Source organism: Rana temporaria, chromosome 1 (assembly GCF_905171775.1).
Source record: "Rana temporaria chromosome 1, aRanTem1.1, whole genome shotgun sequence".
Classification (NCBI taxonomy): domain Eukaryota; kingdom Metazoa; phylum Chordata; class Amphibia; order Anura; family Ranidae; genus Rana; species Rana temporaria.
This window is the reverse complement of record NC_053489.1, coordinates 358,517,408-358,567,884: the sequence shown is the minus strand read 5'-3', so window position 1 is coordinate 358,567,884 and position 50,477 is coordinate 358,517,408. Positions and strand designations below refer to the sequence as shown.

The 50,477-nt window shown below is 43.3% G+C and overlaps 1 protein-coding gene across 2 annotated transcripts; it reads left to right on the top strand.

Moving 5' to 3' along the window:
* The first annotated feature begins 5,780 nt into the window (after nt 1-5,780).
* Nucleotides 5,781-47,589, top strand: LOC120909839 (cocaine- and amphetamine-regulated transcript protein-like). Of its 2 annotated transcripts, none has more exons than XM_040321570.1 (3): nt 5,781-6,113; nt 41,364-41,471; nt 46,556-47,589. In XM_040321570.1, exons 1-3 carry the CDS (start codon nt 5,982-5,984, stop codon nt 46,661-46,663), a joined length of 348 nt encoding a protein of 115 aa, XP_040177504.1. In that variant the 5' UTR covers nt 5,781-5,981; the 3' UTR covers nt 46,664-47,589. The 2 variants fall into 2 exon arrangements, with proteins under 2 accessions (XP_040177504.1, XP_040177513.1); XM_040321579.1 differs by having other exon boundaries at nt 5,928-6,113; nt 41,364-41,447.
* Nucleotides 47,590-50,477: the final 2,888 nt, after the last annotated feature.

Here is a 50,477-nt window from a genome sequence, read left to right as displayed (position 1 = left end):
CCCCACTGGCTTGTGCTACACTGTTGGTGTAATGCAAGCTGTTTCTAATTTTGACTGTCCTATCATCCTGGACCACAAACCTTCCTCACTGTGCTATATGTTTTCTGCTGTACCATTGGCATGATTATATCTTCTCCATAAAATTATCAGAAATTTGTGCTTGAAGTAGAACTATAGGCAACACTTTTTTTTTCATTTTGGATAGAGTAAGGGAGAGTTATAGCCCCTGTCAGTTTATTTTTTTTTTACCATCCCTGTCCCATTGCAGAGATTTCCCTGTGCTCTTTTTTTCTAGTAATTATGGGCCTAAAATTGCTATTTAACACTGCCCCACAGTTGGCCAATTTTACACTGCTGTGTCATTTGCAGCCTCTTAACTCTTGCAGTAAAAACTTTACCTGCACTCAATGGGGCAGATCCACGTACATCGGCGCATATTTCCGCCGGGCGTAGCATATCTAAGATACACTACGCCGCCGTAACTTACTTTTTTTTTCGAATCCTCAAAGAATGCGCGCCGTAAGTTACGGCAGCGTAGTGTATCTTTGGCGGCGTAAGGGCGCGCAATTCAAATCGATGTGATGGGGGCGTGTTTTATGTAAATACGTCGTGACCCGACGTAAACAACATTTTTTTGAACGGCGCATGCGCCGTCCGTGGGGGTATCCCAGTGCGCATGCTTGAAATTAAACCGGAACAAGCCAATGCTTATGACGGTGACGTCATTCTACGCAAATCCCTATTCGCGAACGACTTACGCAAACGACGTAAAAAATTTCGACGCGGGAACGACGGCCATACTTAACATTGAGTACGCCACCATATAGCAGGGGTAACTATACGCCGGAAAAAGCCGAACGCAAACGACGTAAAAAATGTGCCGGTCGGACCTACGTTCGTGGATCGCCGTATCTAGCTAATTTGCATACTCAACGCGGAATTCGACGGAAACGCCACCTAGCGGCCAGCGTAAATATACACCTACGATCCGACGGCGTACTAAGACGTACGCCTGTCGGATCGATCCCTCATTCCGTCGTATCTTGTTTTGTGGATACAAAACAAAGATACGACACGGGAACTTTGAAATTACGCGGCGTATCAATAGATACGCCGGCGTAATTTCTTTGTGGATCTGGCCCTTTGTCTCTAGTAAATTTAGGCCTAAGATTGCTTTTTAACCTGCTTAGCGGTATCCCCAAGCGTGACTCGGGGTGGATTTTCCATGCTAAGATCGGTATCCCCGAGTCACGCTCGGGGTAGATGTGCAGCGGCACGGCTTACCTGCTCACTGAATCCACAGACAAGTTACTCACCTTGTCCCTGGATCCTGCGATGCAGTGTCCCCGTGTGCTGCCGAACGTAACGACGCACGGGGGCGGAGAACGGCGCCAAATTCAAAAAAGGTAAACAAACACAATACATACAGTATACTGTAATCTTATAGATTACAGTACTGTATGTAAAAAAATACACCCCCCCTGTCCCTAGTGGTCTGCCCAGTGCCCTACATGTTATTTTATATAATTAAAACTGTTCTTTCTGACTGCAAACTGTAGATTGTCCATAGCACCAAAAGTGTCCCTTTATGTCAAAAATGGTTTTAGAGCAGCTAGAAAACAGCGATAATATATTATAATCACTTGCAGAATTGTGCGATAGCGATTTGTGGGGAAATTCGTCATAAAAAAATAAAAGTAATGACAGCGACAATTCTGCAACTGAGCAAATTTCAGTGATTTTGAGTTGATTACATTATTGAATAATTTTTATTATAATTATATTATTATTTGTTATAATTATTTATAATTATTTATTATATTATAATTTATAATTTTGTTTTTAAAAAAAATTCATGCCCAGGATGCCTACTAGACTCTTGTTTGGTCAGATTTAAATTAGTTATTCTTAAGAATTGCAGGCCTACAGTATAAAACGCCAAATTTCCTTGCAAAATAATTGTACCGCTTTTGGTATGTAATTCCAGACAGAATCATACCGCCAGGGAGGTTAAAGGGGTTGTAAAGGTAAAAGTTGTTTCACCTTAATGCATCCTATGCATTAAGGTGAAAAATCATCCGATGGTACCGGCCCCCCCCAAGCCCCCGTTTTACTTACCTGACCGTTCGAAATTCCCAGGCGCGTTCACGTGATGTTCTTGGTTTCCCAGCCTGGCCGTTGATTGGCTAGGCTGAGCGGATTGATAGCAGCGCAGCCATTGGCTGGCGCTGCTGTCAATCAAAGCGGATGACGCAGCGCGCCGGGGGGCGGGCCGAGTGATACAGTCGGCGGCTATGGCCGCCGATGTATAACGGGAGCGCGCTCGCAAAAGGGAGGGAGCTCGCATGAACGTGGAAAGCTTTTGCGAGGAGGAGCCGAGACAGCCGCCGAGGGACCCCAGAAGACACAGATCCGGGTCACTCTGTGCAAAACGAACTGCAGAGCGGAGGTAAGTATAACATGTTTGTTATTTAAAAAAAAAATAATTCTGCCTTTAGTGTCCCTTTAAAGTTGATCTGCTGCTAACCAATTTTACGTGAATGTATTCTCTGCGGTCTCTTAATTCTTGTAGTAAAACACCTCCCTGTACCCTTTGTCTCTATACATTTTAGACAATGTTCGCCAAATAAAAATGTATCCTCTGTGTTATCTTAATTCTTTTTTTAAACCCCCATCCTGTGCTCTTCATCTCTAGTAAAGTTGGCTTAACCTTGCTAGCATCCCGTGGTAACTTATGACTACAGTGCGCTTTCATGACAAATGTGTCTTCATGCTGCCTCAGGTACATTCCTGCATCTACTGGACTGTCTCTCTTCCTATAGGTATATTTGAAAACTGGAAATTTGGGACTTTAAGTGAGGCTGCAGGCATGGTGTCGGTAAAATAAGGTACATATTTATTGATCATAAAATTGCATAACATGTATTAAAACCAGAAAACGTGTGAGAGAAACAATCAAAAGCAAAAAAAAAAGTAAATGTTGTTTCATAATACTGGCAAAACACATACATATGTGCATCTACAGTAAAAGCATAAATGATACAACAGTGCATAGCCAGGTGCCACGTAGTAATCTGTGTTAATTTATGAATACAATAAATGAATATACATATGTACAGATATCATATTGACAGCAATAGCAAAAAAAGTAAAAATACAAAAAGCAATAAAAACATGGAGAGTACAATTGATCAAATCAGACGGTATAATGAAGGCATATATTGCATCACTAGTGGCCGAAGCGTTTCGTGTATATGACACTCTTCAGGGGCAGATGCTTGAAGTATCTAAAAAGTATATGATAAGATATGATTGGTTGATTTAATGGATAATCGTAACAAGGTAGAGATGGAGCAGAGATGTCCACCTTGGGAACTCACATGGAATTTAAAGTAAGTGGATGCGGTGGGTGTGGAGCCATGGCCAAAAGGTAGGTCTGCCCCGGGAGCTGAGGCGGTGTGCAGCGCACACAGGCTGGGGGCAGCAGGGATTCCCCCCCCTCCAAGTCAACACAGGACACAGTGTGCTGACATTTCTGGTATGTATATAGGTATGTACCTATTCCTATAGGTATAGACCGCTATCCATGACAACAGGCAGGGACAGCAATGCAAACTAGGTACTACCTTCACAGATAGGAAGTCCTAGGCATTTGTCTCTATGAAAAAATTTCAAGGACTGCACACCCTTCCATGGCAAAAGGGAAGGTCAGGCAACAGTAAATAGAAGGGGAAACTATATGACCAGCAACAAAAAGCATAGAATCCTACTGCCATAGGCTGCCCGCTGTTCCTCAAGTTTTCCAGGGAGATTAAAAATGTAACATTTTTGGTGATGTACTGTGTAATGCTGCAATTAGAAGGGACAAAGTTTATAAAAGAAGGAATTATGCGTGATGTATTTTTTGCAATTATTGACACTTTAAAGTGTTGGCACTTCAGTCATTTTTTCATCTTTCCATCTAATAAATCTTCTGCCCTTTTTTTTTTAACTTTGGATAGTAAAACATTTTTTTTCTGCCAGTAAATACCTTATACAGCCCACTTTCAGTTTTTTCTCTGGTAAAAAGCCTAGGCTTATGACATCATGCACCGTTCTCGCACTCTCTCACTCTTGTGAGAGTTTGCCAGGAAGGGAGGGGGTGAGTCATAAGAGGGTCAACGAGAGCTGCAGAGCTGAAGGTGTGCCTCTATGTGTCTGTGTAAATCCAGGAAGTGAACAGGCAGCAGCTTCAGCTGCCCACAGTTAAAATAGATGCAGCCAGACTCAGTGGAGTTAGATTTCTGCAGTATATTTGGCAAGTACAGAATCACAGTATATATAAAATAATATCAAAGTGGTTGGAAGGAAGCTTCAGAATGCAAAGATGTTTTTATTATTATTAAAAATTATGTGAGCAGACTGCAGTTCCCCTTTAAACTTAGCTTCTGTTTTCAGCTGTTGTACACTAAATTAAATGTGCAATATTGTATTAGGCTGTGCAATGCTGAAGCTCTTGTATACCTCCCTGTTCTCTGAGATAGCATACAGGGACACATTATAATACAAAATACTGTGTGCCCTGGTAATGGGGGGAAACAATTTATACACAAACAAATGATTGGTAGAACTCATAAGTGCTTTTTTCAATTTTTTCTTTACATTTGTCTTTTCAAAATAACACTTGGCTGAGAGGTTTAGGGAAAAAAAACACTTTTGGTAGTTAAATAATAATGTATTTATGGAGGTTTATACTCCAAACCAAAAAAAGGCAACAAAAGGAGGAAAGAGGGACAGAGGGATGTGGTTTCAATATAAGAGCAGTCCCTCCAAATGAGAGACGTCTTGGGAGCTATGCTGTTAAAGCAAAACTTTACCTATATAACAACTTGATAAAAAATAATCATCTTTAGCAAGGAACATACATTCCACGTTAATAATTATTCTATCAAAATTAGTGTGTGCTGTAAATTGTCTCCAGCATTTCTCTTGTTTCCTCCTGCCGGAGGCTACCATTTTGCTGTATCCCAGAGCCCCTGAGCAGCAATAATTATTTAGGCTGTCAGCAGATTGACCTCGAGTGGCACTGCTTTTTAGCACAATGCCAAAATACAGAGCAAATGAGCATGTGCAGAGCAGGGTGAGACAGTATATTACTGGATTTTAAACAGTATAGGCACTGATTATTAATGTTTTACATAGCTATACCTGCAAAAGGGGCCAGATTAGGTTATCTAGCAGGACTTCATTTTCTGACTATAGTTCCACTTTAATCTCAGCAGTACCTTCATCCTCAAGAAAAGTATGTTAACAAAATAATTTCTTGTTGCTAACAGAAATCAATCAGAATTGAATTTTTCAATGCAAAAACTATAGTTGGAAATATATTTATTGCTATAGGATGTGTATGCTACAACATTTTTCATACCCAAGGCTTGTAGCTTGCAGGTCCTGGCTCTGTGGTAGCAGCTGGCACTTGTGTAATACATTCACTCAAATAGTTGAATAAGAGGCATACCATAACATTGTATATGCACAAATTTCTCATTATCGTTTTCCAATATTGCTTTCTCTAAAAAAGGATGCCTTTCATTTTTGTTATCTTTGTATGTCATTTTAGTTGGTGTGTTTCTCATTAGAGAATGTAATCTGTCTATCTCTTAAAGAGCTTGTCTTTCAACAACTAAAAAAATATCAAAGTTTACAATGCTTACAAAATCTCCCACTTCTTAATCTGATGTGATTCCCAAGAGCATGGCTGCAATGATCTCTATTAAAGTAATGTAATATATATTTCAGATGTTCACTGTAAAAGTCAAAGGGTTAATAGGAAAACGTGAGTGTCGGGAAAACAGGTGATGTCTGCAAACAGTAAACATGAACACATCCTTGGATGGAGGAACAGGACTGACGTCTGTATAACTGGAATTGTTTAGAGGTTAGGTATAAAAGTGCGTATCAGGACCACAGACAGTTCAGTAAGCATTCTCAACATCAGCACCATGGTGAGCTGCCGGCTACCTCTTGTCTTCGTCTCTGTTTATCTTTTCTTACTCCTTGTATATGGCGATGAGACAGTTGGGATCAGGTCTGCAGAGGCCACTGATAACAGCAGCCAAGAGGAAAAAGAACTGGTAAGTATGTTTCTTTTGTCTGTTTAAATATTGGCTGAAATAAAATGCAAACATTTGGGAGGGTTTTTTACTTTAAAGTAAACACTATGGGCCAGATTCAGGTAGAAGTGCGGCCGCGTAACGTATCGTAGATACGTTACACCGCCGCAAGTTTTCATCGCAAGTGCCTGATTCACAAAGCACTTGCCATGAAAACTACGCCGGCGGCCTCCGGCGTAAGCCCGCGTAATTTAAATGGGCGTGTGCCATTTAAATTAGGCGCACTCCCGCGCCGGACCTAATGCGCATGCTCCGTTTCGTGCTTTGCGCGAAGTGACGTAATTTTTTCGAACGGCGACGCGCGTAGCGTAATTCCGTATTCCCAGACGGCTTACGCAAACGACGTGAATTTTTAAATTTCGATGTGGGAACGACGGCCATACTTTATACAGCAATACGATTGCTGTGTAAAGTTAAGGCACCAAAAACGACGACTAACTTTGCGACGGGAAACTAGACTAGCGGCGACGTAGCGAACGCGAAAATCCGTCGTGGATCGCTGTAACTCCTAATTTTCATACCCGACGCTGGTTTACAACGCAAACTCCCCCCAGCGGTGGCCGCGGTACTGCATCCTAAGATCCGACAGTGTAAAACAATTACACCTGTCGGATCTTAGGGATATCTATGCGTAACTGATTCTATGAATCAGTCGCATAGATACTCTGAGAGATACGACAGAGTATCTGAGATACTCCGTCGTATCTCCTTTGTGAATCTGGCCCTATGTTCGCCTATAGTTTCTTATTTCTGGATTTCCTCTAGGTCATTCATTCAGAATATTGAATTATATTGAGGTCAACAAACGCAGCCTGCACGTTTTTCTTAGTATAGATTATAGACCTTTTATTGTTTTAGGAGGAGTAGGGTCCCCTCCTATATATATTTTTATATATATATATATATATATATATATATATATATATAAAAATATATATATATATATGCATCAGCAAGAATTGTCATATGGTTGCCTGTGTTGTCTTCTTAATATCTTTAAAGCGGGGGTTCACCCTATTAAAAAAGCATAAAATTCGGCATCGTAGCGCGAGCTACAGTATGCCGGTCTTACATTTTTTATCCCCGTACTCACTGTTTAATCCTACCGAGACGATTCCGACTGCCCACGGGGAATGCGCGTTCCAATCCAGACGGAAAGTGATTGACGGCCGGCTCTGGCACGCCACGCTTCTCCGGAAATAGCCGAAATAGGCTTGGCTCTTCAAGGCGCCTGCGCATAGCCTGTGCGCAGGCGCCGTGAAGAGCCGAGACCTACTCCGGCTGTCTTCGGGGAGCGTGACGTGCCAGAGTCGGCCGTCAATCACCCTCCCTCTTGCTAGGAACGCCCATTCCCCGTGGCAGACAGAATCGTCTAGGTACGATTAAACAGTGAGTACGGGGATAAAAAATGTAAGACCGGCATACTGTAGCTCACGCTACGATGCCGAATTGTATGCTGAAATGTTGTTCAGCAGGGTGAACCACCGCTTTAACGTTATAAAGGCAGAAGGTTTTTTTCTCTTAATGCATTCTATGCAATTAGATGAAAAACCTGTGTGCAGCAGCCCCCCTAATACTTACCTGAGCCCATCTCGATCCAGTGATGTTGCACGAGAGTCTTGGCTGCTTGGGACTCTCCCTCCTTATCAGCTTAGACAGCAGCGGGGTGCAATTGGCTGCCTTTGCTGTTAATCAAAGTGAGTGAGCCAATGAGTTGTGGCTCTGTCTGAATGGACACACAGAGCAGCAGGATAGCTCGGGCGCCCCCATAGCAAGCTGCTTGTTTTGGGGGAACTCGGCAGGAGGGAGATGCCAGGAGCGTGGGCAAAGGGACACCATAAGAGGAGGATAGGCGAATGTTTGCTATTTTTAAATGAAAAATTATAGACTTTAATATCACTTTAACTTATTATCTGTTGGTACATGGAGGGTGTCAATCAGGGGTCCACGTTTTATTTTGTCACTGAAAACTGTTATTTTCTTGATGAGAACACAACTAGTACAAAATAATACTTTCCTGTTTTTCTCTGACTACCTTCATCAAACCTATCACCTTCCCCATATGTTCCTCCCAATAGACAGCAAATTAAAAGGTTATATACAGTGGCTCTCAAACATTTGCATAGCTTTGGAGAAGTGGTAATCCGTGTGTACCATTTTTAAAGAAAACATGAGTGAGCAGGCAAAACATATTTCTTTTATTTCTTATGGGATTCATATTCAACTGTAGATTATAACAAAACAGCACAATCAAAAAAATAAAAACATAGCAAAAAGTAAGCAAATTAAATGACCCCTGTTCAAAAGTCCTTAGTTATTATTCCCCCTTTTAGCATCAATTATAGCAAGCATGCAATCTCTTTGTAATTGTTGCCTTTGAGGACCTGAATTCTTGCAGGTGATAAAGCTTCCCGTTTGTCTTGGTAAAATGCCTTCAGGTCATGCAAAGTATTTGATTTTCTTGCATGCACCACATGTTTCGAGATCTCCCCAGAGTGGCTTGATGATTTAAAGGAGGCCACTCCAGAACCATCACCTTTTTTCTGTTGTAACCACTGTCATGCTGGAAAGTCCAAGAACATCCCATGTGCAGCTTTCTTGCAAAAAAATGCAAATTGTATGTCAGTATTTTCTGAGAACATGCTGCATTCATCTACCATCAATTTTCACAAGATTCCATGTGCCTTTAGAGCTCACACACCCCTAAAACATCAGTGAGCCACCACTATGCTTCACAGTGGGGATGGTATTCTTGTTGCTATAGGCCTTGTTGACACCTCTCCAAACATAGCACTTATGGTTGTGCCATAAAGCTCTATTTTGGTTTAGTCACTACAGATTACAGTGTGCCAGAAGCTGTGAGGCATGTCAAGGTGTTGTCGGGCATATGTATCCAGACTTTTTTTGTGGCATTAGTGCAGTAAAGGATTCTTTCTAGAAACTCAAGCATACAGCTCATTTTTATTCAAGTATCATTGTATTGCGCTCCTTGAAACAACCACATTGTTTTTTTCTAGAGCAGCCTTTATATTTTCTGAGGTTACCTGTGGATTTCACTTTCTATCCTAAACAATTCTTCTGGTGTCAAGAAATCTCTGAATTTCCCACTTAATAAGTGATTGAACAGTGCTGACTGACATATTCAAGGCGTTGGATATCTTTTTATATTCTTTTCCACCTTTATAAAGTTCCATTAGTTTTTTATGCAGATATTTTGACAGTTCTTTTCTGCTCCCCATGGCTCAACATCTAGCCTGCTCAGTGCATCCACGTAAGCGCTAACAAACTCATTGGTGTTGATTTACTAAAACTGGAGAGTGCAAAATCTGGTGCAGCTTGGCACAGAAAGCTTCCAGGGTTTTTGTCAAATCTTAAAGTGTTAATAAACCCAGGACCCTGCATTCACTATATCTGGTTTACCACAGTGCACAGGACATGGAAATGCAATTATTTTAGTAAATATAAACTGCTAAATACCCTTTCTCATCAGCAGTATATAGCAGTCTTTTAACTTCTATCAGTGTCTGGCCAAGGTTCCACAGTGAGTTTGAGGCCCCGTACACACGACCGAGTTTCTCTGCAGAATTCAGCCAGAAACTCGGTCAGAGCTGGATTCTGCCGAGAAACTCGGGTCGTGTGTACACTTTTCAGCGAGGAACCCGTCGGGCCGAAAAGAGAACATGTTCTCTATTTTCTCGTTAGTCAATGGGAAAAGTTCCTCGGCGGCTTCCACACTGAACTCGACGAGGAACTTGATGTGTTTGGCACGTCGAGTTCCTCGGTCGTGTGTACGGGGCCTAACAAGCATGATTTACTGCATATACAGACTGATTTTACTGCTGTGGGTTTAGTAACACTTTAACAAGTTAAAATCTGTTCAATTACAGCATGAGCAGCTGCACCAGATTTTGCACTCTCCAGTTTTAGTAAATCAATCCCATTGACTATAAGCCCACGTTCACATTTGGCCAATTTGGCATGTCATTTGACATTTCAAATCGGCAGCTATTACCAACAATGGCACTGTCCAAAAGTAATTCCTGTACTACTTTTGGTGACTTCAGGGGCAATTTGAATAGACATCTGTGCATGAACCCGCAAATTGCTCTTGAAGTTGGACTGCATTGCCAGATTGAAATCGTGTTCAGCTGAACTTGCACAATTTCTAACCCGCATCAGGCTGGGTTCACACTACTACACTACTTTCATCCTACTTTGCTCTGCTACATTGGTCCTACATTTATCCTACATTGGTCCTACATCCATCCTACTTTCATGAACAGGATACTACTTTGGTCCGACTTCAATGATATTCAATGGGCCTGAAGTAGGATCAATGTAGGACCAAAAGTAGTACAGGGAGCATTTTCAAAGTCGGACCGACTTGTGTAGGACGCTACAAGATGCTCTCATAGGGAAACATTGAACACAGAGCAAAGTAGGATGAAAGTAGTGTAGTAGTGTGAACCCAGCCTCAGTGTGAACCTGGGCTTAGGCTGGGTTCACACTACTACACTACTTTCATCCTACTTTGCTCTGTGTTCAATGTTTCCCTATGAGAGCGTCTTACATTGATCAGTGTGAACCTGGGCTTAGGCTGGGTTCACACTACTACACTACTTTCATCCTACTTTGCTCTGTGTTCAATGTTTCCCTATGAGAGCGTCTTACATTGATCCTACTTCAGGCCCATTGAATATCATTGAAGTCGGACCAAAGTAGTATCCTGTTCATGAAAGTAGGATGGATGTAGGACCAATGTAGGATAAATGTAGGACCAATGTAGCAGAGCAAAGTAGGATGAAAGTAGTGTAGTAGTGTGAACCCAGCCCAATACACAGACCCCAATTTAAAAAGCCACAGATGTTGGAAATTAGCCTTTAATTGCCATTTTTTTATATTTTATTTCTTAACTATCAAAGGCGAGTCTAAGTTCTCACAACAGTCATATATACACAATAACTTTAACATATATATTTAAGGAAATAGAACAATAGTCCAAAAATAGAAATCATTCATAGCACCCTCAATTAATGCCGATATTTCAGCTACCACAGGGAAATCCCTGAGTCCCTATACCCGGGGTCACCCTATCTGTTTTCCATTTTCTAAATTACAAAAATGAATTAATTGTAATTTTAACCTGTGTGTGTCAACTTGTGTGTCTGTACTAAGGCCAAACATTCCAGGGTATGCAAACTTTTTATCAGGGTGAATACACAGGTGGCAACCCTATCCTACAGTGACAATGCTACACCTCCATAGATGCAGTACAGTAAGTACGTTTTGTCACTTCAGGACAAAAAATAAAAAAGGAAAAAAAGACTGGGAAAAAAATAATAATACAGTCACTACAATGAAAGTAAACTCTCCATGTGTATTTTAACCTACAGGTAGGCTTGTAATAAAGCTTACCTGTAGGTTAAATTTATATTTCCTAAACATGCACCATTTAGGAGTTATTCTACTAAGCTGCAGCTGGTGACATCACCTGCATATGCTTTCTTTTTTTTTTTTATTCTTTATTTTAATATTTTTTTTCACAAAGATAGTCATAATACATCTTTACAGATAAGCCATCTTATGCATACATTCTGCTTATGTTACTCTTAAACACATTTAATTCCTCCTATCCCCTGTTTCTACCATATTTGCCGGCGTATAAGACGTTAGGGCGTATAAGACGACCCCCTATTTTTCCAGTGAAAAGTTTGGGCTATACTCGCCGTATAAGGCCCCGTACACACGATAGAATCTATCCGCAGATAAATCCCATCGAATGGGTTTCTGCGGATAGATTCTATGGTGTGTACACTCCGGCGGATATTTATCCGCGGATATTTCCGAATTCCAGCAGATAAATATTTGTCGACATGCACAGAATATCTATCTGCTGGAATCGGATCCCACGGATGGATCCGCTCGTCTGTACAGACTCACCGGATCCATCCGTCCAAAGGGATTCCCCGCACGCGTCGTAATGATTTGACGCATGCGTGGAATTCCTTATATGACAGCGTCGCGCCCGTCGCCGCGTCATAATAGCGGCGACGGCGCGACACGTCATCGCCAGAGGATTTCAGCGCGGATTTCAATGCGATGGTGTGTACACGCCATTGCATAGAAATCTGCTGAAATCCTCGAGAGGATTTATCCGCGGATACGGTCCGCTGGACCGTATCTGCGGATAAATCCTCTCGTGTGTATGGGGCCTAAGACTACCCCCTTCCGAGGCAACACCATTTAAAAAAAACTATAAGAAAAAAATAAAAACATTAGACTTAACATCAGATTTGATTTAAACATAGTAATTTTAATGAAAACGGTTGACTTTCTGGTACTTAAAATCACCAAAAAACATCAGACTTAACAACAGATTTTATTTAAACACTGTGGGCCATATCCTCAAAAGAGATACAACGGCGTATCTACTGATACGCCGTCGTATCCCTGTTTCTATCTTTGGAACTGATCCACAGAATCAGTTTCCAAGAGATAGACAGAAGATCCGACATGTGTAATTGAATTACACTGTCGGATCTTAAGAATGCAATTCTAGGCCGGCCGCTAGGTGGCGAGGCCATTGCGGCCGGCGTAGAATATGCAAATGAAAACTTACGGCGATCCACGAACGCTCCGACGGGCCCGTCGCTCTAATGCTACGTTGTTTACGTCGAGTTACGCCGTGTAAAAATAGGGCTGAGTCCTATTTGACTAAGCCCTATTAAGTATGGCCGTCGTTCCCGCGTCGAAAATTCAAACTCTACGTCGTTTGCGTAAGACGTCCGTGAATGGCGCTGGACGCCATTTACGTTACCGTCTAAGCAAATGACGTCGGAGCGACGTCAGTTAGCGCAATGCACGTCGGGTAAGTTACCCAACGGAGCATGCGCAGTACGTCCGGCGCGGGAGCGCGCCTAATTTAAATGGGACTCGCCCCATTAGATTCGGCACACCTTGCGCCGGACGGATTTGAGTTACACCGCCGCAAATTTCCAGGTAAGTGTGTTGTGGATCGATACCTAACTTAGGAAATTTGCAGCAGTGTAACTTAAATCACTTAAGTTACGTTGCGCTGCGGGGCTGTGGATTTGGCCCTGTAATTTATAATGCAAACGGTTGACTTTCTGGTACTTAAAATCCTTCAAAATCCTCTTCATGTTCATCCTCTGACATCAGAAGTTCATCAATGACATCTTGTGTTACATTTGTAAGACAGTCATCGTATGGATCTAGTTCCACATCAGATGATGTAGATTCAGTGTCGGCTTCCTCTTCATCTTGCCACAAGTACTTGTCCTCCATACAATCCAATGAATTTGATATGCCACACTTCTTGAAAGACTTGATTACTTTTTCTGCATCAATATCATTCCAGGCTTTTAAGACAAAGTTGCACAAAACATCCAACTGTGGAGCACGCATGTTTCCTCCTTTTGTGAATGACTTTTCGCCGCTAACCATCCACTTGTTCCACTGTTCTCGAATGCGATCCTTAAATTGCTTGTTTAGGCACACATCCAGTGGCTGTACCAATGATGTCAATCCTCCAGGAATAACTGCTGTATCTGTGTTCATTCTTGTCAGCCTTTCCTTTGTGCTAGGAGTCAAATGAGCCCTGAACATATCCCACACCAGTAGGCTACGTTCTTTACGAAGTCCACGCGGTCGTCTACACCATACATTTTCAAGCCATAGCTTTACATGTACAAAAACTCCAACAGGGAACTTGATTTTTGGCATTGTTTTTTTTTTTTTTTTTTTAGGGGTCCAGAGGTCCCCAGGGGCCCGGAGGCCCCCCGGGCCCCGGACGGCAACCCCACTTTTTTTTTTTTTTATTAAAAAAAATGTGTTTTTTATATATTTTATATATATATATATATATATATATATATATATATATATATATATATATATATATATATATTATTATTATTATTATTATTATTATTAAAGGGCCCAGAGGTCTCCAGGGCCCCTGGATGGCAACCCCCTTTTTTTATTTATTTTTTATTAAAAAAAAATATTTTTTATATATATATTATATATATATATATATATATATATATATATATATATATATATTGTATTATTATTAAAGGGCACAGAGGTCTCCAGGGCCCCCAGATGGCAACCCTCTTTATATATATATATATATATATATATATATATATTTTTTTTTTTTTTTTTTTACAGAGGTCCCCAGGGCCCCATGTGGCAACCCCCCCTTTTTTATTTATTTTTATAAATGTTTTTTTTAATTTTGTTTATATTTTTTTATTTTTTATTAAAAGGCCCAGAGGCCCCAGGGCCCCAGATGGCAACTTCTCTATTTTGATGTATTTTTTATAAATGTTTTTTTTTTTATTAAAGGGCCCAGAGGTTTCTTTTTTCTTTTTATTAAAGGGCCCAGGGCCCCAGATGGCTACCCCCTTTTTTTATATATACAGTACAGACCAAAAGTTTGGACACACCTTCTCATTCAAACAGTTTTCTTTATTTTCATGACTATGAAAATTGTAGATTCACACTGAAGGCATCAAAACTATGAATTAACACATGTGGAATTATACATCCAGCATGGCTACCACAGCATCTTGCAGGGGCATGCTATTCCATCCGGTTTGCATTTAGTTGGACCATCATTTATTTTTCAACAGGACAATGACCCCAAACACACCTCCAGGCTGTGTAAGGGCTATTTGACCAAGAAGGAGAGTGATGGGGTGCTGTGCCAGGTGACTACCTCTTGAAGCTCATCAAGAGAATGCCCAGAGTGTGCCAAGCAGTAATCAAAGCAAAAGGTGGCTACTTTGAAGAACCTAGAATATGAAATATATTTTCAGTTGTTTCACACTTTTTTGTTATGTATAATTTCCACATGTGTTACTTCATAGTTTTCATGCCTTCAGTGTGAATCTACAATTTTCATAGTCATGAAAATAAAGAAAACTCTTTGAATGAGAAGGGGTGCCCAAACTTTTGGTCTGTACTGTATATATATTTTTCTTTATTTCTTCTTTTTTTTGTAAAGGCCCCCCTTGCTTCTCAATTTCAGGCGGCAGCAAACCCCCCCCCCCCCGGTTCTCTGCTTCAGGGGGCCCATGCCTTAAGCTGTGTAAGGGGTAGAGTTGCCACTTTTTAGAGTTGCCACTTTAGCGGCACAGGGCACATTTTTTCCGTAGTATACACAATAGGATTATAAAAGACCTGGGGCACCTTTGGGTGCCTCAAGGAGAGTGGTAATGCAGCGCGCTGCGGCAAACAGTGGGTGTGGCCAAACTGCTCTTGCTGACATCATGGCTCCCCCTCAGTGATGCCAAACCTTCCCCCAGACAGCGGCCCGCATCTCCCGAATGGCAACAGATTTTTGTGTGACTACCTCAGTTATTTGGGGAGCCACAGCCCAGTCTAAATAATGTGTCCGGGTTTCAGGCAGACTGAAACCCGGACACAAGATCCCAAACCCGAACTGTCCGGGTGATTAATGGACAGGTGGCAACCCTAGTAAGGGGCCCCAAAATTCCTGATGGCGGCCCTGCGCATACCTCCCAACACGCACGGATTCTGCGGGACTTTCCCACACAGACAGCTTCTTCCCGCAGTTCTGCGAAAGGGTTAATTTTCCTGCACTGCAAGAGGAGGCAGCACGGAAGCAGAAGGAACCGGAGCGGTGTGTGTGTGGAGGATTATGGCTGCTGAAGGGAAGAAAGCCAACAGCCGGGCTAATGACAGTCCGTGGCCCCGGCTGTCGGCACAGGTGAGAGGCACTCCCCCCCGCTCAACAACTGCAAAACCCCCCCAGGAGGAACCAGAGCGGTGTGTGGATGTCTGCTTAAGGGAAGAGAGCCGACACATTCTGTGCACAGGTGAGAGGCACCCCCCCGCTCAACAACTTTAATGTTTTAATGCGCCCCCCCGCTCAACAACTATGATCCCTCCCTCGCTCAACATCTTCGACCCCCCCAATTCTCGGCTCCAGGGGGCCCCTTCAACACTCAAGCCCAGGGGCCCCCACCACCCTAAGTCCTGCCCTGGCTTCAGTACTTCTGGAGTTCTGTAACACCTGCTCAGAATCTTATAGCTTCCTTCTTGGTACCTAGTTGCTATTGACACCTTATGTGTAAACCTAAATATCTTATTTTTTTGTGCTTCTGAAAAAGTGACCCCCATCTCTCTTTTCCATGTCTGTATGAAACCAAGGTTCTGTGGGGCCTTCAACTCGATCACCATAGTATATAATGTCGATATTGCATGTTTCACTGACTCTCCTTTTCAAACTTAGACGGTGTAGTTATTTCTTTTGTTTGCCTAGAAATTGATCTGAGAAATGCATTTAACTGCATTCTCTTGAAAAAGTCTAAACTTTCTCCAAACTCACAGTCCAACTCTTCTCTAGACATTACTTGATTGTCTACCATGAAATGTATAAGTCTATTTTTACCCTGTCGTCATAAAACTTTTATCCTTTAGGCCCATTTCAAACTCTGGATTGCCCAGGATAGGAGTCATCGGGTTCAGCAGGGTCGATCTCTCAACTTTTTTAAGTGTCCTTTTAACTACACTAAGTGTCGCTCCTTCTGACGGGTGTTGCTTTGCTGCTTGCGGTATAGTCATGTTTTTTTAGCCAAATTAACCCCTGCAGGGGTACCTCCACTATTGCTTGTTCCATGTGTACCCATGGTTTTTCTTTTTGAGGTGCACACCAGTCCAACACTCTTGCTAGATGTATTGCCTCATAATACCCCTCTGGGTCCGGGAGCCCTACACCGCCTTTTTCTTTTGGTAAGGTCAAAATATCTCTACGAATTCTAGCAGGTTTTCCGGCCCAAACAAACCTTGCCAATCTTGCTCTCAACTCTCTCAGGTATCCCATCGGTATCTTAATAGGCAAGGTCTGTAATAGGTATAGCAATCTTGGCATTACATTCATTTTGATTATGTTGATTCTGCCAAACCACGTAAACACCTTCTTATCCCATTTCTGTAGATCTAATTTAATCTGTCGTACCAAGGGCACAAAATTCAATTCAAATATCCTATTTAGTCTATTAGGTAGCCTATATGAGAGTGTGTCCATCTAAAAGCAAAAAAATTTGATAGCTGCTGTTGTAGTACTGTACTCGTCTCAATGCCCATTGCTTCCGATTTGTTATAATTAACCTTAAAATTGAACAATCTCCCATACTTATCCATTTCAGTCATTAATGACGGCAGAGACAAAGCTGGGAGGGTTATAAAAAACAACAGGTCATCCGCAAATGCAGCCACTTTATGTTCCCTTCCCTTTACTCTGATGCCCCTAATGTCTGAATTGGCCCTTATCGTTCTTAGAAATGGCTCCAATGTAAAAAAAAAAGATAATCGGAGATAGTGGACATCCCTGACGTGTTCTATTCTTAATAGAAAAGGGCTCTGAGAGTACTTCATTTATCTTAATTCTAGCTTTTGGAGAGGAATATAGACTCATAACCCAGTTCTGCATCCCCCTCTTAAGCCCTATATGTTGTATGATCGCTTTCAGGAAAGACCAGTCAACTCTGTCGAACGCTTTTTCTGCGTCTGTGGATACTAATACTAGTGGTTTTTGATGATATTGAGCGTAGTGTATGGCACTTATAACTCTTTGCGTATTCTCCCTACCTTCCCTTTCTGGCGTAAATCCTACCTGATCAGAGTGTATTAGAGTAGGTATATATGGTAAACATCTGGCTGAAAGTATTTTCGTGAGAATCTTTAGGTCCACATTTAACAGTGATATTGGACGGTAACTTGAACGTTGAGCCGGGTCTTTCCCCTCTTTGTGTATCACTGTTATATGGGCCATCCACGTTTCTACTGGTATTATTTGACCTTCTCGTATCGAATTAAAAGCCTCCACAAACCTTGGTGCCAGTTTATCCACAAAGGTTTTATAATATAGCAGGGTGAATCCATCCGGGCCCGGGGCTTTACCAGGTTTTAATGTTTTCAAAGCCTCCAAAAATTCCTCAATGGTGATTGGGCCGTCAATGTCTTCTGCTTGTTTGTACGTCAATCTAGGCATCTCCGAGGCTTCTATATATGCCCCTGCCTCTTCTTCTTTACATACCCTGCCTCTTTGATCTCGCGCATCCAATTGATATAGGCCAACATAATAGTCTCGGAATGCCTTCGCAATTGCCTGAGATGAATATACCAATGCATCTCCCTGCGTTTTAATACGTTCTATGTAATTTTGTGTCCTTGTCGCTTTCAATGCATTAGCCATCATCCTGCTAGGCTTGTTGCCGAATTCATAAAAATGTTGTCTACCCCGGGTCATTGCTGCTTTTGCTTTATCTGTTAACCGCGCATTCAATTCCTCTCGCAGGCAGGTTAGTTCCTTCTCTCTCTGGAGTGTCTGCGATTTCTTATGTAAAGTCTCTAACCTCTTGATATCTCCGAGCAGAGATTCTAATTGGGCCCCCTGTTGTCGTTTTCTACATGCTCCTGCTGATATAAGTATGCGGAATACTGACAAAAAACACAAACTCCTGCGCACAAGTGGGATCCTTGATAATTAGTCAGATGTCTACAAACAGTTCTCCTTAGATGTCCAAAAAAAAACGTAGTGACAGAGGCCTTGCTGCCCTTCATGGATGGGGAAATCCTGATAGAAGACAAAAAGGGAGAAAGAAAGGTGCACCAGCCTCGTGTACTACCGTTTGGCAAATTTTAATGGAATAATAAAATAATGAAAACTACTCACAAACATGAAATGATAAAAGGCTTGTCAAACGATAATTGAAATACCCCTCAAACCACACTCCAGACTGTAGGGGGGGTGGCGAGGTGCGTTGCTGCTGGCTGACGCGTTTCGAGGTAACAGAGACCTCTTCCTCAGAGCCCAGGACTGCTGGGCTCTGAGGAAGAGGTCTCTGTTACCTCGAAACGCGTCAGCCAGCAGCAACGCACCTCGCCACCCCCCCCTACAGTCTGGAGTGTGGTTTGAGGGGTATTTCAATTATCGTTTGACAAGCCTTTTATCATTTCATGTTTGTGAGTAGTTTTCATTATTTTATTATTCCATTAAAATTTGCCAAACGGTAGTACACGAGGCTGGTGCGCCTTTCTTTCTCCCTTTTTGATATAAGTATGCCTCTAATATAGCATTTATGTGTTTCCCATATACAGAAAGGTGACACTTCCCCTGATTTGTTTGTTAAGAAAAATAATTCTAATTCCTGTGCTAGCTGTGTCTCCCATTCTGGTTCTTTCAAGAGGGTTTCGTTGATCTTCCACTGCCATTCTTGGGTAGCGGGTTCCCCCCAGTCTATAACACAATTAGATGGTGCGTGATCTGAGATCGTAAATGATCCTATGGAGGTCTCCTTAATACATTGCAGCGCACTTTGAGATACAAAGACATAGGCCCAGATTCTCAAAGGGCTTACGACGGCGCAACGCCATGTACGCCATCGTAAGTCCTAATCTGGGCCGTCGTATCTATGCGACTGATTATTAGAATCAGTTATGCATAGATATCCATTAGATCCGACAGGCGTAAGGCTCTTACGCCGTCGGATCTTAAATGCAATTTTTTTTTTGTCTGCTAGTTGTCGCCTCCATCGTTTTCCCCGTCGAGTATGCAAATTAGCTAGATACGCGAATTCCCGAATGTATGCGCGGCCGACGTAGTAAAGTTATGACGTTTACGTTAGGCTTTTCCCGGCGTAAAGTTGCCCCTGGGTATATGAGGCGCAACCAATGTTAAGTATGGCCGTCGTTCCCGCGTCGAAATATATAAATTTACGCTGTTTGCGTAAGTCGTCCGTGAATGGGGCTGGACGCCATTTACGTTCACGTCGAAACCAATGACGTCCTTGCGATGTCATTTGGAGCAATGCACCCTGGGATATTTTACGGACGGTGCATGCGCAGTACGTTCGGCGCGGGAACGCGCTTAATTTAAATGCTACACGCCCCCTACCTGCCTAATTTGAATAAGGCGGGCTTGCGCCGGGTGATTTACGCTACGCCGCCGCAACTTTACAGGCAAGTTCTTTGTGAATAAAGCACTTGCCTGAAAAACTTGCGGCGGCGTAACGTAAATGAGATACGTTACGCCCGCCCTAAGTTACGCCATTCTATGAGAATCTGCCCCAGAGTCTATCCTAGAATAAGTTTTGTGTTTTGCTGAGAAAAAAGTATAGTCTCTATCGTGTACATGTAGTGTTCTCCAGCTATCTCTTACCTGTAGCTCCTGAAGCATTCTTTTTGCTTTTCGTAGTTTTATATAAGACAAATGGGAAGTTCCCCTTGAGGCGTCTACAGTTGGATCTAGTGCCATATTTAAATCTGCTCCCATCAACAAAATTCCCTCCTTATTTTGATGTATTACATTCATATACCTCTCCAAAGCTGCTACTTGACCCTCATTGGGCAAATATATATTGACCAAGGTAACCTTTTGATCATATATTAAACCCTTTACAATCAATAACCACCCCTCCTCATCTGTGATTATCTTTATTTCTTTCCATGCTAACTGACTTGATATCATAATTGCTACTCTTTTTGCATTTGAGGTCTGCGATGCACTATCATACACAATGGGATATCTATAGTTTCCCAATTTTTTTTTTTTTTAAATGTGTCTCTTGGAGAAATAAAATATTTGATCCAAGTGTCCTGAATTCCATATATAGCTTGCTACGTTTTTCTGGTAGGTTCAAACCTTTCACATTATATGATGTCAAAGTTATTTTAGTCGTCTTAATATACCAGTCTTTTACAAAAGGCAAGAGGATAGGAAGACAAGCGAGAAAAGAGCAAAAAAAAAAAAAAAAGCCGACTGTATAGAAAGCATGCCCTCTGGTAAGCGGCCTCACATTTCTGGTGAAGGGATCACTTCAATATGTCATTACCTGTCACTTTGGTGGTGTGAATTTCCAGGACCCTATATTTGCAATTTACACTTTTATAACCAGATATCATATAGCACACTTAACTTGTTCAAGTATTCTCATAAAATAAAACATGCAAAAAAAGAAAGAAAGGAAAACCATCATAATAATCCTCCTATAACAGCTTTTATATACATACTCCATACTCTATTCCAAACATACCAATCATAATATCTCATACTCCTTTCTTATTTCTTATCCTATCATCCTTCTCCCCACCTCCACCCTCTGTGCTTTCAATGGGCCTAGGGCTTTCTCTCTTAATATCTTACCCTTTCCCTGCTCAATCTCTAATTAACTCTTAATCTATATATGTGTATGTGTAATCCACATTATAAGGGGTAGTGACCTACTACCCTACTGTGCCAAACATATAAAAAAAAAAAAACACACACAACCATATTGTCATATGTGATACAGTGCCTATACAGAAATACATTACCCCTCTCCCTCCCCCCCTTATACTCGCTGCTGCAGGGGTCTCTCTTATATTTTTACTTCATCCTTCCCCCCCCCCCACCCCTGTCCCATCTTTCTCCTGTCCTAGGCCACCCCCATCATACAGATACCCAATATTCAATCACTCATCCACCGTCTCCTCTTACATCCTCTTAGGCATATGATTTAAGGTTTTAAGGAGAGGGTGGAGGGGGGGGGGGAGGAAAGAAAAGGGGGGGAGAAAAAAAAAAAGAAAGAACATTCCCTCCCTCTTTTCCCCTCCTTTTCTTCACATTTTCTTATTCGACACATTTTTTCTCCGGAGGCGAAAAAAAAAATAGAGAATGTTTTTCTTTTTGATAATCTGTTACATATTCGCCCCCGGATACTCTGGGGCCTTCCTCTGACTGTCCTCCTGAGTGGGGTTGTTATGTGGGTGTGGTGTATATTCCATCCATTCCGGCAATCCTAGACAGTTAGGTACTTCGAGGGGCTCCCCCCCCCCAGAAATTTAAAGAATTCAGGAAGCTGCTCTGGTTCCCGTAAATTAAAGCTCCGTCTTTTCTTTTTCACAAGCACCGCCAATGGATGTCCCCATCTATATGTACCGCCATTCACTAATATATAGTCCAAGATCAGTTTCAGCATGCGTCTCCTCAATTTAGTTTGTCTACGCAGATCCGGAAAAATCTGTATCCGCCCCCCCTCATATTGCAATGTTCCCACCTGCCATGCTGTTCTGAGGATGTCTTCTTTTGCCCCAAAAAAATGTATCCTACATAAAACATCTTGTGGATTACTCTGGGTCCGATTCACTGTTGTGGGTACTTTATGCACTCGGTCTATCTCGATATGAGTCTCTGGGGGATTTTTTAATAATTGATTCAAGATATCTATCACCACGGTTCTTAGTTCTAGACCATCTAGATTCTCCAGAACCCCTTTAAGGCAGATATTATTTCTCCTACGCCTATTTTCACTTTCTTCTCCTTGGAGCTGTAACGTAGTTAACTGCTGTGTTTGTGTATAAACCTTATCTTCCAGCATCCTAAGACGCATCTCTGTTGTGCTTTGCTCATTTTCCACTTTACACATCCTTTCCTCCACCCACCCTACCTGAGTTTGGACCTCCTCAATCTCCCTCCATAGTGTGCTTGTTAAATTAACCATAATCTCTGTGAAGGATGCTTCAGTGTAATTCTCCCTGCTTGGTTAAATTGTGGGTTAGAGGTAAAATGGATTCATGTGTTACAAGCTATTGACATGTTAATGACCCGTCTGCAGCTAGCTCCTTATTTCAAAGGGATGTTAACCCTGTTTACTGTGATAAGAGGTGACTCATGTTATGTATTCTGATTGCTTCATTATGCGGTGCCAGGCTGCCCAGCTAATGTGTTCTGTACACCTTGTAATTAACTTCCCTGATGTCATTATTTAAAGAAAATGTGTCTCAGGTCGGCTCCGAATTGTCTGGCTATATTCTGTATGAGAAACTCCAGAGTGTGTGAAAAGGGGGTGGAGCTCCCATTGTTCCGTGATTAAGGATTTAGCTTGTAAAACTGTATTTATAACCAGCAGCAAGCTGCCAATAAATCAGTCTTGGTTCCAGCATTCAGTCTTGACTCATGTGTAGATGATCCTGTGATGTTCTTGTATGGAGAGGAGGGAATGCTTGACGGGGATATCATACCAATACCGTCACAATCTCTTGTATATCTTTCCTGGTAGGTAATGCCTGAATAAGCTGAAAACGTTTTCTGTTGTCTATTTCTCCTTCTTGTTCAATTTGCACAGTTTGCTGACTATCATGAACATTTGTCAGGCATACCTGTAAGTCATGTTCCACAGTCTTTTGAGTCTTTGAGAGGTTCCGCCGAGCCTGCTCTACATTCTAATCCATGGCATCCAGGGCTTCTCCTGCCTCCCTGGCTACTCCGCGATTGCTGCACCTGCTGAGGGATAGAAATCGCCTGTGCCAATGCTGACACTTCAGGCAGTGCCTCTCGTATCAGAGCCCCCCCGTCTCCTCCCGTACTTCTCCTCACCTCCTGACGTGAGTCCTGTTGAACGTCCTGTCTCCCCAACATATAGCGGGTAGGGTAGGCGTGGGCTTGTGTGAGCTGTACCCCTGAGACAATCCCACTTGCCCCGCTCTTTCCCCTCCTTTGCATGGACGGTAATAGGCTGTAATAACGGTGGTGGCGGGTCCAGTGGTGGTATTATCTAGCAAAAACATCAGTACGGGCAGCTGTATGGGCAACTCCCCCCAAAAAAAAAAAGCACAGGCGGCCCGTTTGTTTCGTTTTCCTTAACTGCACTCCAGATATATTTAATCCCCCATATATTTAAGTTCGCTTGAAGAAACAAATATATATAGGGGACTCAAAAAAGTCAAGGGGTCCAAAAATTCATTCTAATATATGCTCAATAAGTATTGAGCTCTTGTGTACCTAAGGGGCCGGGTATTATACACAGTAAATTCCAAGAAATGGTATGTTCTTTTGAATGAGGTCCCATAGATCATTCAGAATAGTTCAGACAGTTTATTAAGTACCTCCTATTCATTTAAATAATTACTTGTCCTTTTTCACATGCTAGACTGCAGCTTTTTATTTTGCTGTAATTTGGGCTGAGAAGGCTAGGTGGACGTAATGTTATTGTTAGCCTTACTCCCTCCACGATCACATTCCTCCGTCCTTCCTGTCTCTTCCCTCCGGCTCCCTTCTCAGTCCTGCTGCTTAGCACCGGGGGCACACACTTATGGGGCTCTGCTGTAGTCCGTCCACTGCAGGAGACCTTCCCACGAGTCTCAGGGACTGCACTTCCCAGGTGTCCCGTTCGTTCTCGGTGTCAGATGTCACGTGTTTCTCCGGGGGCTGTCCTAACCTCTGACGACGTGCTCCAGCCTCCGTCTTGCCTTCTTTCTCCGGGCACCGCTTCTCCTCCCTTTGCCCGATTCAGCACTCACCAGCCGGGTGTCAGAGCCCAGGAAGCCGCCCAGCGTCTGGCCACACACGGGAAATCCAAGTGATGGTATGAGTCGTGTGTCCCAGCAGGTAGGCACTCTTTATTAGGGGAAATCAATCCTGTTAGATTTGCTCTATTAAGACGCAGGCAGTTCAAGCAGTGCAGCTATAGAGGCATCACCCCCTGTCATTCAGTGGGGGCTCTCAGGGGTTTCTCGGAGGGATGTTTATTGCTCTACCAGACATGCTTCTATCAGACCGCTACTCCTCAGCACCGTCGGAGCCTGCTCACTCCATCACGCAGCTGCCCCTCCCTTAACAAACGGAAGTAAAAAAAAGCCCGGCATATGCGTTCTGAAGGAACGGTATACTCGTGCCGTTCTTTCAGAGCCCTGTGCCCCCACCGTGACTCCCTGCGCCCATGCCTGGGAGTGACGTCATTGCGGCTCGGCCATTCAAGCTGCCGCAGCCGGTGAGCCAAGAAGGCAGATCAGGTGAAGATGGAAGCCTCTACTGCAGTGACAGCGCACCACTGGAGGGCTTCGTTTCTAGGTAAGTCTTTCATAATGTGCTAATCTTGGTTCCTTCCTTGTTTCCCCAATTTCCTTTACCAAAGTTTTATACATACTAGATATATTCCCACTTGTTTTTTCGATGGTACATAATCGCTCTATCAATGTAAGTGCTTCTCCTTCTCTTATTAGGTGAGGAAGTGCTGCTATGAAGTGTTTGAGCTGAAAATACCTCCATTCATTAATCTCCAGCACATCTTTTTTTATTTTTAACTCTTGTAAAGTCAAAAAATTTTCCCCTTGTATTATATCACGTAGTTGTGTGTTTTCTTTTTTTAACCAATTCCCCCCAATCAAACTTTTCCCCAGTGCAAATATTTATTTTTCCTTTAGTGCCATCAATGGTGAATTATATTTCCATTTATTTTTCTTGTGTAGTGTATACCAAATTTTCAATACTATACGTGTCAACGTGTGTGTATTTTCTCCAATGTCCTATAATGTGGTGGTATCCATATGTTCCTTCCTAATTGTGTATTAGCCATTGTGTGTTCAATATTGACCCACCTTTTCTCATTATTTGATTTAGTCCCTTCCACCACGCGTGTTAACAAAGCCGCCTCGTAGTATTTTTGAAAGTCAGGTACATTTAATCCCCCTTTTCAGAGTTGCCAGAGAAATTCTAGGTTTCTTATTGTGCCATATTAATTTAGTGGTTAAAATTCTAAAATCTGCTAGGGGTATATACTGTATATGGGGAGCATCTGAAACTTGTACATGATCTTCAGAAGTATTATCATCTTTAGGGCGTTAACCCGCCCCATCCATGATAGGAGGCGTGCTGCTATCCTCTTTATTTCTATTTTTATATCCTCTAATAGTGGGATAGTCTATAGTCTATAGTTTGCTTGATATATTTCCTCCAGAGATGCCGTTAATTTAATCCCAAGATATTTTATTTCCGTCCTCCTCCAAGGGAATGGAAACTCTTGTTGTAGACTCAGTTACTCTTTCAATTTCATATTTATATTTAATATTTCGTATTTACTCGGGTTGATCTTTAAATTAGTTAGATCTCTGTATTCCTTTAGTGCTTACAAAAGGTTGGGCATTGTAATTCGGGGGTTTGATATATATAATAATATATCATCTGCAAATGCAGCTAATTTATGCTCCTCTTCTCCAACTTTGAAGCCCCCTATGTCCGCGTCCCCCCGCACTGTCGCCAGAAGAGATTCCAGTGCAAGCACGAACAAGAGCAGAGACAGGGGGCATCCCTGTCTCCTCAGGTTATTTATCCTAAAGGGGAGTGACAATGTTCCATTTACTTTCACCATGGCTGTAGGACCTTTGTATAATGTTTGTATCCACTGCATCATGATTGGGTATATCCCCATGCTCTCTAGAGTGCTCATCATGAATCCCCAGTCTACCCTGTCGAATGCCTTTTCGGCATGTATCGACGGGAGTAGGACGGGGACTCCCTTTTCTTATTTTTTGAGGTAACAGAAGTGTTCTGTAACGTTCACCACCGTTTATGACCTTCCATCAACCCACGACACCTTATCCGACACACAAACAAACCAGCAGGCACGATCCATATCAATTCCCCAGAAAATGAGACTGACCGCTCTATTCTCTGCTTCAAAATGTATGAACACTTTTAATGGTTAGCTCTCAAGTTTATATACAGTTTACAAGGCATGTTTCAGTGATCACAGGAACAATCAAACTCTCCACCCACCCATCACACCCTGGGGGGGCTTCAATACACCTTCAGATCGCTAATTGCTAAACATTCCAGACTTTTCGGCGCCGGTCTATAATTAACATGACCTAATCACTGCACCTGAGAAGTCACATTCCTTCATTAACAGAATTCAAACAAAACACCATCACACAATGATTTCCCCTCAATCCACATCTGTAGACAGACGGTCTGTCTCCGACAGAAAGGTATTCACACCTGAGCATCAATAGGCTTTACACAGTGTTATCACACAATGAAAGGCCTTTCAAGAGCCAGCCTCATTTAACATGTCAACAGTCTACAGAGAGATGAGTCATAGGATAAACCAACACTTTGCAATATCTCCTTCAATATGAGCTATCAGTAATGTCCCCTGTCCTGTAATTTAGGATATCATTTCTCAGTCACCCTATGGCCCTATCGGACATAAGGTGACCCTAGACATAAGACTCCTTGGTGACGCCCGTACAGGAGTACCCCTCATCCTTCCAAAGTCTCTGTTTGTCACAGGTCATTCCGTTACATCTCTCCCCTTTCGGTGGGAGACTGACACAGGAGGGAACCCCAAACGGTTGACTCCGAAGTTAGTCAGTAGTACCAGTCCTTCAATGCTGGTATCCATACCGTACCCCAAATAAATTGCTCCAAACAGAGCATTACTCACCCCGCCAACCTCTGCCTCTCTCAGAGAACCTGCCTGCCGCTGGGGAGAGGCCTGGACTGGCCCTTCTCCCTGGAGTCCTTTCAGCTGCTGGAGAGAAGACACGGTGACTGGGCTCAGTCCATCATGATGTTGGGGATCTGGACCAACTGGCCCCCATCCCTGGTGTATACCAGTGGAGACTGAAGTCCCATTCACTGGTAGGTGAAAATCCCCTGATGCTTGCAAAGCAAAGCCGACATCCTCCTGTCTCGGTGACGCACCATTTTCTGGGGTTGTGTCAGTGAAGACTGAAGTCCAATCCACTGCCCCAGGAACTCCCTCTTCCGTTAGTTGAGAGCAGAGGCTTGTGGCACTCTGCTCTGTTGCCAGCTCTTCCGCTGGGTTTCTTTGAGTGGAGACCACAGTCCCATCCACTCCCACAGGAACTCCCTCTCATGCTAGTTGAGAGCAGAGGCTTGTGGCACTCTGCTCTGTTGCCAGCTCTTCCGCTGTGTTGCTGGGTTGTGTGCAGCAGCCAGTAGCATCCTGCCCTGCTGCCAGTGATTCAGCTGGGAGTAAAAGCTTTACCACCACAGCTTGTTGCTGGAGAGAGGGGCCAACTGCCCCGGCTCCCTGGAGCTCCACACCATCTGCTTCGGCTTTAGGGATGGCAACCTCCATATTTTCCACTGCCGATTCATCAGCTAGGATTTCAGAGCTGTCATCTGAAATGTCCTCATAGGCCCAGGCAACGGGAGCCCCACCCTGCTGCTGAGCAGAGTCTAGCAGTTGTCTGTGGGCAATCTCCAGCTCCCATTCCTGAATGGCCAGAAACTCCAAATCTTTCTGCAACCAGTGGCCTTCCGAGACATTCAATTTTTCCTCTCTGTGCTCCATTATGTCCTCCAAGCGCCACTCCCTATCATCCCCAAAGTCAGGATCACTGGACATCCTCCAATACAATAGTCCCAGGCCATCATAGTCAAAGCCTTCCGTGGGGCTGTCATCCGCTGACCACGGGCACTCTTGGGCTACATACCACCGGAGGGCTCTGTAGCTCTCGTCCAACCGCATCTCTGCCCGGATCAGCCTGCTTAACTCAGCTGTCCACTCCTGCTTCGGTTGTTCCCCTAACAACGGCATTCGTGCGTCATACTGCGGCCAGTACCTTACATGGATGGAGGGGAGAACCTTCCCCTGGTGTTGCTGCTCAAGAGCTAGCGCTTCCTTCCAGAGTTGGCAACGAATCACATCCGACCATCCCAGCAGGGCCTCCTCTGATACTGGTCCTTTGTGCTGTATCCGCATCTCTTCTAACCTCCTTCTGAATTTCTCTTCAATGGAGACTGGTATCTGCACCTCTCCTCTCTCTTCAGTTGGTGCTGCTGTGACTTCTGCTGCTGCAGCACCTCTTTTTGCTGTAGCCAAGTGGCATCCACAGCCGCTATAACCCGGTCTATGATCTCCGGTGGAGGATTAGGTCCATACTGTGCCAGTCCACGTTTAACAGCACGTTAAAAAAAATCTTCCTCGGGCGCCCTGTCTGTTATGCTGGTCCTTTCTGTTACGCTGGGCCTTTCAGCTCTATCCATTTGGACATGCTCTGCATTAATGTCCCTTCTCTTACGATTGCAGGCCGATCTGCCCCGACTCTCCAGTAAGTCCTTGAGGGAAGAGAGCTTCAGCCGTTCATACAGTGTCTCCATTGTCCTGTGTCCTTGTAGCCGTCCTTCTGACGATGGAAACATCCCACTGCTGTGCCACCACTTGTAACGGTCACCACCGTTTACGACCTTCCATCAACCCACGACAGCTTATCTGACACTCCAACCATCCAACAGACATCAGACATCCCATTTCCCAGAATAACAAGACTTGCTCTGTTACTGGTTTCAAATGTATGAACACTTTTAATGGTTAGATCTCAAGTTTATATACAGTTTACAAGGCATGTTTCAGTGATCACAGGAACAATCAAACTCTCCACCCACCCATCACACCCTGGTGGGGCTTTAACCACTTAAGCCCCGGACCAAAATGCTGCCTAAAGACCCAAGGGGTTTTTACAGTTCGGGACTGCGTCGCTTTAACAGACAATTGCGCGGTCGTGCGACGTGGCTCCCAAACAAAATTGGCGTCTTTTTTCCCCCACAAATAGAGCTTTCTTTTGGTGGTATTTGATCACCTCTGCGGTTTTTATTTTTTGCGCTATAAACAAAAATACAGCGACAATTTTGAAAAAAATGCTATATTTTTTACTTTTTGCTATAATAAATATCCCCCAAAAACATATATAACATTTTTTTTCCTCAGTTTAGGCCGATACGTATTCTTCTACCTATTTTTGGTAAAAAAAATCGCAATAATCGTTTATAGGTTGGTTTGCGCAAAATTTATAGTGTTTACAAAATAGGGGATAGTTTTTTTGCATTTTTTTTTTATTTTTTTTTTACTACTAATGGCGGCGATCAGCTATTTTTTTTGTGACTGCGACATTATGGCGGACACTTCGGACAATTTTGACACATTTTTGGGACAATTGTCATTTTCACAGCAAAAAATGCATTTAAATTGCATTGTTTATTGTGAAAATGACAGTTTGCAGTTTGGGAGTTAACCACAGGGGGCGCTGTAGGAGTTAGGGTTTACTTTGTGTGTGTTTACAACTGTAGGGGGTTGTGGCTGTAGGAATGACGTCATCGATCGCGTCTTCCCTATAAAGGGAATGACGCGATCGATGCGCCGACACAGTGAAGCACGGGGAAGCCGTGTTTACACACGGCTCTCCCCGTTCTTCAGCTCCGGGGAGCGATCGCGACGGAGCGTCTATAAACGAATAGCCGCGCCGTCGTCCCGGATCGCTCCTGAAGCCACAGGGACCGCCGCATGTACGGGGGGGGTCCCGATCGGACCCCCGACCCACGTCAAGCAGGGCACGTATATATACGTGCATGTGCCTGCCTGTGCCATTCTGCTGACGTATATGTACATGCGGCGGTCCTTAAGTGGTTAATACACCTTCAGATGGCTAATTGCTAAACATTCCAGACTTTTCGGCGCCGGTCTATAATTAACATGACCTAATCACTGCACCTGAGAAGTCACATTCCTTCATTAACAGAATTCAAACAAAACACATCACACAATGATTTCCCCTCAATCCACATCTGTAGACAGACGGTCTGTCTCCGACAGAGAGGTATTCACACCTGAGCATCAATAGGCTTTACACAGTGTTATCACACAATGAAAGACCTTTCAAGAGCCAGCCTCATTTAACATGTCAACAGTCTACACAGAGAGATGAGTCATAGAATAAACCAACACTTTGCAATATCTCCTGCAATATGAGCTATCAGTAATGTCCCCTGTCCTGTAATTTAGGATATCATTTCTCAGTCACCCTATGGCCCTATCGGACATAAGGTGACCCTAGACATAAGACTCCTTGGTGACGCCGGTACAGGAGTACCCCTCCTCCTTCCAAAGTCTCTGTTTGTCACGGGTCATTCCGTTACATGTTCTTACCTCATTGTCCCTCCCCTCTCTCCTTGGTACAAAGCCCACTTGATCAGAATGGACCAGCTCCGTCACTAAATCTTTCATCCTTGTTGCTAATATTTTCGCGAACAATGTTATGTCTGCGTTTAACAATGATATAGGTCTATAGTTTGAACACTTAGTACTATCTTTACCTTCTTTTGCTATAATGGTAATTGATGCCAATAAGGCTTCTTTACTCATCTCATACCTCCTTCCCAGTCAATTCATATATGTGCACAGTTTTGGGGTCAGGATTTCTTTAAACCTTTTTAAGTATAATGTTGTGTAGTGTATCCATCTGGCCCTGGACTTTTTCCTGGTGCTGATTCTTTTAACGCCCGATTAATCTCCTCTACCGTTATTGGTGTTTCTCATTCCTTTGTTATCCGGGGAATCCTAGCTTTTTTTAATATTCTTTTATGCTTTCTTTTTTCCCCTCGTCCCATTGTCCTTTCTGATTTACTGAGTTTAATTGTTCATAAAAGTCTCAAAATACCGTCGCTATGTCCTTTGTATTATAGATCATTTCCCCTTTTTTATTTTGTATTTTTTCTATGAAGTTCATAGATTTTTTTTTCTTAACATCCTTGCTAGGCACTTGCTGTTTTTATTCCCCCATTGATATCTTTCCTTTGAGATTACTACCGTATATACTCAAGTATAAGCCGACCTGAGTATAAGCCGAGGTACCTAATTTTACCACAAAAAAACTGGGAAAACGTATTGACTCGAGTATTAGACAAGGGTGAGAATGCAGCAGCTAATGTAAGCGGAAAAGAGGGTCAACAATGCCCATTTGCACGCCTCACTGTGACCATTGCAACCTCACTGTGCCCATCTCACTGTGCCCAGTGCAACCTCACTGTGCCCATCCTCCCTGTGCCCATTCTCACTGTGCCCATTGTCAATGTGCCAATCCTTACTGTGCCCATCTTTACTGTGCCTATTGTCACTGTGCCCATTGTCAGTGTACCTGAAATTGACAGGCTGCAGGCATCCATTCATTGTTTAAAACTTGCGGTCTCCTCCTGGTCCTTTATGTGATAGGCGTTTCTCAGCAGACACAGTTCCGCCTATCACGGACGTTCTCTCATCCTCGGACTCAGTTTCCCAGCAGACACTGTGTTCAGTGTTCCGCCAATCACGGACGTCCTCTTGTCCGAGGATGAAAAGGCGTCCATGATTGGCAGAAGACTGAACACAGTGTCTGCTGGGAAACTCGAGGATGAGAAAACATTTGTGATAGGCGTTTCTCAGCAGACACAGTTCCGCCTATCACGGAAGGGACCAGGAGGAGACCGCAAGTTTTAAACGATGGACGCCCGCAGCCTTTCAATAATTTCAGGTACACTGACTCGAGTTTAAGCCAAGGGGGATATTTTCAGCCCTAACAAAAGGGCTGAAAAACTTGGCTTATACTCGAGTATATACGGTAGTTCTTGTGACAGTTCCTGATCTTGCCCTCTCCATTTTTTATGTCTTTGCTCTAGTAGGTATATTTCTTCTATCAATTTTGCCCTCTTTTTTATTGTTTCTCCTAGCTCATTGAGATCAGGATTCCCCTTATGTAGGCTTTATGTGCCTCCCACAGGGTATCGTCCGCAATCTCACTGGTTCCATTTAAACTAAAATATTGCTCTAATTCTTTTTTTATTATCTCCTCCCCTTGTTTAGCTAGAATATCCTTTTGTAGTTCTGCTTATCATTCTAGTGTTTATATAGATAAGAAAGAAGACAGATGCAGGGTTTTCACAGTCAACAGGGTTTGCCAATGCACCTGCAAGGTTTTCCCATTCTCAAAGTTCCACAATCAATTTCCCGTGCATCAACAGATTTCATGTAGTGTGTATACAAAGATAATACATATTACTCACAGTCCATTTATCTGTTTACTTGCCTCTCCCTTATAGGTATTCCTAATAGGGGGCACACTGGGACAGACACGCGGATGCGCAAGGTTTTCACATTGAACAGGGTTTTACCGTCAATTACCGGCCCATAGGCAGGTGCAGGGTTTTCCCATTCAACAAGGTTTCACATTCAAATACCCCTGCATAGGCAGTTTACGTACAAAGTATGTTTAGGGATGCTTACAGTCCATTTGCTCACCTCTCCCTTATAGGTATTTCCACTGTAACAGATAACAGGGTATATATGCAAGTTTTTTTTACCATTAGCAGGGTTTGCGAAAGCAAGTTCAGGGTGCAAGATTTTCACATTCAACAGGATTTCACCATCAATTTCCAACTCATTAGCAAATTGCGAACATAACTTATATAAAAATAGTTATTGCTATTCACAGTCCATTTGCCTGTTCCCCTATAGGTACTTCCATTAGGGGGGTCACACTGGGGCAGGCAGAAGGATATGTATACCTGATTTTCACATTTAACCAGGTTTACAAAGTGCAAGTACAAAGGTTTCACCTTCAACAGAGTTTTTACAGTGTGCTTGCCATGACATAGACAGATTTCTTGCAAAGCCCATGCAAAAATACTACCACCTGCTCACAGTCCATTCATCAGTTTGCTCACCTCTCCTATTTAGGGGGTCGCACTAGAGCAGGTGAAAAGATGCACAAATAAGATTTTCACAGCCAGCATGGTATTGCAGAAAAAGATGAAAATTTTTCACATTCAATAGGGTTTCAACAGGGTTTCCTAGTCCATTACCATAGCATGATTGTATTACATGTATAACACTGCACACAGTCCATTAATCTATTTGCTCCCTTATACGTATTCCACATATATATACATTTTACCCCTACCCATTCACAAACAAAAAAGTAGTGTAGTGTTAAAAACAACAGTAGACAGTTTTTGACAAGTCTTTTATAATATCTTCTTCTTCTCCGGTCTTCCTCCATCTTCTCCCGCATCTTCTTCCTCCTTTCTTCTCCTTCTCCCCTGCTTCTTCTTCCGCTCTTCTACTTTCTTCGGTGTCCTTCTTCCTCTGCCGCTGCTCCCGCCGACGACCCTTCTCCGATGCTGCCTTCTGCTGATCTGTCGGGGCTGATGTCCTGCATTTCTTAAATAACGATGGGAGCATGGCAATCGGATTAAGTCTCACTGAGGCCACGCCCCCTTGTGACATCACCGCCAGGGGCATGATGGGTCCGTGACGTAATAAGGGGGTACGGCCTCTGTGTCACGTAATCCGATTACCACGCCCCCATCGTTATTTAAGAAACGCAGGACATTGGCACCGATAGATCGGCGGGATGCAGAATCGAAGGAGGGTTGTCAGCAGGAGCAGCGGCAGAGGAAGAAGGACACCGGAGAAAAAAGAAGAGCGGAAGAACTAGCAGGGGGAGAAGGAGAAGAACGGAGGAAGAAGATGTGGGAGAAGATGGAGGAAGACTGAAGAAGAAGATATTAACAATAGACTCGTCAAAAACTGTCTACTGTTGTTTTTAACACTACAATACTTTTTTTTTGTGAATGGGTAAGGGTACAATATACCTCATACTCATTCACATGGGGGGGGGGCCGGGGTCTGGGCGCTTCCAGATTCCGATAAGCCGCCAGCCTGCAGACCCCCGACAACCACCAGGCAAAGGTTGTCGGGAAGAGGACCTTGTTCCCATCAACATGGGGGCAAGGTGCTTTGGGGGGGGGGTCAGAGCCCCCTGCCCCAAAGCACCCATCCCCCCATGTTGAGGGGATGCGGCCTGGTATGGTTCAGGAGGGGGGGTTCGCTTGTCCCCTCCTTTTCCTGACCTGCTGGGCTGCATGCTCGGATAAGGGTCTGGTATGGATTTTGGGGGGACCCCCACGCCATTTTTTTTATTTGGTGTGGTCGGGTCCCCTCCAAATCCCAAGGGCCTGGTATGGACCTGGGGGGGACCCCACGCTGTTATTTTTCACGGTTTTATTTTTTTTAGCCGGGATTTTTTTTTTACATTCAGCGTGAAGCCAGCTGACTCATTAGTTGTTAAGGACTAGGCGGCCGGCTTCCCGGCCCCCTCCTTAGCAACCATCTAGATACAGTGTAAAAAAAAAAAAAAAATAGGGCTGTGGAAATTAAAGATTAATTCTTCGATTAATCGTTATTTTTTTTGGTACTAGTGGTGCAACGGATCGTAAATGATCCGTGATCCGAACCGGTCACCATATGCGTATCGGCACACCACGTGATCCGCGGAGCTCCACCGCTGCCTCAGCCATAGGAAAGGCCGCGGCTTCGGCCTAGCTCCCGGAGTGGCGGCCATCTTGGTCTACCCCGACGGCGGCCTAGGTGAGCCTAGAGCGGCACACTGACATCATCACCCAGCCTCAACTGCTCGAGTTCGTCCGGCTTCTCTCTAAGCAAGCACTAATCTTCCAATACAGTGGGGGAGATGTGGACCATATTACAGTGGGGAGATGTCTGTGGATAATACAGTGGGGAGACATCTGTGGATATTACAGTGGGGTGATTGTGGATATTACAGTGAGGGTGATTGTGAATATTACAGTGAGGGAGATGTCTGTGGATATTACAGTGGGGGAGATGTCTGTGGATATTACAGTGGGGGAGATGTCTATGGATATTACAGTTGGGGAGATGTCTGTGGCTATTACAGTGGAGACTATATATGGTTGTGATCTGAAAAATGTATGTGCGTTATAATTAATCGAAATTAGTCGATTAATCGAACGCGAAAATTTTAATCAGTAACAGCCCTAAAAAAAACACAAATTCGCAGCAAAATCACGGTAAAAACATGGTACTTGCGTTTTGGATGCGGGTCCATTAAATTCTATTATATGCAAAACGCTGCATTTTGCGGTAAAAAAGTCCCTGACCCTTTCCAAAAATGCAGAGGCACAAAAATGCATTGATGTGAACATGTTCCATAGGAACCCATGTTAAAAAAAAATCCCTGCATTTATGCAAAATGTATCAAAAAATGCTTTTGTGTGAATCGAGCCTTAAAGCGGTTGTATACCCGCATTTGTTTTTTATTTGTTTTTTACACCTCAAAAGTAAAAGCCATAATGAGCTAGTATGCACCGCATACTAGCTCATTATGAAATACTTACCTTAAAACGAGGTGTAGGGAACTTACCTGGTCCACGCAGAGCAAGATGTCTTGCTCCGGCGTGTCTTCCGGGTATCGCCGATCCAGCGCTGTGATTGGCTGGAGCGGCGATGTCGTCACTCCCGCGCATGCGCGCGGGAGACTTCTTTCTGGCAAGGGCCGGTCCTTTAGCCGAGGATCCCCCCTGCGCATGTGCCGCTGCAATCAGCGGCACATTGCGAGGGGAATATCTTTAGGAGATATTCTTTATACCTACAGGTAAGCCTTATTATAGGCTTACCTGTAGGTAAAAGTCAAAAAGTGGGGTTTACAACCACTTTAAGGTCCAACCCTTTGGAAGAAAAATCCTCCTGTGCACTGCAAGGGTTAAATGCTCGTTTAGGTCTGGGGAACAAGAAAAGCACCTGATCCTCCCCTCCTGCAGCAGCCAGTGTGGCAGTCATTTACTTTCAGGTAAATCGGTTTATTTGAAATATAACACCACTAATAATCATTATATTTAGCAGACCAAAAAAAGCAAATAAGACAAATTTTATAGTTCGAATTTTCATACTGTACATATTACATATAGTTGCGTTTTTACTGCCCCCCAAGAGCTCTCCCTTTTCCTGGAATGGCAACGGCCGGGGTGTACACATAGCGCAGTCGCGATGCTTTGCTTCATGGCCACAGCAGGAATTATACCCCTGTTGCGTTCCACAATATAACAAGACACTTTCAATATATTTACCAAGCCAAAAGGAGCAAATATGAGAAATTCATTGTTCAGATTTACATACACATATTTACACTAACTGTTGGGAAGGGGGGGGGTTATTAAAACCATGTTGTTGACCTGGGTTTTTACTAACGCACAACAGCTCCCCCTTTAGCTGGAAGGGCAGTGGCTGGAGGTGTACACATATCGTGGCCAGGATGCTTTGCTTCATAGGCAGATTCCCACTCTATATCCACTACATGAGCCCCTAAATCTAATGTGCCCTTTGGAATGCCCACTCCATCTGTAACAAGCGCACATTTGTGCATGACCTTTTCAACCTTTATGGCTTTAACATACTTACCATAGCCTAAACTTGGCTTCAAGATTTTTGACTCTGGTTCTCCTGCTGCCCTTTCCCATGGTGGACTCCACTGGACTCACTTGCTTCTTTTGAGATGCACTGTATTTGTCTGTTTTCTCCAATTTGTCTGAGGATTGCAGCAATTTATCGGCCTCCTGAACCAGTATTGCACTTTTTTGATGACTTAGTTGCCTGGCTACCCTACTTTCTCTCCTCTAAAATGCCCACTATCATCCTTGGTGACTTCAACATCCCTGTCAATGTTAACAGCCCAGCTACAGCTCAACTTAACCTCATCTTTTGACCTAGAACACTCACTCCAATGGTAATACCCTCGACCTTGTATTCTCCTATCTTTGCACTCCTGGCAACCTTACCAAACCCCCGTTCCTTTCTGATCACAACCACATCAGCTTCACTGTCTCCTTTCCTCCAACCACCCATCCTTTCAAGCAGCAAACAATTACTTTGCCACTTTAACCCTTTTCTTCTCTATTCTGCTACTGACCACCTATATGACATTATCTCTAACCTATCTTGTCCTGACCTGGGCACCTCTGTCTACAACAGTTCACTTTCATCATCACTAGAGGCACTTGCTCCTCTAACTACACGCAGAATCAGGCCCCATCCATTACAACCCTGGCAAACTGACAAAACTAAAAATCTCAAGAGACATTGTCGTGCTCTTGAACGAACATGGTGTAAAACCAAATGCCTGCAGAGGACTTCACCCTACTGTCAGGGCTGGGCTCAGCCCTTCTTTCTCTGAGCTGGCCGCTCAGCTGTTGGCTAATTGCCAGCTCCTATCTCTCCATAGTGACTCACCTGTTGATGATCCTGCTTGTCAGTCCTGCCTACTTTTCCAGCTCCCTTGCTCTCTGCCTTTGCCTTGGTCAACATCACAGAGACTATCTCTTGCGTTCCTGTTGAAGACTTGCTTGGCTGACATCCTTTCTGGCTCCTGATCCTGCTTGCTGTTCTACTACATTCTTTTCTGGCTCTATGACATTTGGCTTGACTGACTATCCGATCTGGTTCCTGAACTCTGGCTATGTTTTGACTACGCTTACTCTGTTTATTGTTTTATTATTATTAAACAAGTGGGATTTAGCTGTACTTCTGTCTTGGTCTGATTCATGGTTTCTGACAGTACAGACTCCATGCTCACTGCAGACGCCTGTCTGCGCCTTCCCACCAGGTTGGGGACAGGGTCTGGGTGTCATCTCACAACCTCCAACTTCGTGTTCCTTCTCTGAAGTTTGCACCTCGGTTTATTGGGCCTTTCCATTTCCAGTGGCTTACGCGTTGGACCTTCCTTCTAGTATGCTTATCTCAAATGTGTTTCATGTCTCCTTATTGAAACCTTTGGTCTGAAACCGCTTTACCACCTCGGTGCCACGTCCTCACCCTATACAGGTTGAGAACCATGAGGAGTATGAAGTACGGTCCATTTTTGACTGCCGTAGGTTCCATGGGTGCATACAGTACCTAGCACATTAGAAGGGTCATTAAAGAGGGGGTACTGTCATGGCTGGGCTCAGCCCTTCCTTCTCTGAGCTGGCCGCTCAGCTGTCGGCTAATTACCAGCTCCTATCTCTCCACATTGTCTCACCTGTTGATGATCCTGCTTGTCAGTCCTGCCTACTTAAGCCTTCCAGCTCACTTGCTCTCTGCCTTCACCTTGGTCAACATCACAGAGACTCTCTCTCCTGCGTTCCTGTTGAAGACTTGCTTGGCTCCTGATCCTGCTTGCTATTCTACTATGTTTTGACTATGCTTACTGTTTATCTTTTTATTATTATTATTAAACAAGTGTGATTTAACTGTACTTTTTTCTCGGTCTGATTCATGGTTTCTGACACCTATATAAATATGCCCTCCTAATATACAATTCTTTCCTTCATAGTGCCAAACAAGCCTACTTTGTCTCTCTTATTAATACCTTGTTATCCAGTCCCTGTCGGCTCTTCTCAACCTTTAACTCCTGTGCTTCATCCCCCACCCCCTCTACTCACTGCTCAAAAGATTGCCAATTACTTCAAAAGACAAGTGTTATGCAACATGCATACATCTTCCCCACTCAACATACCTTGCCTAACAGCTCAGTCAACACTCTTCTCTTTTGAACTGGCTACTACTGAAGAGGTTACAAAACTTTTCTTAGATACCTACCTAAACAATTGTCCCCAGTATCCTATTCCCTCACAACTACTATGGTCACCCTCTTATCCTATCCAATGCTCCCTCACTCAAATCTTCAATCTCTCCCTCTTTAGTGGAATCTTCCCCTCCCCTCTAAAACATGCGTAGATCACTCCCATAGTAAAAAAGCACTGACTGTACCCCCACCAACCTGAACAACTTAGGACCCATCTCATTACTCCCATCCACCTTTAAACTTCTAGAACGGTTAGTCTAAAACTGTCTTAGCTCCTACCTCAGTGAAAATAACCTTCTAGACCCCTTACAGTCCAGCTTTTGCTTGCAGCACTCCACAGAAACTGCCTTACTAAAACTCACTAACGATTTACTAACTGCTAAAACCAATGGCCGCTACTCCATACTCCTACTACTTGACCTCTCTGCTGCCTTTGATACTGTTGACCACCCACTCCTTCTCAATAAACTATGTTCCTTGGCCTCCAAGATTCTGCTCTATCCTGATTCTCCTCCCACCTATCACAGCGCTCCTTCAGTGTCACCTACAACTCCTCTTTTCCATTCCCCCTTTCTGTGGGGGTCCCCCAAGGTTCAGTTCTTGGACCTCTTCTCTATCTACACCTCCTCCCTTGTAGACTTCACCTCTGTAACATCTCTAAAATACGACCCCTTTATAACAAATGAAACCACCAAGCTATTTATTCACTACCTTGTTATCTCTCGCCTTGACTATTGCAACTTCCTTCTTATTGACCTATCTATCATGAATGCTGCTTTCAGACTTATCCACCTTACCAATCGTTCAGTGTCTGCCGCCCCTCTCCGCCAATCCCTACACGGGCTCCAGATCGCCCAGCAAAATACATTTGAAATACTAACCACAACGTACAAGCCATTCACAACTCTGCCCCGAAATACATCACCAATCTTGTCTCCAAACGTCACCCAGCCTTCCTCTTCACCCCTCTCAAGACTTCCTTGTCTCCTCCTCCCATGCTCGTCTCCAGAATTTCTTCAGAGCCTCTCCTATCCTCTGGAACTCTCTACCTCAACCTGTCCAGCTAGCTCCTACTCTATCTTTACACTATATTAACTCTTACACTAATGTCTTCATACCCCAACATGCCTAGTGACCCAGACTGTAGACTATATAAGCTGGTTACTTGCATTACACCCCTTGAGTAACTTCAGACCAGGCAAGGTTTCAAATCCTTTACTGGAAAACTTGGTTATTCCAAATAACATTAGCAACAGTCTTTTCCCAACATCCCTAGCCCCTAACTCAGGCAAGTGGCTGCCCTAGTATACCTGCACAGGAATAAGTCCAGGATGGCAATATCCAGGATTTGCATTTTCGGAGCGGACTGTAAGTCCCTGCACTTCCTCTGGGCTGTAGTAAAATCCTGAGGGCAGATGTGCCTTAATGGTTACTCTGGACTCGGCATATTTAGCAGACCAACAGGACAGAGTCCAGTAACGGTAACAGCAGAAATCACAGACTTCAGTAACCTTATTGAATGCCCCAGAATTGGACCCCTGTCTCGTTTTTATATAGCACAGGACCAGGGAGCTGGACCCAAAAAAGTATGCAGGCATAAAATTCTACCTGCCTACAAGTATACAAAATTCAAAACTTCCTAGCAATTCCAAAAACTGTCCCACCCTCTACAGCATGGGTCTTCAAACTACGGCCCTCCAGTTGTTCAGGAACTACAATTCCCATCATGCCTAGTCATGTCTGTGAGTGTCAGTGTGTTACAATGCCTCATGGGATGTGTAGTTCTACAACAGCTGGATGGCCGTAGTTTGAGGATCCCTTCTCTACAGCATCCCACAGCTTTCTAAAGGATAGCAAGGTCACTAAATACAGAGATGGGGATAGGCCAACTGTGGATAAGACATATTACAGCTTGCAGTCAGAGTGTCCTGGGAACTGAGAAACTCAAGGCACTCAAAAAAGAATTCAATTATATCAAATAGTCTGTAATTCCTGGCATCCTTTATACCTAACACTACTCCTACAGATGTGTGAACCATATAACATTTTCAGATATTGCAATGTTGTAAGACCTCCACCAGTCTTACTTTACTATTCTAGAAAAAAATATGTATTATTTTATTATTAGACTTTTATTAACTTGTATTAAATTTAATTCTACTACTGTTATAATATTTTATACAGATAGAAGCGTTACAAGATGTCCTGGAGAAACTCAAAAGTAAAAGGATTCTTCCTCTGGACAAGAAGCTGGGATGGGTGCCTTCGGTAAGGAAAAGCCTAGCGGAGAATGTGGGTATTGCTAAGCATAAGAAACATATTATACACAAATATTTTCTCCGATTATACATTTTTATTAATGGTAAAACTATCTTTATGTAGTGCTACCCCCACAGGAGCTGTTTGGTAGGTTGGGTTCTCTGTTATTCTGCCTTGACTCAAAGAACAACCTCAACCTTAGCCTCACTGACAGATGTTCACTAGACAATATGTTCACTAGGCTATAGCAGCATAGAATAGAGTTCAATGCAGCTGAATTAGAGCAAACCCGGTAATTCACAATAAGTAATAACATCAGAAAACAGTAACAGCAATAATAATCAATACTGCAATAACTCCTCAGTAAAGAGTAGGCTATAACTTTAGGGTGTACTTTATATATAAATGTTAGCGATGAAAACTTAAATCCTTATACCCCTGACAATGGTTAACAAGCAAAGTTCTTGTGAAGCGGGTATCTGAAGGAGTAGTCTTTAGCCCTAGTTCTTTAGCCGGCGAGCATTGAGGCCCAGTCTTTATGGTACTTTCAATACAGTACCAGTAAAGTCTGCATGTAGTAAGACTGCTAGATATACATCCAGTCCCTATGTACTCAGTCTCTGCTAGCACCAATAGACCAATGGCAACAATCCTTCTCAATAGTCCCAGCAACACAGCAGCAGTGGTCCCTCTAGTCAGATGTCTTCTTACTTCTGGGTTGCCTGACAATAGTTCAGTCCCTCAGCACACAGGTTACAGCTCTGTACTCTCTGATCTTCTGGTGTAGGCATAGGAGACAGCAGGTTCGCACACTCTCTCTTGTTCCCTGCACACATGAAGACTGGCCTCCCTCAGAATGCCTGGGAAAAGCCTGTCCTCTCCTCCCGTTTGCCAAGATGTATGGGTGATGAAGTTTTTAGCTGTATTCAATTCCCCTGTGCGGCACTTCTCCAGGGCCACATGTCCCAGTGTCCCATGTGGCTGCTGTATTATCCAGTCTACTTCTTACAGGCACTGCTGCTGCCAGGTGGGGTGGGGGGGTCGAGCAGGGAATTTCACACAGCCGCAGCACAGCCAGTCGGAGGGGAAGAAAAAAAATGTCTGAGAACACATATAGTCAGAGTTCTGATACAGTGCAGTGGCAGGGGGAAAAATTAAGCCAGCAGCTGCCCAAACACATAGGAGTTCCAGCAATCCTGTGTAATCAGCTGTATATATCTGTACATTCTTTGTTTATTTAAAAGCAGAATATTCTTCAGTGCTTTACAATTTGGGTAAAGCACAAAGAGAATATACCCAGAGTAACATAATAAGTAATGAAACAAAGACAGGAGGGTTCTGCCCACAAGGGAAAAAACACTTAGGCCTGGTACACACAATAGGAAACGTATCCGCGGATACATCCTCTGAGGATTTTTATCCGAAGGAGTGTACACACCATCGGATCAAAATCCGCGCCGAATTCCCATCGCGGTGACGTGTCGCGCCGTCGCCGCGATGATGACGCGGCGACGTGCGCGACGCTGTCATATAAGGATATCCACGCATGCGTCGAATCATTACGACGCATGCGAGGGATGGGTTCGGACGGATCGATCCGGTGAGTCTGTACAGACCACCGGATCGATCCGCTGGAGCAGATTCCAGCAGATAGATTTGTTAGCATGTCTACAAATTTTTATCTGCTGGAAATCGGAAATATCCGCGGATAAATATCCGCTGGAACGTACACACCAGGGGATCTATCCGCTGAAACCGATCCGCTGAGATTTTTCAGCGGATGGATCCTCTCGTGTGTATGGGGCCTTAAGGAAATGGAACAAGCAAGACATGAACTTATCTGTACAAAGGACCTGCTATTATCTAATTGAAACAAATAATTACTTTATAATAATGCTGAATAACGTAGTCACCCAGCCAGACGATACAATCATATAAAAAAGGCACTTGGGGCAGAATTTGATAAAAGGGACATTGACAGGAGGATGTATGGTGATATGCATTAAGTAGTAACCAAAAGCAGAGAAAGGCATTTGTGTATAACCTTTAAAAACATGCTTAAAACTTTAAACAGCAAAATAATTTGGGATAGTGAACTCCAAGGATCAGATGCTGGAGATAGGAAGGCTGTAAACTATTAGTAAACTAGAAAATACAGCTGGGGTTGTAGGAGGTAGAACAGAGATCTGAGATGGATCAAAATATATGCAAGCCTTTAAATAAGAGTCAGATTTAGAATGTTAGCATCTGAAAAACTGTAAGGTAGAGGACACCCGCCAAGTGCCTCACAAACCACTTGTCTAAAATTGTGTACTGAGCCAAACAGATGTGAGCAGGTTGTTGAGGCCTTGGCTGCCAATTGTTTTTCTGTGACTTCCCCTAGAAAGCCCCTTCCTGTAGTGCAATCCAGATGCAGACGGAATGCTGCCCTTACAGCATTTTTATTTCCATTCACATGAAAATGGTTAGTGACAACAAATCTTGCCGCTGTTTGTTAAGGGTGGATTTACAGCCCATCTTCAGTATCAACTTTTCTTTGGTTTATGACTGGTTGGGAAATTGATGCAAATTGATAGAACCTCTGTAAAGTTTACGCTACAAAATGATAAGTAACACCTTACTTGTTGTAAGTGTGTCTTGGCTGGTGCAAATAGATGCACCCCAGGTACAGTCACAGGCACTGTGTTTCTTTCCAAAAATCTGCCCATCAACCACACATGCTGCCTGGCAAGGTGCCAGACACCAGTGAACATAGCACTATTCTCCAGCACATTCTGCCTGCTATCATAGATTATGCACCCTTCTTCTGCACATACTGCCTGCTGTCATATTCTCCACACTCTTCTCCTGCACATACTGCCCTCCATCATACCCTCCGAATGCATATCCTGCACAAACTGCCCTTGTCATACCTTCTGTACTCCTTTCCTGCACAAACTGCCCCCCTCTCTTACCCTTTGCAATCCTCTCCTGCACATACTGTTCACCATCATACCATCTGCAACTTTCCCCTTCTCATAGTTTCTCCACTCCTGTCCTGCACACACTTCCCCCTCTGACACTCGCTGCATTTATTTTTCTGCACATAAATGTTGATCTACTAAAACTGGAGAGTGCAATATCTGGTGCAGCTCTGCATAGAAACTAACCAGTTCCATTTTTTTTTGGTGAAAGCTTAATTGAACAAGCTGAAATGTAGAATCTGATTGGCTACCATGCACAGCTGCACCAGATTTTTCACTCCAGTTTTAGTAAATCAACCCCATACTGTCCACCCTCATACCCTACGTACTCCTCTCCTGCACATACTACCTGCCATTATACCCTCTGTACTTCTCTCTTACACATACTGCCAACCGCCATACCTTCCATTTTCCTCTTCTGCACATACTGCCCCCTGTCATGCCCTCTGCACTCCTGTCCTGCACATATTGCTCACACTCTGTACTACCTGCTGTCATACTCTTACCACTTCTCTACTGCACATACAGCCCCCTCTAACACTCACTGTATTCTCCTCTTGCTTCAAATGCCCCCATCATATACTCTGCACTCCTCTCCTGCATATACTTCCCAGGGTAATACCCTCCCTTCTCCTTTCCTGCACATACTGCCCCCTCTGATACCTTTCACACTCCTTTCCTGTCAATGCTGCCCACCATCATAATAGTTACTGCACTCGTCTCCTGCACATACTGCCCATTGTCATACCCTCTGCAATCCCTTCTGCACATACTGCCCCCTGTGATACCCTTCTTACTCCTCTCCTGAACATACTGCTGATTATTAAACTTGGCACACTCCTCTCCTGCACATACTGCCGCCACCAAACTCTAAAGCCTCATACACACAATCGGATTTTCCACAGACAAACGTCAGACTTTTGTCTGAATGACGTGTGCCTGGATTTTGTCTTGCATACAAACTGCACACAATTGTTGGCCAACAAACACGAACATAGTGACGTACTATACGTACTACGCGGTTTTTCAGCTCTTGAGCGCCACCCTTTGGGCACCTGCTAATGTCGTGTTTGGCGAGCATTGATTCCAAGCATGTGTTTTTGTACTTTTGTCTGACAACAGACCACTGTCCGGAAAAATTTAAACCCTGCCATTCAACATTTGTCCACGGAAAATCCAAACAATTGTCTGATGGAGCGTAGAAACCGTTGGATTTTCGGCCAACAGCCTGTCATCACACATATCCCGTCTGAAAATGTGATTGTGTGTACGAGGCTTAACACTCCTCCATTCCACAATTGCTCATTACAGCATTCCTCTCCTGCACCTACTGCCCCCTCTCATACACATTGTACTCCTTTCCTGCACATGGTGCTAACCACCATACCCTCCACTCTCCTATCCTGCATATACTGCCTACAGTCATATCCTCAACACCACTCTCCTGCACACATATCTCCCTCTGTCATACTATATATATATATATATATATATATATATATATATATATATATATACCCTGTTTCCCCAAAAATAAGACCTAGCGTTATTTTCCAGGAGGGCTGCAATATAAGCCCTACCGTGAAAATAAGCCCTAGTTAAAACTGCTTGTAAAATCCTATAATCCACTCTATTATAGTAGTATATAATGTACAATGTGTGTGTTTCTGTAATATAATTGTGGGGGAAGAGAGCTCCGGCGGGTAACAGAAGCAGAGAGCGGCTCTATAACAAAGGTATTTGGCACAATTATATTACAGAAACACACACATTGTACATTATATAATACTGTAATAGAGTGGATTATAGGATTTTACAAGCATTTTATCTCAGTTCACACTGGAGATTCCTGTCAGGCAGGGAGAGAGAGGGGGGAGAAAGGACAGCACATTACATGGTAAGACCTACCCTGAAAATAAGCCCTACTGTGTCTTTTGTTGGCATAATTAATATAAGACCCGGGCTTATTTTCGGGGAAACACGGTATATATATATATATATATATATATAGTATATTGTATATGACTAATATTTTTTTTATAAAGAAACTCTTTAAAGTATTTATTTCCGTATGTTGTATGTACGTCTGTATATTTAGCTCTGTTGGAGGTTTTGTATTTAATCTTCTATTTGAATTTTCTTATGTCTCTGTAGTGTGATGCTGGTGAACAGTGTGCAGTAAGGAAAGGTGCACGGATAGGAAAGCTTTGCAACTGCCCAAGGGGAACCACTTGTAACTTCTACATTCTCAAATGTTTGTAAGCAGAGATACATTTAACAAAGTGACATATGAAACTGGAGGAGAGATTGTGTCTGGCAAGCAACAGAGACAACTAGATCTGTTATGTGTTCCCCTTTTTACCTCATCTTTTTAGGTAATCCACTGAAGGTGACAAATTCAAGAAAGCCAATTTAGCAACACAGTGTTCTCAGTTTACACTATAAAAACAAATTAGCTAATGTATTACTATGAAACTCCAGTTTTGTTAAAAAAATAAAAAAAAGTACAAAGAAGACAAATTTAAACACAGACATTTAGGCAACGTGTATTGTAGATTTTTACCTGCTTCTGCTCTTTAGAGATTAAGATTGCCAATTCCAGTGCACTTGCTCAAATATAATGCTAATTGGGAGGTTCTGCATTTACATTATTGACATATTTTTAGACATTTCATTTCCGAGTCTAAAAGGAAACACAAAGAACAGTAAACCTGAGAACATTGCTAAGGGTGCCTATAATTTAATCTCAAACTCTGCATAGGGGAAAAACCAATGAGCCACTTGCAGGAGCAAGTGAATCAGAAATCGGCAAGTCCTGCCTACAAAATACTTTTTTTTGTTGGCGTAGTTATAAGAAAATACATTTTCATAAAATCATGGCCGATTGCAGATTCACATGGAAAAGTACATTTATTAACATTAAATTGCAAAAAGGCTTTGGCAGCAGTTATACAGTACATGTTATACTAATTAACAAAACTGGAGTTTAACTTTAAAGACTTGAACAAAGACTTTTCTCTGCAGTGAATTCCCACCTATTATACTGCTAGTCAATGTACTGTACATCTCTGTATTGTGCACTTTTTCTGCACTGTTGTGTGTTTTCAATGGAATTTAAAGCTGGCCATAGAAGCCATATGTTCAGTTTTCCTCTTGCACCTTTTTAAAATAAAAGCAAGTGCAACATTTCTGGGTCATTTCATTTGTACAAAATCGATGATAATTTTTCAATAGTTTAGTTCCATCTACACTCTGCAAAGAAGATCACTTAAAAGTACTGGAAGGTTTAGTGTCTTTTACATGAAGCTCTCAAGCAGCGGTAAAATGAATTTCTGTAACTTCAGAACAACCAGCCTAATCAGTTCCTGATCCGTTCCAGTAAAGTAGCTTATGAGAATATTTTATAGTAAACTAAGGATTTTCTCTCACCTTTATTCTCAGGACAACATGAGACTTCCGATATCACCTGCAGTTCTATTAGTCTAGTATTGCTCTGTGACCATTTAGGTGTAACACCTTCTGCAACAGCATTTTATCTTAGGGATGTGGAGGGGGAATCCCTCCCGCTGAGCTATTGTATTCTGACAGCGGGGAGATTTCCCTGCCATCAGAATACACTCATAAGCATCATCACGGATAGAGGGCAAAATCTTCTAACAGGCTGGTTCTCGATCTATAGATTGACTTGTGTAAAACCAACCTGCCCATACATGGATCAAAATCTTTCCAGTCCTTGCTGAACCAGTCAAACTTCAATCCATGTATGAGCAGGTTTTCACATCATGTTGGTGAGCTGTGTTGAGCTGCATAGGTTCAACACAAGGGCTCTCATGTTAAAAATGCATTGTCTGTTTGATTTTATGTAATTATATCCTTACCTCACTCCATAGCCAGGGATTGGTCTATGTGGGTAGTCCCACCCTTCTTCCTCATGTTTTAGCCTTCATTCACCACATTTACTGTATTCTGCTGGAGCTAGACACACTGGCCCATATTCTCAGTGAAGTTACGATGGAGTATCTCAGGATACTCCATCGTAACTCCCTTTTTTGGCCAGTGTATCTATGCGACTGATTCTTAGAATCATTTTCGCATAGATACACTTAAGATCCGCCATCTGTAAGTCACTTACACTGGCGGTTCTTAAATGTAATGACGCCGGCCGCCGCTAGATGGCATTTACGTGAAGGACTCATTTGCGTATGCAAATGATCCTTCTACGCCGATTCCCGAACGAGTTTGCGTCGCGTAACCGTCGCTAACGTCGTTTGCGTAAGCGGAAATTTAGTCCTGCTATTATGAGGAGTAAATTTCCGCAAGTCCCACGTAGGCCATGTTACGGATGGCGTCGGGTCCGCGTCGTGTTTTTTCGTCGGGTACGTCGTTTCCGTAAGTCGTTCTTGAATATGACTTTACGTCAATGACGCACACCGGCGCATGCGCAGTTCATTAGAATCGTGGGCGCGCTTAATTTGAATACAAGCCGCCCCCTTGGAGATCCGCCAGGCTACGCCGGGGCATTTACACTCCGCCGTCCCAACTTATGGAGCAAGTGTTTGGGGAATACAACACTTGCTCCTGTAAGTTGGGACAGCGGAGTGTAAGTGCCTTAAGCGCAGCCCGCGGATTTTTAGAGAGAATATGGGCCACTATGATTTTATTTTTTTACCTATCTGATGTTCATCTGCTTCGATCTGCACAAGTTTTTGGTTGTAGGCTGGATTCACACCTATGCATTTTAAGTGCTTTTTGCATTTTGCAGATTTGCACTACAGAACGTGTTCCATAGGAAACCATGTTAAATGGACTGCAACATGCAAATCTGTATCAGTTATGCAAATCACATTTTTAGTGCTCAGATTGTGGAAGCAGAACAAGAGCTACAGAAATAGTTTGTTGTTTTCAGCCCAGGTTCACACTGGGTACGATTTGAGATGCGATTTCACGTGTCACCGTCCTAATCGGTGCGACGCCGCATCTGCGGCGCTGCACTGATTTCAAAAAGTAGTTCCTGTACTACTTTTTGCGATTTCGGGCCGCGATTTACATTGACATCTGTGCAGAAACCGGCACAGATGTCTCTTAAATCGCGGCCGAAATTGGGACTGCCAGCGGGAGTGAAATTGTGCGAGTTCAGCTGAACTCGCACGGCTTCACTCCCGCAGCCAGTGTGAACCTGGGCTAAATGGCAGTATGTATGCCTTCCTTTTTACGCATCGCAACTCGCCACACCTCATGTCACTGTGCTGTCTATAGTGTCATTATGTGACATTTCAATATCATTATAATATAGTGTGTGTATAACATAATATTATAACCATAACCATATGACAAATTTGCTTGGAATCTAGGAGCCAGCTAAAAAAGTTAGGAGCCAGAAAACGCGCCCCGTCCCGACGAGCTTGCGCGCAGAAGCGAACACATATGTGAGCAGCGCCCGCATATGTAAATGGTGGTCAAACCACACATGTGAGGTATCGCTGCGATTGGTAGAGCGAGAGCAATAATTCTAGCCCTAGACCTCCTCTGTAACATGCAACCTTTAGAATTTTTTAAACAACGCCTATGGAGATTTTAAAGGGTAAAAGCTTGTCGCCATTCCACGAGCGGACGTAATTTTGAAGTGTGACATGTTGGGTATCAATTTACTCGGCGTAACATTATCTTTCATAATATTAAAAAAAATGGGGATAACTTTACTGTTGTCTTATTTTTTAATTAAAAAAAGTGTAATTTTTTCCCAAAAAAGTGCGCTTGTAAGACCGCTGCGCAAATACGGCGTGACAGAAAGTATTGCAATGATCGCCATTTTATTCTCTAGGGTGTTAGGATAAAAAATATATATAATGTTTGGGGGTTCTAATTAGAGGGAAGAAGATGGCAGTGAAAATAGTGAAATATTACATTAGAATTGCTGTTTAACTTGTAATGCTTAACTTGTAATACCAACGGCCACCACCAGATGGCACCAGCTTACACATCTGGTGGTAATAACTTGTAATACCAAAGGCTCACCACCAGATGGCGCCCCCCCCTTCCAAGCCAAGTCGCCAGGACCCTATTTCTAGTCGCCATG

Excerpts from the sequence above, each read along its gene's own strand:
- LOC120909839 (XM_040321570.1), top strand. The coding sequence starts at position 5,982 with ATGGTGAGCTGCCGGCTACCTCTTGTCTTCGTCTCTGTTTATCTTTTC. Across the intron at positions 6,114-41,363 it reads GCCAAGAGGAAAAAGAACTG|ATAGAAGCGTTACAAGATGT; the intron begins GTAAGTATGTTT and ends TATTTTATACAG. Across the intron at positions 41,472-46,555 it reads GGAAAAGCCTAGCGGAGAAT|TGTGATGCTGGTGAACAGTG; the intron begins GTGGGTATTGCT and ends ATGTCTCTGTAG.